This window comes from Molothrus ater, chromosome Z (assembly GCF_012460135.2).
Source record: "Molothrus ater isolate BHLD 08-10-18 breed brown headed cowbird chromosome Z, BPBGC_Mater_1.1, whole genome shotgun sequence".
NCBI lineage: Eukaryota > Metazoa > Chordata > Aves > Passeriformes > Icteridae > Molothrus > Molothrus ater.
In genome coordinates this window covers 9,437,161-9,492,035 of record NC_050511.2, presented here as the reverse complement: position 1 = coordinate 9,492,035, position 54,875 = coordinate 9,437,161, and the positions used below count along the sequence as shown (strand labels likewise).

Below are 54,875 nucleotides of genomic sequence, written 5' to 3'. Positions count from 1 at the left end.
ATGAAGAAAAATAGAAGGCACATGACTGAGAAAGACATTGCCAATTCAACCTTTTCCTCAGGCTGAAATTCTCTTTGCTCTGAGGTATATAGTTTGAGGGAGAAAACACTATTAGCATTATGAACAATCTCAGGGAGCAGAGATGCCTCCCACAGCATGCTCTCTCTTGTGCCAGGGAGGCCCTCTGGGATACCATGCAACTCCACCATGTTCCAGCTCACCCTGCCTGCCTTCCCCAGCAGCAGCACACATCTCTGGAGAAGAAACTAGAATCAGAGAGTGCACGTGGGTGAAAGGAAAGCCCCAAGTCCTTGATTTGGCAGCCCAGAGGGCAGAGTTCTGGGCAACCACTGTCTTGGTGCCTTGCAGGCAGCACAGCCTCCTCTCTTGACAGCCCTTTACTTTGGTTTGCTTTGTTAATCTTTAAGGGGAAAAAAGGGGGGGAAGGGGGGTGTGTCTTTTTTCTTCTCTCCTTTTTTTTTTTTTTTTCTCCTCCGTTACAATCCTTTGTGTTTATATTTGTCACTGTTGGGTGAAAATGTTCCCGTTGTGGCAAAAGGTGATTTTGGCCTCATGTTCCTCCCGGACATGATGAGGGCTCCGAAGCCGTGCTGGTGAGAGAAGGCATAGCCGGAGCGGCGCGTGCTGGTCCGGCGCAGGCGCCGCTTGGGAGAGGGCGGAGGGGGCCTCTTCTTGGCTTCCTTGATCTTCAGCAGGACCTGGGAACCACAAGAGAAGGCGGGAAAAGCAGAATCATTATTAACAAGCATCATTAAGTGCATCACTATTAACAAGCAGAGCGGAAGAGGAGCAGAGAAAGGGAAACGAAAGAAGGAATCTGGAGGAAAAATTAGGAAAAGGCATCTTCTAATCTGTTCTAAAAGGTGTTAATGGGAGCATCATCTGTAGGTCATGGGAGGAAATGATTTCCATGAATTCTCCACATCTCTGATATGCCATGGTGGGGTATGGCTGTAGGACTTTCACTCAAATCACCCACAATGTGAAAGTCATCTCAACAAGTCAAAATTCCAGAAAACTAATAAAGAAACATTCAAGAATTGGCATATTTAATATAGAAAACAGGCTACTAAAGGGAGATTCTGATACATAAAATCTTGATTATGATGAATTATGATTATAATGATGAATGTTATAGAATTATAGAATCATAGAATGACTTGGGTTGGAAGGGACCTTGAGGATCATCTCATTCCAACCCTTGCTGCCACTATATCAGGTGTATCAACACCTTATGTGACCTGGCTTCGAATGCTTTCAGGGATAATAGAGATTTATGTATTCCTTGGCAGATGGGAAATAAATACTGCACTTTATTTGCAGGTAGTGGGCATTCTGTTCCCAGGTGTCCACTGAGTTAATCTGCTGCCAAGAACCTTTTCAGAATGGGGGTGTCTAATGCAGGAGGCTGCTCTTGAGAGCCTGTGGCTCAACAGAACCCCCAGCTGTCAGACTCCTGTGCTTCTTGCTTGGCACAATGGCAGTGGCAGGTGCTTGGCTTCTCTAAACATCAGGCCTAAACATCTGGGGGACTCTGTGGAGCTGGAAACCCACTCCTATCCTGTGACCATTCACTTCCAAGAGGAGGCAGAGAAGTAATTTTATGCTAGAGAGAGAGGGATGCTCAACCTCAGCAGTGAGGCTGGGATTCTGGGTGACAGCTGTGTTTGACTTCTGCTCAGCTGGGGTAAACTCAGCCCATTTTTACACCCCTCAACTGCCTCCAACTGTGTCCCAAGGACCTCCCTACCCAGCAGTCTTCTCTAGCACCTGCCTACCCTCTCTGTGAGGGCTGAGAATTCCCCTGACATGTTCTCCTACAGTCATCCCGAGGATGACCAGGGAGGGCCTCAGCTGCGGTGCCTTCCCCTGGGGCTGTGCTCTGACCCCGATTCGCAGCAGCTTGGCGCAGGGAGAGGAAGGAAGCACGAGGTGGCAGTAGCATTCAGCAAATGCTCCTGCTTGGAAGCGAGCCCGGGGAGCTCTGAGCGTGCTGATGCTCTTGAGGGGTCCCTTGGCTGCAGTGAGCAGTGCGCTCCCTGCCCACTCCATCACTCCCTGCCTCTCCTCGCCCTGGTGCCCTCATCTTCATATTCCCGGGGATGGGAGGGAAGCTGGTTCCAGAGGGGGCATATAGCCATTGGCTACAAAAAGTAAATTCTGAAATAAGTAAAAAAATCCCCAGCAAACATATATTCTCCGGTGGAGGGTGAAAGCCTGTGGTCTGCCAGGCTAAAAGCTGCACAGTGTCAGGGCAGGAGGAACATGCCACTGAACCACAGCGCTTAAACCCTGCACCTAAAAATAGTGCAGCTTTCCTGCCTCAGAGCAGTCTAATCCACATCTAAATAATCTCAGCCTTGGTCCCAGCTGCAGATGGTTTGAAGCATGCCAAACCCAAAATTCAATCCTTGTTCTCTGGGGAGTCAGGGACAGACAGATGGCAGCAGTTGCACCAATACAGACGCACACCCCAGGTGATGCCAAGCCCATGAAATGTGGCTCCACGGTGCGCCTAGGCCATGGCAAGCAGGATTTCTGGTTTAATAAGGTATTTCCTTACTTTGTCACTGGGAGTTGGCTTTAACTGAGCCTTCAGGAATCGAAAGCCAACCACGGGCAGCACGCAGAGGGTGATGCTGAGGAAGATGGCCAGCCACACGTTGGGTTGGCTGAGGGTGTTACGAGCCGTACCTGGAAAACAAACAAACACACGATTAAAACTGCAAAAGCAGCAGCTCCCACCATTATTCTCTGTTGCTCTCTGTGATTTCAGAGTACCAGGCAAAATACAAGGCAGACATCTTCTCCAACAGTGAAATCACCTGGCTGTAGAGAGAACTGCAAAGCCAGTGTCACTGTCTGAGATGAGCAAAGAGAAATGCAATGTCCAGACATGATTGAAGCAACAACCCAAGTGGACAATGGTGTCAGAGTGAGTCTTTTCTCTCTGTGAAGAGTCAAATCACATCAAAGGATTGATAGAAACATTCAGGAGACCTTAAGCAGCAGCCCAGGACTCCAGTGCAAAAGGAAGAATAATGCTTTCTTGCTTCCCTGCACCATTTCCTAAAGGATATGGAGTACTGGCTCTGCCCAGCAGGCAATGGGAATCACAGCCCTTTGTGAGAGGAGCCTGTGTTGCTCTGGGGAGCTGCACAGACAGTGTAGCCTAATGGGGTATTGGCAGCACCACTGCCACGTGGTGGCATGTCACTGAAACCTCCTTTGAAACCAAAGTGCTCATTTCTGGCTTTTACAAAACCGTGGGAATGTAAAATAGAACAAACAGTCTGCAAAACCCTCATTACAGGACTTAATGATGCTGGTGTTGGCAGTATATTTGCTGAATATTTTCTTTCCAGTTGGCCAAATTCTGCTGTAATACAACTTCACTGAAATTTAAGTAAACAAGTTGTCTTAGTCCAGACTAGAAGCACTTTTCTTAAAAATGGTTTCAAACTGGGCCCTTATCAAGTGGCCCTCAGCATTATGGCTTCTTTGACCAATGTAGTAACAACAGAGCAGCAGATGAGATACCCCTGGCAAGTGAGTTATGATCATCATAGAATCCTCAAGGTGGGAAGAGACCTTCAAGATAATCCAGTCCAACTGTCCACCTGCCCTGGGAAACTGAACAGACATTCTAACTTCTCTCACTCAGCATTTTTGATTCTTAAAGCCATCTCAAAGTGGATGTGATCATCTGCTTGAAAAATATGTTGCAACAACTAACCTGCATCTCCGATATTTCTAAGTTGGCTAAGCCCTTTATTGTTGTAGTGAAGATAGACAAAAGAAGTTTTTACTGAAAAAGTCAGTAAAAAATGAAGGCATTGATTAATACAAAAATCTGAGACTTGAAATAAAAAATGTTGGGATTTCATAAGTAGAGACTCATAACAATGCTGTATCTATATTGGCTATGGATGCACAGAGCTATTAAAAACATCTGAATTATTTTTAATTACTTTGCTTACATATAAGTACATGTTCTTCCTGGTCAAAGTCTCAGGAGATAGATTAATCATTTTTTGCATGTGTTCAGAAATCTGTTATGTAAAATAACTACAAAGGCCTGCTCAGCACTGGTATGTTTTGTTGTTGCGGATTTTGCCATTTATCCTGGCAGAAGGCTCACCATAATCACATGGCATTTTTCTCCTGTCTGACTGGATGTTGTACTTCTATGCCTTCCTATGCTAGAATGTTAACTTATTTACAAAGATCACACAGCTACAAATAAGATGCTCCTATATAGCTGTAAAAATTGGCTATCTGGAACCCAAACATAGAAGAGCAGCAGAAAGCATTCCATCCAGCTAATTAGGTTTATTTAAAAGACAATTCTTACGACTGCATGGGAATCTGCAAGGAAGGGAACATGGCACACATTCACCTGGATGGATGGGATTCAAAATAAATCCCAGCAACCCTCAGAAATATCCTGGCATTTCTTGCAAAAGAAACAACCAATATATCCTGAAATATACACAGAAATACTTGGAAACTTAAGGCCCTGCAGTAGGTCCATTCTGAGTGCAATCCAGATTTGTTCCCAGGCTTACCAATGAAGGGAAAGGAGGCTGTGAAGATCAGGTACATGCCGTCACTGTACATGGTGAAGGTGATAGCAAAATAAACAGAAAGGCTGCCCCAGATGAAGAACTGGTTGACAACTGTCCAGTAAGAGGTGTCCAAGCCAATCTGAAAGAACAGAGCAATGCAGCTATTGTCAGTGCCTTCCTGATTTAGCAGATCTGTGCTGAACACAGCTTGTCCTCTGCTTTGTACATCTCCCCCTGAGCATGCTATTCATTCAAGCCTCAAGAAATAACCGGTCACAAATCATAAGATTCTGGGAAACCACTGAAGGCAAGATTACTACATTTATCCTATTGTTCCCTCTTCTCAAGCATTCACTAGTGGCCAGTCCTGGAGACAGGATATTAAGGACTTTAAAGATCATCCTGTTCCAATCCTGCTGCCTTAGGCAGAGACACCTTCCACTAGACCAGAGCCCCGTCCATCCTGACCTTGAACACTTCCAGGGATGGGGCATCCACAGCTTCTCAGGGCAACCTGTGCCTGTGCCTCAACATCCTCACAGGGAAGAATTTGTTCCTAGTATCTAACCTAAACCCACTGTCATCTCAAAGCCAGTAACTCTTTTTCTATTACTAAATGCCCGTGTCAAAAGTCCCTCCTCAGCTTTCTTGTGGCCCTTGGTAAGTACTGCAAGGCTGCAATGAGGTCTCCCTGGAGCCTCCTCTTCTCCAGACTGAACAATCCCAGTGCCCTCAGCCTCCTTAGCAGAGGTGCTCCAGCCGTCTGATCACCTTCATGGCCCTCCTCTAGACTTGCTCAAACAGGCCCTCATCCTTCTTATGCTGAGGGCCCTAGAGCTGAGCACAGTAAGTTCCAACAAGTCAGGCTTTATTCCCCACTCCTAAGCTGTGATGTAGCACTGAAAGTTAGGAGAACAAGCCTGCAAAGACTTCAGACAGCAGGAACTATTATCCAGGGAAGTGTGATTGATTGGTTTTCTTTCAAGAAATCTCTCTCATCCTGATGGTACCATCTGAATTTTCTACCACCAAGTCTTAGCTATTTCTTCCAGCAAGTTCAGGCTGCATCACACATACATCATGCACTGGGCCAGGCTGCAGAGACATCTCCATAATGAAGAACCTATAAATAACTGCCTGATGGGAGACAGACAGTCCTGTGCTTCAAACCCTTCCCATAAAACTAGAACATGTCCTTCTCTATTCCCTGCCTTAACTAATTTGTCTGTTATGACTGCAATCTTCCCAAGGCAAAGAGTCTTCTTTCCTGTCACCGTGATCTTTTATAACACACAGATCTCCTGTTCTGTTGAACTGAGGAGACTAATCTGGTGTCAAGAGACTTTTGCAGTAGCAAATGCAATGTTTCAATGGCCCTCCAGATGCTGCTATCATGAAACAACTAATTCCTAAAAATATTACCTGGGATCCCTTACCTGTACAGACACCACGATCAGTAAGCAGGTCTGGGCCATCAGAGCAAAGGACTGGTAGTCAGCAATGGCCTTCCCATCACTCCTCACTGTATTGTACATGGCCCCATAGGGGATGAAGAAGAGGATGAGGGAGCTGTAGATGCCTTGCAACATGCACTTGACAAACACCACCTTGTTAAAGTAGAGGTTTTGCTGGCCAGGCACATACAGCTGAGGGAACAGCATGCTCCAGCGATCATCCACATCCTGAAAGCAGAGAGGAGACAGTCAGATTTGCTGGCAGCTACCCAGCCAAAGACACAGAGCCAGTCAGGGCTGCCATGTCCCTGTGACATGCATTTCCATGAGAAAAGGCCTAGCACACAGTTCACTCAGTTGTGCTTACTGGCATGGCACATCCCCAGGTCACCTGGGCATATTTTCCATAAAATATTTTACCTTTCTTGTGCTAAAAAAAAATTGACAGCTGATAAAAAAAGAAAGAATATACACTTCATCTAAAACAGACTGCATGGTCTGTTCTCCAGAGAATTGACTGGAAGCTAAGGGTTAGAAAATACCTACCCACACAGGCAAGGCTGTCGGACTTGGATCCCTTAAGTGTCCAGAGTGGAGCACTGAACCACTGGAAAGTAGCCAATACCTCTTCATTTACCTCTTCATTTAACTTGTAAAATGCATATAGGAGCAGCTTTATTGCTCCTTTGTCTAGTCAAACAGTAACAGTGAGGTTGAAATTTGTGTGAAATTACCACAGAAAGAACTCACTAGAAAGGCTGAACTTGCAAAATCTGGTTTCAAAGATCCAGTTAATTAATTGTTTTGTCTGGTCATTAGGAAGTCATTTGCCAGGCTTCAGGAACACAGGTAGTAGGGTATGACTGCTCCAGGGGAGGGTTGCAATGGCACCTGCTGCTGTAGGCAGCAGCCTAACCCAAAATCCTCATCACACACTGAAACCTACAGGCCAAATCAGGGTAATAATATTTATCTCAACTCCCTGTTCCTCACAGGACTACTTAAACCCAAATCATATGACTAGGAGGGAATACACCTTCTCTCTGGTGCATCTTTTGTTTTGTAATTTAAGTTCTCTCTTTCAGGTTATTATTTCAGGGGTTACCACAGTATGTAGCCAAAAGGTCAGCTGCTTTTGCTTTATAGAACCGGCTCAAAATACCTGGACACAAAACCCCTATGAATAAAATCCCCAAAGTGATGACAGAAACAGTACCTGATCAAAGAGACTCATTCCTAGCACTGGGAGAGAGGTGTATACCAAATTGTAAAGTGTAATGAACCACTCATCATAGACAGTCTGGGAAAAAACAAAAACAAAGCAAGTGAAGTTAGCAAAAAGTTGTGCTTTCCATTTCTTTGAAAGTATATGCAATTACTTGCTGCAGCACCTTGGTTTGAGTTGTTACTGAGACAAAAGGGATGAGATGACTCAAGCTCAGCAGCCCTAAAGAGGGGAAGGATCACATTATGCCAGCCCAGCCTGCTGAGCACCCACTGCTGGCTGTAGCCAGAGCAGGATCCCTCTGCACCACCCTGCACCCCCAGCCCCTGATAACTGCACTCCCCACATCTGTGTTTGGTTGGAGGCTGGTTTGCCATGAACCAACTCCAGTTTTTTCACTCCGGATGTGTTCCTCTGGCAAGCTCCTGATGCCCACAGGCATCCCAGGTTGAACTGCTTGCTCCAAATATGCTAACAGCACAAGCATAGATCTTACAAGATCTGCACCAAACTCTAATCTGTGTCATCAGCTGATGGTTGCAATCACTTTGAATACTTTTGAAAATCCTGCAAGTGATGCATGTGCTTCATAATGCACCTAAATGCCGAAGAAGGTTTATATTGGATATTAGGAAAAAAATCTTCATTGAAAGCATGGTCAGTGTTTAAAAAACATGGGGATGTGGCACTGGGGGACATGGTTTAGTGGTGAACATGACAGAGTTGGGTTTTTGGTTGGACTCGATGATCTAGGAAGTATTTTCCAATCTTAATGATTATATGATTACATAATATATATATTCTGTCTCCAGGCATCTGTCCTCCAGCAGCAGCAATGGAGGCAGCAATATCTGCTTTATGCCTATGTGGCTAAAGAATACAGACCTGAGTTTGTTTAGTGAGGTGGGAGGAATGGCTTCGTTTTTTTCACTGTAAAATGTTTCCAGATACTTCACTTGAAAATGCTAAATGTGGACTTACAGAATGGTTTTAGTTGGAAGAGTGCTGTAGAATTCATCTACACCAACCCTCCTCCAATCAGCGCAGACATCTTCAGGTAGGTTGGGTTGCTCAGAGCCCTATCCAACCTGACCTATTTCCAGGAAGGGGGCATCAACCCCCTCTCTGGGCAACTTCTGTGAGTGTTTTACAAAGTTCATTGCAAAAAACTTCTTTGTTGTTAATCAATCTAAGCTTAGTTTAAAATCATGACCCTTTGTCATATTGCAATAGGCCCTGCTAAGAAGTTACTCTACAGCTCTCTTGTAGCACTTTTAGGTACTGAAAGGTGCTCTAAGATCTCCCTGAAACTTTCTCATCTCCCAGATGAATCAGCCCTCCACCCTCAGCCTGTCTTCACAGCAGAGCTGCTGCCCTCTGACTGTCTCCATGTCCCTGACAAAACTGAAGCCATACCTACCTGTGCAGAGAAGCCAGAGAAGAAGCCATACCAGAAATGCACCAAGGTGAAGGCAAAATTCTTGTAGAAGAAGTACTTGAGGAACTTGCACATGCGGATGTAGGACCACCGCCCATGGACCAGGAGCAGGCGCTGCAGGTAGCGGAACTGCGCAAAGGAGAAGTCGCTGGACAGGACCGCCTGCATCCCCTCCTGGCCACTGATGCCAACCCCAATGTGGGCAGCTGCAACAAGAAGGTCGTTGGTCACTTCATTATACTGAGAGTTTTCACTGCCCCATTTTTTAAAATTCATTTTTAAAATGAATTATCCAGCACCAAATACCGTGTTAATTCCCTCATGGCCTCCACAGAAAGTCAGAATGAAAAGTTATTAAAACAAAAACAAAAAAAAATTTGGTGCACTAATTCTTTCAGCAGCACTATGATTTTGGCTCTGTGATCCATTTCCCATAAGTGGGCTTTTATTATTTGAATGAAATTATAGGTTCAGTGACAGTTTACAGGTTTTTTTCTGAATGCTTTCCAGCAGCACAAATACTGTTGTTTATAACGGCTGCTATTATGAAACAATAATTTTAATTTATATTGACATGTGACTTTTATTTAATATGCATGCATGTCCTTCCAGGAGCCTTAAAATATCATCCCAGACAGGCAAAATCTTCAAACCATTTTAAATTTTCTCAGACACTGTGCTAAAAGGCAGACTGTAGCCTTTTTATGTTTCCTGGGCTTTATTAGTTCAATCAAATAATAAGATAGAAGAGTCACATATTTTTTTTTAGTAGTAACTTGCATTTATTAAACATGGACATAAGTTTAATGTGACAGCTAATTAAACAGCTTTGACTAATGAATACAATCTTAATGGCTGAAGGTTGGTTTGATTCAGATGTTTCCACTGAACTGAACTGATAAAACCCCACAGTCTCAAGCCTCTTGTGGGGGGAATGGATTAGTTTCTAATTATTATGTACACTTTAACTTTCTTCTCCTTTCTTTGCTGACTGCCTGACTTATCTCCCTTGAAGCTCTCTACTTAGCCTTTTCTTTCTTAATTAAGAGGCTCCAGTTAATCAATTCTTGCAAATTAACACAAGGAATATTAGCAATAGGTCTGTCTGAATAATCTTAATTTAATTATACCTAGTTAGGATTTTTTTTTCATAAATTCACTGAGGTAATGCAGCATCAAATGATGCTCAGGGATAGAGAGGCCTGGAAGCCTACCATCTGTAACTCAAGGGAGATAATTAACAAACAGTCCTGACACAAATAAATGCTGAAAAAAGCACCCCACATAATATTATACAGAATATTTACAGGCACAAAGATTTTTATTTCTGCTTTGAGTCAGGCCCTCTATGATCCAAATATACATTGCCCTTGTGAGGGTGGCCATGCAGACACACTGATTGACACATCACAGCCCAAGTAGGCCTTTCATAGAATCACAGAGCCATTGAGGTTGGAAAACACCTGTAAGATCATCAAGACCACCCATTTTGTCTGCTCTAAGGGAGAAACAAAAAACCAGGCACTTAGTGCAACCTTAGCTCCTGACGGAGCCCAGTGTGACCCACAAGGCAGGAGACACAACTAACCTGTAGTGAGAGTGCTCTGTAGAGATCTGCCAAAATCTGGGACACAGACATGTTTCTACAAAGAGGTTGGTACAGGAAGCACTCAGATGTGTTCCTGCTGCTAGCTTCCCTCAGAGAGCCAGCACCTCTTAGAGTCAGTCTGCTACAGCACGCTGGCTGTCGGCCACCACTCACTTTTGATCATGCTGACATCGTTGGCACCATCTCCAATCGCCAGGGTCACAGCCTTCTTGTACTTCTTCACCAGCTCCACCACCTGGGCCTTCTGCAGGGGAGTCACCCGGCAGCAGATCACCACTTTGCACATGCAGGCTGTTCTCACCAGCTCCAGCTCCAGGTTCCCTTCCAGCGCATAAGCCTGGAAAGGAGGAAAGGAGGAAAGGGAGCGCTCAGGGCAGGCTGGCAGCAACTCCTGGCCTGACAAAGAGGGTGCAGCAGGGTGCCCACCACAGCTGAGCCAGGCCCTTACACCAGTGTGCGTGAATCCATCCACCCAGTCACAGGGAGCATCCCCACTGCACATCACACTGTGCACCCTACTTCTACAAGGTTGCACTTTGGGGGCACCACATCTGGATATGCACCACAGCTGGGCATGCACCACAGCTGGGTATGCACCATATCTGGGTATGAACAACAGCTGGGCATGCACAGCACTTGCTCTGGCTGAAGTAACCTGACAGAGGGCAGAAGTGTCAAACACTAAAAGCAGGAAGCTGCTGCAGGGCCTGAGACAGCCTTGTGTATCTCCATGTGAGAGAGTCTCTGCTCATCCCTCTTGGATTACTGTTTAAGCTCTGAGAGATAAATAGGAAAGATTTCAATTTGTTAAGTGCCTAATTAAAAAAAAATGTAAAAAGTTAAGCTCAGGTGGGCATGACATAGCAAAACACAAAACTAAGGAGAAGGCTGCTTTATTCTGAGTGCTGACCTTTTAAATCAGTCAGCTGTGTTATTTCTATTCGAGAAGCACTGAGATAATTGGATGTCTAGTCACCCCTCCAGCTCTTCATGAGGAGGAGGAAGCAGTGTGAGCTTTTCAAATTTCTTTCAGATCCTGCTTTATGGCTCTGTTCTTTGTTGTCTCTTTTTAGCAGACATGTACGGAAGGAATCTTCAAGGCTCACTCCTGCTCAGAGCCATTATAGCAGGGCCCACTGCCTTGTCTGTGTAAGGCAGACAGTCCTCAGGACACATATTCTTTCTTTTTGAAACAGAGAGCTGTGAGTCACCAGTGTCCCCTTTTTCCTCTGTCATGGCAGCAGGCTTGATCCACAGGAGACCTTTTCATGGTTCAGCTTGAGTAATGCTGGTCAGTGCAGTAAGAGACGGCTTTTGCCTCAATATCCTCACTGCACAGCACCAGCCAAATGTTACCACTTTGTATATGTATAATATATCACTTTGTATATTAATGGTGCAGCTGCATACAAATAAAGTGGCATGATGATGCCATTAAGGATGCTGACAATTTTCTGTTCACTGCTTTCTTCAGGCAACCCCAGATGTGTGCATAGCCCAGCACTGCCCTACCACCCCTCTACAGGCAGGGTTAGAGCACTGAGCAGGTGTTGTGTGTGGGACAGTATCACACCATTGTTCAAGCTTGTAGAAATAAATAAATGACATCTAGATTTGTCTGCACTGTCCTTGTGGTCCCCACCGAGGAGAAAGCCATAATCTTGGTGAAACTCATTGTGTCTACTGTGTGGACTGGCTGCTCCCACACAGCCCAGATTGTGTGGGACATATCCCCTTGCCAGGGTGTAGGCTAGTGTGTGTTTTTCCAGGAATATAAAGAAAGCTTTGACATCACTGCCAGAGGTCTTCTGCTAGCACAGCACTCAGGGGCTGCTCTGCAGGCTGAATGGATGGAGTAGGAGCAGGCAAGGGGTTTCCAGCTGATGTCCATGCAATGTACATGGACCAAACCTGACAGACCCCTTGTCTGCTTTGCAGTAGGAATCCAGGGGTTATGGCCCTGGAGTTCAAGGGGAAGCGTAAAAGAGGGAGAAAGAGTACTTAACAACCTAGGCACTGTCTGACAGTGTTTGGGGTCTATACACATGGCACATGAGCCAAAAGTAGAGAAAGATGAGATTTTCTTTTTTTTTTTTTTTTCTGGGCTCATGTAGAGCTGGAAGTGAAAATTTCTGAGCTGTCATTAAGAAAGGTAGCAATCATAGGGAAGAGAAGCACCGTGTTTGTGGGAGGTGGAACCTCCCAGAACTTTCTAAATATGTCTGTTTGCTATGTCTATTTGCTTTCACTGAGATCTGGGAAAGTAAAATACAAAATAAACCCGACATAAATTACATGTTCCTCACAGACAGGTTTGAATTGATCTAAGTAATTTTTTCTTTCCTCTAACTGGTTTTAAAAGATTTCCTAATCTAGATAATTTATTTCAGAGTTTCCCTGTTCTCACCAGGAAGACATTTCTTTCGCCCAGAACTCTCTTATCTCTGTTTAATTCCATTACTTTGTTTACCCGTTACAATTTTGAAGAGTATTATTACCAAGACTGATCAGTGTTCTCCAGGCTCAGAAATCCCAACTGACTTAGTTTCCCCCTATGCTTTCCAGATTATGCCTGACTCAGATGTCTTTGTACTCTCTCCCAGACTGGTGTTACCTGCTCTCTTTCTAAGCAGTTAATGCAAACACTGAGCACCAAATAGATGTGGGATAACCCTCTGCAGAGGACAGCTAACTGTTGTTTTAGATCAACAGTGAGGCCTTCACTTCCCAAGCAGTCTTTAATCTGTCACAATTTAATCTAGAGTGTATTGCTTCAGTTTTCTTGGAGGAACATTGTGGGAGAGAGTATCAATATATTAGTAAAGTCATAATATCTATATCCTATAAATTAAGCATATCTGTTTTCAGCTATATTTAGTAGAATATGTCTTTGGCATTGAAACCCACGTCTCATGTTATCTTCTTGCTGCAAACACAAAGCTTGTTATTTTTCTAGTATGTTTCCAGAAATTAAATATGATCCAGTTACTCTATCCCTCTTGTTCACCAAAGATCAAGGCAAACTGTTCTCTGTTCCTGAAACATCTTCTGAAACATTGTCTGTCACCTTTGATGCCTCAGATAACCACTGAACCTAGTCTTCAAAAAGGAGGGGGAAACCCTTTGCCCTCTAGAGTTCAATTTTTAAAGCATTTTTCAGACTTTCAGTATGTCTTGCAGTAAGTTTTTCAGGGAACTCATCCCTAGCAAAGTTCTGAACCTTCCTTACCAGGCTGTGGCCAGTGATAACCAGACCATACACCCCATTTGCTTGCTCATCAGGTATAATTATTTGCTTTTTCGAAGATTTTTCAAACTGAATGTTGATTTCATCACTGTCCAGAAAGGAGTCTGGCTTCATCTTTTTTCTTGCATTCCTTAAAAAAAAAAAGAAACCAGGATAATAATGAAAATCCAAAAACCTTGCAAATATATATCTATGTTTGGTAAGAGCAACTTTATGAAAACAAAAATCAATGCTTCCCTTTGATAGTTCAGGCCAATTTTTACTGTATCCCTACAACAATATGCATTGTTTAGCTGCTGCTGTCTGCACAGATCATCCCCATCTCTGAAACTCTAACAAAGAGTTGCTAAACTTCCGCTGATTTTAAGTCAAAAAAAAACCATCTGAGTGCCATGAAGGATGGTATCCCAAAACACATTCAATTTTCTGTGCACGTTGTCCGGCAGCCATCTACTCCAAGAGAAAAAGACTGTGAACCTTTCCCATTTTCCACCTTTACCTAAGAACCTGTGTCTACAGAGGAGGTGAGGAAGGAAGGTAAGTTCTCAGATACTGCCAAAAAAGTATCCAGACAAAAGGCATACCCACACAAAGGGCAGAAATGTGAATAAATGGCAAGAGCAGTACAGCAACAGCATAGCTCAAATCTGGAGCCAAAGCCTTTGTAGCTCAGGATCACTTGTTGGTCAATTTTAGCTGATACTCCCTATCTGACTGTGCTTTTAAAGGTATAAACCTTTATTTAATTTGAGCTCTTGGATCAAGAAGCTTCAACATTTACACTCAGAGGAGATTTCTACATTGTGTTTAGCTTCTGGATCTTCCAGGAAGGCAGCTCTCCCTTATCTAAAGGAGAGCTGAATGAACTGCAACGAGGAAAGCTGACAGGGAAAAAGAAGGTGGAATGATACAAAACACAAATAGTGCTAGTGCACAGCACTGAAACTGTTTTTCAGCCATTTACCTCAGCTCATTCAGTACGTCATCAGATGTGCTGCCTTCAATAATGAAAACTTCTTCCATGTCATCATTCAGCAAGTTGCAGGAGTAACCAATATTCATTGCTGTCTCTGGGAAAGATAAACCAGGAAGATAATCCATCTCAGCAGCCCCAGATTCACCCACTTCTGTGGCCTTTTTGTTCACATGACAAAAGCTCTCTTTCTGACTCAAAAGAGACTGGAGCCTTTCAGAGTCAACAGTAAAAGAGCCAGGAGAGTCACTTTGATGGATGTAGCAGCAAATTTGACTTCATAAGACCGCAGGAAAAAATAACTCTACCAAAATGAAAAAGCTTAAAATACCCTTTGATCAACATATTTGGTGTAACAAAAAAACATTTTGTGCTGATTCAAAATTTTTTTTTCTAGATTTTTAACTTGCCCTCTCCCTGCTTCCAGAAAAGCCCCAAACCACAGCTCTGGAAAAGAACATGACATTTTGCCCATAAAATTCTGGAAAAGATATTTTGGTATTTTATAGCAAAACTATTGCATTTGGAACATGACAAAATTAAGTTTCATTTTTCTCAAAAATTCTCTGCTCATGTCTTGGATGAAATTATTTGCAAATACTTTTGACCTCCCTGAAACACCACTGTTTCAGTGAAAATGCTATGTCTCCAAAAGAATTCTGGAGTCTATTTGCTGTTCTTTCCATCTCCAAAAGCCCATGTTTTCTCCATTTCTATTTGGGATGATAAGAGCCAGAAACAAGCTGAAATGCAACCCAAAATCCACTTTAACATTAAAGTTTCTGGAAAGCAGGACAAGGTTTTTTTCCAGCTTCTTCATCACCTGAATGATCAACTGGATGAAGGTGACACCTTTTCACAGCTTATGTCAGGGACTATGGGATGCTTACTGTCACCTCTCCGAAGGCAAAGGATGCTGCCTTCACCCTGCTTCCACTCTCATGACAGAAATTAAGGACAGGCACGAGCTAGTCATCTGGTCTAATTCCAGTTAACTGAAATTTTGCCTGGCTGGCAATGAAGCAAAGCCGTGTAAGTTTGTCTTCTGTGCAGTTTTCAAAGAATGAGAACACAGGTCCTAGCAGAACCACCCCACCAGTGGAGAAGAAGAGAAGCAACCAAAGCTGTAGTGCCTTTACCTTGCTTATCTCCAGTGAGAACCCATATCTTGATGTTGGCTTTGGCAAGAGTCTCAATTGTCTGTGGGACCCCATCTTGTAGCTTGTCCTCTATGGCTGTGGCACCTAGCAGCTTAACAGAAATGGCAGGGCGTTAGTGCCTGGTTAAGTCCTCCCACTGCTACCAAAGGAGAAAGCATTAAACCTACTTATTTAAGCAGACACAAATGAAATCCCCAGGAATAAGGTTGTACTGATTGTCATTCTTCCTCCGCAAATTTACTGTACAGAGTACAGCCCTGATCCTGCAGATGTTTTAGGCTATAATCTCCCCAGGCTCTGATGGATTATGCAGATCCATGAAATTATTTGCAAGAATGTTTGCAGAGCTACAGGCCTGTGTTGCTCCATGTGTTCCCTTCACAGCAGATAGATCTTTAATAGAGGGACAAAGACACTCTGGATCCAAGAGTGTCCCCAAACCTCCTCTGGTGTGGAACTTGATCCCAGCTGTGCTGTACTGCAGATGTCACATGGTTGCTAAACATCTTCTCCAGCCCTTAACAGACCTGTGTCCACCCCTGGTCCACACTGTCACAGAGCTACACCACAGACTGCTCAAGACACAAATCTTCATTATTTTTAAGTTACTGCTTTTTCTGCTGTTTGAAGGTATTTGGTGGCTTTTACCTGTCATCAAAGACACATGGAGCTTTCACTGCTACCTCGGGTTTCACTGCTACTACGAACCTCCTGCTGCTTGGAGACTCAGTTCAGAGGTTGGCTTTAAGCCTGGGATCCCTTTTGGCACCCTGAGATGTCCACCATACATCAGCTATGAGTATTATCAATGTAGGTAACAGCTCTGAGGGAACTGCTCTACAGGGTGCTCAAAACTGTACAATCCCTGCTGGACAGTAGTTCCTGATCCAGCTAGAGAGACCATGCAACTTCCAAAGGACAGCCTTTCCCTAGCTCACACTTGCTTCTTCCCTGAGCACTGCTGGCATTCTGGGCATACAGCTAATGGAAGGAGCAAAGGTGTCTGCCAGGATTTCTGGGGTTTCAAGAAAGCACTGCCATGAGTGCAAAAGCTGGATTGCTTCTCTTCAGATCACACACATGCTTTTCATTCATTATTCATGGCTCTAAAACACAGGCAAATCCTCCAGGGCATTTAAAAACTGTAACAACACTTGGGGAGAGAAGAATGACCCAAAGATCACAGTTTAGCTCAATTTCAAGTTGACATAAACATGCTCATGGATATCATCTATGCATCCTGCCCAGGGCTGGAAGAACAAAGGAGACACTCTCATGGGCACTGGAAATTATTCACTGCCTGCCATTTCAAAGGCTGGAAAATAAATAGATCAGCCATTTGGACATACAAAGGATAGCTATGAAATATTTGTGTCCACGTCATCTCCTGCAGGCTCTGGTATGTCACTTCATCACGAGAAAGCTACTCTGACACCCACGTGAGTTAAAATAAAACCATTCCCCTGAACTGGTGGCTGACACCACAGTTGTGGGCTCCTGATGGAGGTGCCAGTGAACACCCAGGGCTGCTGTGTTCTGACCTGCTCCTGTCACACAGCCCACTATTGCAGAGCTGTTTGCAGAGCAGTGTTTACCAAAGTCATTCTGAGCTGTTTATTGACAAACCACCACCCTCACTGCCTCCCCCAGAGCCTGGCCCAGATTCCCTGAATTACCAACCATTAGGTCTTTTTCAATCTCTTCATACAACTCTGACAGTTTGTCTTCCCGTCCCTCCAAGGCAGTGCTTGCTTCATGGTGACGCCTGATCCAGTCCTGGAAGTAGTCTTCCTCCAAGCTCTTATAGGCCACCACGAGTGTCCTCAGGCCTTCCCCAGCAAACTCCTGCAAGACAGTGGTCAGACAGAGGATCCAAGGTCCAAGAAGAACAGTCTGGCCACCTGGGCTTACAAAGGATCTTCAGAAATCGGACTGGTAAAAGCATCTTTGTAAAGTTTGCAGAGGAAAGGTGAAAAAATGACACCTTAGGCCACAAATGTTGGGGTATTTTTAAATAGCAATTCAAGACCACTTTATCATTACCATCTATTGTCCTTATGGAAACCAACAATCTCAAAAGGGCTTTTATACTTCCTGGCTCTAAATCTTTACACTAACAAGGCATTTGTTTCTCAGGTTTGTATTTCTCAACAAGAGGTTCAAAATAGTGAGACCTAAATAAACACTGAACACAGCCTCAAATTGTGGACGTGGGTTCAACATTTTTAGGGAATGAATTCTGGATGAAATGTACAGCATGACCACAGCTAGTCATGGCACCTCAGCAAGCCCTTATAACTGTGATTTTGATGGACAGCATGGAGCTCAGTGTTTGGTGGAACAGCAAAGAAGCATTTGTGAAACGGGAGGTTTCTCCCCAGGCTTGAAGTAAAGGTGAATCAGAAACAGGTCACAGGTCTTCTAAATGTCATGCACTGGATTTGCCATCTTTGTCCATATTACAGAATCATAGAATGATAGAGTATCTTGGGTTGGCAGGGACCTTAAAGATAATCTCATTCCAACCCCACTGCCATAGGCAGTAACACCTTCCATGAGACCAGATTGCTCAGAGCTCCATCCAACTCGACCTTGAATGCTTTTTCCAGGGATGGAGCATCCACAGCGTCTCTGGACAACCTGTTCCAGTGTCTCATCACCCTCACAGTAAAGAAATTCTTCCTAATAATTAATCTAAATCTTTCAGCTTAAAGCCATTAACCCTTGTTTTATCACTACATGCCCTTCTAAAAAGTCCCTCTACAGCACTCTTGTAGCCCCTTCAGGTACTGCAAGTCTCCCTAGAGCCTTCTCTTCTCCAGGCTGAACAAACCCAAATCTCCCAGCTATAGGAGAGGTGCTCCAGCCCTTTGATCATCTTCATAGCCATAGACTCACTCCAACAGGTCCATGTCCTTCCTGTGCTGAGGATCCCAGAGCTGGACAGTGTTCCAGGAGAGGTCTCACAAGAGCAGAGCAGAAGGACAGAATCACCTCCCTCTATCTGCTGACTGTCCTGGAGCAGCTCACATGGCACCAGGTTCTCATGCCTAGGCAACTAATTTGATACCTAAAGCCACAGAAACTAATTTGTTTCTCTATTCCATAACTTAAAATTGGTGCTTAAGTGCTGTTTCTAAAATCTGGGGGTTTTTCTTCCTGAAGACAAAGTATGCTGGGGAAAAGGAAAACATCAAATGCAGAGATGTTGTTGAGAAGGAAGCTCTTACATTCAGGTGTTCTGTGGTCTCCTCTTTGAGAGAGTTGCAGGATGGATGAAGCAGCTCATAGAGAATGGTGTCAGCCCCCTTGCAGTACAAAGTCAGGTCACCTTCTGGACTCCGCACTGTGAGGAAGAGAAGAAGAAGTGCTACAAATCCCAGACTGAGCCTTTTGCAGTACAAAGCCCTTCCAACAAAACCAAGAACAGTTCCTACAGGTGTCTGAATTTCCCCAAGTTTTGGCAAACTCCCAGGAATCAAGACAAGCTCTGCTTAGAAAAGACATTGCAGGTCTGAGCAGACACTATGCAGTCCCTACAGGAATAACTTCACTAAAAAGTGAAGAACAACTTGTTTTTAGGGAAGTGGTCCTATTTTCCTACCAGTAAACTGTAACTACAATTACAAAATTCCTGAACTATTAGAGAAAGTTGGAGTGTTAATAAAGGCTGCAAAAACTTTCTTGAATAATTTCTCCATTTTTTTGTTTGGGAGAAATTGGAATTTTTTTTAATTGGAAAAAACCTGTTTTCTCAGTTTGTTCTTGCTTTCTCCTGTCCTACTTCCTCAAATTTCACTGAGGAAATAGTGAGGAAATGAGGAAATTTCACTGAAAATTTAAAAGCTGATTAGAAGAAAGGCCTTTCTTGCATTGTAATGAGGGGAGCAAAATATATGAAAAGCTAAGTGTCTTTAGGAGGCTGGCTTGCATCACTCTGGTCCAGATGTTGAGATTTATCCCACTTGCCTCCTTTAAGTATTTTTCTGGCACTGTTGCTGTGTAATTATGAAGTCAAGGCAGCCTATCTCAAGCCTGCAGAAATAAATGTTATGCAGAGCACATTTCAAAGGAGGTCTCCTAGAAAAATTCTGCATCATAGCAAAATGAGGGACAGCTCCAGAACCTAAAAAGTCAGGAAGGAAAAGAAGGAGCAAAGGGAACATACCAATCACAGACATTCGCTTGCGAACATTGTTGAAATCAAGAATAGCCAGAAGTTTGTAGACTTTTGTTTCTCCCATTTCCACAACAGTGATGGTCTCTGGTGTGCGAGCCCGGAACACAAATCCAAAGTTTCTGGCAGCAGTGACTAGGGCTCCCTCATCAGGAGATTGTGCTTGATATACCAAGTTACCTGACATGCAAGAAAAAAAATGTAATGTGGCTTTTGACATATTTCTGAGCTAAAAAAAAAAAAATACAGCATCTAAGATATAATACAGCAGCTATCCCTTTCCTTTTCACTCTATCCATAGAGGTGCAGCACTAAAAAGCACCTTATGTCTACACATCTCCATCATGTCCCACCAACCCATCCTCCAGGACAGTGCAAGAGGCCCCCTGGATTCTTTTGGGGATTTTAATCACTTCTTTGGCATCTAACATCTCACTGACAAGACAAGTTCCTTGGGTTTAGCCCCTTTTAGTCAGATCTGCATGTATTTTTCTGAGCAGTATTTTCACTTCATACCTGTCAATTAATTCTAGACTTTAAAGCATGGCTTTCATCCTGTCATCCTGACCTAGTAGCTGTGGGAATACTGGGTGAGAGGAGCTAATGAATCTCCAGTGGATAGGTACTCAATGTTCTTTGCTTTTTGGGGCTAGGAGCAGAGTAGAGAGAGAGCAGGGCAAGCCTCTGCCACCTCAGGGAAGCTGTGGCACCTGCAATTTCCGCACTCCAGAGATGTGGTGTTTGCAGTAGTGTCAGCTCCACCACAGGAACACACAGGGAGTGGAGGCCCTGGTCCTTTCTCTTCCCGTGTGGCATCTCCAAACACACTGATTTATGTGTAGCCATACACTACAGAAAATCACCAGGGAGCCAAAAGGACCAATAACAGCTTCTGTGGAGAGAAGACATGCTGTGGTGTGAGTGAAGATAACCACTCATTCCTGTGCCCGCAGCAGTCCTCACCTTCCTTCTTCTCCTCTGGCATCACCGTGTGGCAAAGGGAGAGCAGCCGGAAGAACCTGTGAGTCGGGACATCATTCAGCTTCACAGCTTCAACCAGGCTGTGGTCATAGAAGGCAAACTTTGGGTCGGCTAATGGATTGTAGGAGAAGTCAACCTTCTCTGTATTCTGAAAAAAACATGGCTTGGTATTATTTGTTGAGCTCTCACAGGGCTGTACACCAATTCCTGCCCAGCACTGCCCCTGTCTCCTCGTCACGTTTACAAAGGACTCCATCCTGCAGGCCTGGCTGCTTGTGGCAGAGATTTGTGGATTTAAGGAAGTGGGAAGTCAGGAAAGGTATTTAATCATAGGACAGGACAGGCACTAGATGTGCCTTTCAGAGCAGCACTTAGGCCAAGAACCAATTAGCTAAACTGCCTCTCTGAGCGGCAGCTAATGCTCCAACAGGAGCCCTGCCAGTGGATACCTACAGCAAAGAAGTGCCTGCCTTCAACACATGCCTGCTTAAAAGCATCGTGCTCATGATGTCAAAAGCTGCCTGTGATAGTGGAATGCAGGAGCCCAGTTTAAAACAGTTCAGAAGTCTGTCTTATTCACCATGTTCTCCCAAAGCCAGAAAAAAATTCTGATATGGAAAAAATAGGACAGACAGGTGAAGTAAAGGTTAAACCCCACAGGCACTACCCATTTTGCCAAAAAACAAGGAGCCCCAAGCAGAGTGGAACACACTGGAGAAATGTCCAGAAGCTTACCACATGATGTGTCATGGAGTAATGGACTGCCAAGCCTGCCTCGGACAATTCTGATTCCCACCCTATCCCTGATGAGCTCAGAGTTTCCAGGATGGGAATCATCCTTTTGACCTCTGCACGCTGACATTTAGCACTCAGTCCAAGAGCACAGACTGACCCCTCCCACACTCGTCTGTGCAGCAAGGTCCAGGCACAGCAACATCGTGGGTTTGTGGGCAGCAGGACTCTGCTCCAGGGAGTGTCACCAGCAGCAGGGTGGGGTGGACAGCTGGCAGGAGTCCAGTGTGTGTCACCAAGCAAGGCTGATGGAGAGAGGGCAGGCTGGAGGCGCAGTGCTCAGCACAAACAGCCTGTTTCAGTGGGCAATTTAAGTTCTAAATGGATTGGAAATGAATCATTGGAATAAGGAGTGGGATTTTCATCATCATCTTGCTGTTTGTTATTTGGATTACTGCATGCAGCTTTCAGACATTTCAGAAATGAAGATGTGTGCATTTGTGCCTGCAGGCAGAGGCTAAAGATAAATGCAAAAATGACACATTTTCACACTTTCTGAAGTCCGGACATCAGAGGAATTTGACAGTGACCTTGCCATTGGTGTGAACTGCACTCACTAATTCCTCACTAAAGCTTTAATTAACTGATAAGGTTAATAAAATTCACAATGTGCAAATCTCCAACAAACACCAACAGTCAAGTGTTCAAGAGAAGTTGTGCATGCGCCAGGATGTCAGGTGAAGCAGAGGGGACAGCAGGCTGTTCCCAATCTGCAGGTTAAACCCAGGATCACTGCAAAGGAACTTAACTCTGGGAATTCTCTGACATCCAGAGGAACACACATCTCTGTTTGAGCATCAAGAGCATCAACTCTTGAAGGGTCAAAAGCATAATCTGTGCAGGGCTCTGTCCACTGATACTTATCCAGGTCCACTGAAAGCACAGATCCTAATAGCACTTGAGCACTTACCTCATTTATTTCTATCCTTTGCCCAGACATATCATACACATCACCTGCAAACAAGAAAGATTAAATTATAGCCACAAACTGTGGGTAAGTGCAGTCTCTGAGGCACAAAATTGAGTAAAGTGTTTCTAAGTTAGAACCTATTTTAAAAGTTTCAGTACATTGACATGGGCACTGATGACTGATGACACGTAACAATTAGTTTCTATGTCAACATGATAAAATCTGGAGACTGATAGATGCTTGAAACACTAGGCAGTTGCCATAAAAGTGACTGGCTTTTGAGTAAAGAAGACTTGTCTTGAGCTGAACACAGAGAGAATAGGGTTTCTAGTGCTAGACAGGAAATTAAAGTGCTTCCAGGGAATGATTTCTCTTGTGTCTTCTCCTTCAAAATCCAGCTCCTGGATCCTACTATTTGCAGCAGTCCCTGGACACCCATACAAAAGGAGTTTTCAAAGCTCATTTTTCCCACATCTAGGTAGCAAGGCTGCTCTGTTGATTCTCCCTGAATGGATGATCTGGTCATAGGAATTGAAGACAAGTCATCTCCAAGAAACATTATTAGAACTTCTGCCTGGAGAAAAGTTTCACTGAGAAGGTCTGGACTGCCCCAAGGCCAGCCAGTCCCAACACTTCATTGAAACAAGATCAAAATTCAATGAATTACAGGGATGATTGACTCATGTTTGTACCAGCAACCTCAACTGTGACCAAAGTCAATTGTAGTGCTGGTGTGCCTTCATAAAGGCCCCAGGAGTGTAAAAGACACACAATAAACACCTCTCCTGAGAATCCATGCATCAGCTGATTCCCTGGGAACCATAGCCAAGAGGCTTTTGTGCACCTCCTTCCCTTAAGCCTCCAGAGGAGAGCAGAACTAAATCATCCTTTCTGGCATTGCTTTCCAGAATGCCCCTGAGCAGCAGAGAAGTACTGTGCTAGGAGGAAGCTAAACATTTAGAAAACTACAGGCAATAGATTGTTTGCCTTCTTTGCATGTATTTCCCATTCATTTCTTGAACCCTTACCCTGAATGTATGTTGGTGGTGACATGCACTTCAGAAAAGTCACCTAAGGGCACTGGATAGAAGAGATTTCAAACTCCTCATTAGCAGTTTTAATGTTAGATATCATAGTAACACTGTTTGAGATAAGGTGGTCTCCACATATGCACAGATTCATAGGAAGAAATATCTTCTCTTATTAGGTCAGCTGATAGCACCGAGAAAAGATGCAAACTTTCTGGTACATTAGTGCATCAGCAGGTCTGACACAGGCAAAGCAAGCATCCATATACAAATAAGCAGTGGCTAATTTCTCTGGAGCATCTAGTGATGTTAATCAATTAGGCAGTTAACGAACTGCTAGCACCTCTTGAGCAGTATGAAGAAAACTGCCTGGGGCCATAGCATGAACAAGCCTTTTAAATCAATAACTTCTAGGATCTAACAGAGCTAACAACTCATGTTTCCCATTTTTTCCAACTCGCTACAAACTTTTCTTTCTTCTGGTAGCTGAAGAATGTCAGGTGTAAAGACAAAGACTAGGTCATTGACTACTCCAACTACCTGAAAAGGATGAGGAAAATCACTGCTCATGACATGAGAAATTGCTGAGAGACACAGGGTGAGAAACTGACAAAATCTGCGGATGAGCCTCATGAGGGACGGCTGATTTCATAAGTGATAAGGAGGGAGTGAGTTATGTGAATTATATATTTTATATATATATATATATATATATATACATATACACACACATATATATGTATATGTATATATATACACATATGTACACACACACATATATACATATATAACGTGTATATATATATATATATATATATATATATATATATACACATGTTATATTTTGCAAGGTTAGCAATACCTGGCTAGCCATGCCAATAATACCATAAAAAGCTGTGATTACCTAACTAGAGATATCAGAAAAAAAAACCAAACAAACAAAAAAAAAAACAAAAAAAAAAAAAAAACCAAAAAAAACCAAAACCAAAACAAATTTGAGTACAGATGATGTAAATCTGGGACAAATGAGGTGAAGCGAATAGTGTTGGGGCAGTAGTGGGGCAGAAAAAGGGAGATAAAAGAGTGAGAAAAAAGAGGAAACAATTATTAATACATGGCAAATGATGCAATCAGGCTGTCCAGATATCCCTGATGGGTAGCCTTACACTTGATCACTGCAGCTCCTTACATGGAATCTGCTCTGGATATCAGATGTATTCTCTGTGGATGAAGAGGCACACAGCGAGGAAAACCCAGAGAGTAAGACAAACATACCATAGGATTTGCCATTGATGGAGCACTTGTTGAAACACATGATGTTCTGGGTGAGAGTTCCTGTTTTGTCTGAGAAGATGTACTTGATCTGCCCCAGCTCTTCGTTGAGTGTGGTGGTTCGGGCCTGAGCTGGCGTGTCATTCAGAGGGTAATACATCTTACGGTCCCAGTCGATGTAGAAACTGTTACCCAAGCGTATAATCTCCACACTGATGAAACAGAAACAGAAGGTGATGGAATATTCCTTAGCTTAAGGGACAAGCTCTTCATCTTCAGCACCACCATTATCAATTGCAGTTAGAAGACAACTTTGAAGGTAATGACAGGTTGAACTCATCAGTCCATAGGTGGCCTGTGGTAAGGGATGCTGCAGCAAGTCCCACTGAAATGATCTGCTAAGTTTACAGCAAACTCATTATAAAGCAGTACTTTATAGAAGTACTTGGAACATTTCAGCAGTTTTCAGACTGAGAAGCGAGGCAGGATCAGTGGGTTTCAGTTAGTGCCATTTCAGGAGGTGGTTTCCAGCAGAGCTGTGGGCTGAGTTGAGCCCAGTGGCACGGGATGAGCACAGCCATGTCTCCAACCACAGAGAGCTCCACACCAAGAGAGCCACTGTGCCACTCAGTACAACAAAAGAGTGGCATCAGCTTGCAGATGACATGAGTTTTCACCTTGCTGGGTGACATACTGGATAGGAATGGAATTCATTCCTCATGTTTACCAGCACAAAAGAGAGTCTCAGTAGCAAAGCTGACTGAAGGTAGCTACAATGATAAACTGAACAGGGCTTTGCAGTCTCTACCCCAGCCCCAAGTTCTGAGAGCATCACAGACTCACTGCCTACCTGTCACTCTTATTTGTCAATCACCAATAACCAACACAGCTCTGCATTGTCTGGGAGGAAAGACCACTCTCAGCTGCTCACATAGCACCAAGCACTTGAACCTGGTTGTACCTACTCACCTGGCAATCCTCACACAGTCCTGAGGCCACCTCGAAGAACAGGCCATTCATTCACTGTTAGCAAGATGCTAATGGTGGCAGGCTTCCAGCCCTGCTCCTGTAGCATCCTACACATCTACACCTCCCCTTTAGCTGCAAAATCATCCTCTCCTCTTCCAGGGCTCACTGCTGTCCCCACTTCAACCCTGACAAAACCTTCTGAAGGCAGCAGAAACAGGAAAAGCATCACTGTGGTTGTGTAGGAGCATCCATGATGGGGCTGTGTTAGGTTTTAGGGAAAATGCTGCTCCCAGTTAAGGCAAAAGCTAAATCTCTCCTAAGATCAAAAGTGACAGGAGCTTCTGGCACGTACCTGACGTAGAGTGAAATAGGTACCACTGTGTTTAGAATGATCACGTATGACCAGAACATGAGGAAGCCAGAGTAGGAGGCAGAGTTGACACCCTCTGCCCAGGGCAGATAGACCTGGAAGTAGTAGCCCTTATCATGCTCCCAGATACCATTGCCAATGGCTAGGATGAGACACATCAGTGCTAAAAATGCAAAGATCTGGAAAAAAAAAAATCGAAAAACAAACCAAACAAATCAAAACCAAACAAAATGCATTGCGTTTTAGAAACAAGGAATTTATTATGCACCAGTTAATCAGAAGACCCTAATGGGATAGGGTTGGATAGCCTAAATAATGGGAAAATGTGCCTAGGGATGAAGAGGCAAAACCAGCAAAATTATGATACTTTTACCTCAAGGACAAAGCTACACAGTGCAGAGTCTGGCAACTTGGAATTAGAAGTCCTCAAACAGCTGGGGATTTAAATCCCAAGCAGACATCTCAACTAGGGTGGTTACAGCAGCCTGCTCTACAGCAAATCTCATTAGAGGAGAGCTGAGCTGAGGGTCCTCAAACATCTGGCTGCACACTTGGGAATACAAATTGCCTGAAGGACTTTACCTGGCCATTTGCCAGATGTCTCACAGTCTTCCTCACAATATCTGAAACACTACTAAGTATAATCCAGCAGCATACAGTCTGGAATTTAGCACTGGATATTATTCTGATGGTTAGAGGAGAGTTAATTGCTTTCTCAAAGCTAATGGTTGCCTCAGCATTTGCCCTCACAATTTGATTACATTTCCTTTGAGCAAATAAAAAGCAACACCAACCAGTGATGCATATCCCTGGGCTTTAGAGAAGCCTGTTTCCCGAAGCCTAAAGTAACCAGGGCAACAGCAATTGGGAAGTGAATTTCAAATTAGGAAACCTTACTGAAAATTGGGGCTTGCTCAGGAACGCTATTTAACAGACATGAAAACATTACAAAGATCATAAAGCATTTTTTGATCAAAAAGGACAAGACTGTAGCAATACATTTATTTGGAAAAGAAGACAGAACGGGAAGAAATAAATTTAACAGAAATTAATACAAAGTGCAAAGAATTACAGAACTGTGAATATTCAACAGTAATAAAGAATCAAGAAAAGAAAAAATTTAAGTCATAAACAGGTGTGTGAAAAGCAAATGTGTTAACAGACAGCCTTCCAAGACAAAGGAGAAAGGAAGGATTTCTGCCCTGTGGTAGATGAAAAAGGAAGATTATGTCCACTGACACAAAGCACTGTGTGGCTCTACCTGCTAATAAGCATTTTCAATGCAGCAAGTCCATTTAATTCAAAGATGGAAGCTTAGAGGATAGTTTTTAACCTTTAAAAAAGTTAGGTTTTAACAATGCCTTAAAAGCTGGGAAGACCCACCATCTTGGAATCCTGCTAATATAATTACAATATTTGTAAGGTAGAAATGGTGATGGTAGGGGATATAAACTGCAGTTAACTTGTCATCCTTCCTGAACAAATGATGAGAAAATAATTCTTTTGGCACGGTCTTTTCCAAACATTTGACATAAAACAACCAATATAATAATAAAAAAGTGAAGATATGGAGTCAACAGGCTGCACAAAAGAGCAATTAAAAATCATCTTTTGCAAGGATAATCATTAGGGAGGAAATATCAGTAAGTTGGACCATTATGTAAAGGCCACACAGCAACAATCATATTAAAACAGTAATCAACCTTTTTAAAAAACAGTAATTGAGGGACAAACATAGAAACGTTGATGGTAAAGCTAATATTTGTACTGCTGAGGTAATCTGTGGGAGGAAGAAAGATACTTCTGTGGAGCAATATGAATCACTTGGTGAAAAGTTCATGCCTGATCAACTCAAGTTTTAATATCAAAAAGCCACAAAAGGGAACTGCAGTGAGAAAAGGTGGCAGACTGAGTTTCAGGGGACACATTTATTTCACACATGAGCAGTAGCTTTTCTATTTAATTGTCCGAAGCCAAATAAATTGCTCAGCTTGTGAAATGGAGACAATATTGCTTGCTGGTAAGGAATGTGGTGCAGTGTTTTTAAACCTCTGTGAACCAGAAATTAAAACATACTTCAATCTGTGCTATTGTAATTATAAGGACTTAAGAGTATTTGAGAGGCATGACCCACCTCACTGCCCCAGAGGTTAAAAATTATCCATTTGCAGAATATCACAGTCCCTGTAGGAATTTCAATGTGTGATTCAGCAATAGAAATATATGTGGGGCAAGACAGGAGCTGAACTTTCCCAAGGTGTCCCTGCCCATGGCTGGGATGCTGGAACAAGATGTTTTTTAAGGTCCCTTCCAACTCAAACCACTCTGATTCTATACCACAGCAGCTCTTGTCTACAGCTGCATTTGATTTATGCACATTTTGTTTTCTATGCACTGGGCATGTCAATGCTCTCACTACCCCACTCCTGTGCAACACTTGTGCTTGCACAAGGCTCACTAACATTCTGTTTGATCTGAAACAAAGGGTAAGGACCAAGCCATTAAAAGCAGCCCTTGAGATTAATTTCTCTGCACAGAAACAACTCTGTGCAGGGTGCTGCAATTGTAACCACAGCCCTGAATTACATGAAAAATCATTGCTTGTGCAAGCTCATGGAGCTTTCCAGCATGAGCATCATCCCTCCCTGGTTCCTGCCCATGCACTGACTGCTGAAGATTCTCTTGGTAAGGGTTTTGTAAAGAGGAAGTGACTTTTGACTTCAAGACAAACATTGACTGTTGGACTGTGAATTAAAACTGTTTCAGTTTCTTGATTGGTACTTTGAGTTCTGCTCTGGGGTTTGAAGCAGTCAGCTTTATAAGAGATGAATGTGAGAGTTCTCTTTCTCTGAAAATTTGCTCCCCTTAGCCTGCTCAAAAGCAGCTTTTGGAGAAAAAAGCATTTCTGGAGCTGGCAAGTGCATCCCCAGTGGAGGAACATTAACTTCTCTCTCAGATCAATGAGAAACACCTCCAAATGTGACAAAACAGCTATGACTGCCATCTGGGAAGGTTTGCTTCTGATTAACCCTTGTTGGGGCAGACCAGGGCAACATTTAACAGGCACTCCCTTGGCGAACCTGCTTAAACATTGCTTTGTGCCTGGAAGTTTTATGGGCAAACAAACACAAAATAACTTTGCCAGTATTAACATGGAATAAGCTTCACTACATTTAAATTACCTATTTATAGTCAGTCATGGCTGCTTTGTATTCTCCAACTCAAGAGCACAATATACTGCCTGTTTTTATGACCACACTCTGTAACCTTCGACCACCCAGTGAGCTGGAAAAACCCAGTGCCACATCCCCTTAGATGTGCAAAGAGTCTGGTGTTTAACGTATGACAGAGCTTTACTTAGACACCAAAATTTTAGGTTCCTTAAAAATGTGTAAAGGAGACAAACACACCCTTGGCTCCTCCAGCGCCCAAGAACTCAGGCAGAGGCTGATGCAATCGGCTGCAACTTGCTCAGTTTTTTTTTAAAACAGAGCCAGGAGGTAAATTCATCTCATTTGTTTTTATAAAGAGAGGCCAAACAGATTGAAAGTCCTGGGTGGGACCCTTGGCTTGTGAAAGGAGATTTTAGCAAATCTTAATTGAACATTAAATTCTAGATTCCCAGTTCAGTTTTCCTCTGCTCTGTTTCTGTGCCCTGTGGATCCCTCCACAGTCCATTCTCCTCTCCAGCCAGAACATAGCAGAACACCTATTAAAATGTGAAATTCTTCAAATGCTTGAAAAATTTTGAATGTAAGAGGCCCAAACTTTGTTTGGTTTTCCTCTCCACTTAAGGGGAGAAAGGGAAGAAAAATACTGAGGGAGACAAGCTGATGATAAGTAAGCTTGATAAACCAAGATTTTTCTTGGTGTGGAGAGATTGGTGCAAGAGTATTAAAATTAAGGGCATGTCCTTACTGCAAACAGAGCAAGGCCTCAAGAAGAACTGAAGTTAACCCTGGAGTGGCTCTCTGTGCTGTGGCATTTCTGGGCATCCCTGGGCTAACTTAAAGGACTTTTGGGATCCAAAGGAAAAAAAAAACAGGAATACAGAGGCTGAGATGAAATGTGGACGTTGGTGGGTGGTGCCACCCTGGAGATGTTTGTGCTCTAAGTGCCTGTCCTGAGGAGGCATGAAGCCAGAGAGGGCAGGGAGAGCTCAGGACAGCCTTGCTGTAATGCACAGACTTCTGTTGGATGCCTCCCCCAGGGCTTGTTCCAGTGCCTGGGAATGGATCCTGTCCCAGCTGGCTGCTAGGGTGATCTGGAGAGCAAGAGTAATAGGGAAGAAGCAGAAACAGTGAGCACTGACCACCAGACCCTCCCAGTGTCATAAACTGAAGGTGGTGCAGCATGCATGGGAAAGCATGACAAATTTGCACTCAAGGGGAAATAAAATCTGAAGTGAATGCCCTTTTCTTCAAGCAACATTGATTAAAGTAGTGTCAGAGTGTGTGTCTTCCTTCCCTGAGTGGCTTTGAACTCAAGCAGTAAAGTCTTGAGAAAGTCTGTGAAAGAATCACTGTTTCTGCCTGGAAGTATTTGCCATTTGTTAAAACCACTGATGAGCTTAACCCTCAAATTCAATCTGTTTTTCAATCTGAGAACAGTGCCTGCTATGGAAGATTAGTATTCTCAAATTTCCCAGCTGCTTAAAACACCAGCTTCTGAGCATTAAGAGACCATGTCTAATAATTTACCCTAACGTGTTAAGTCAGGGGCTGGCATCATGTAAATTAGCAAACTCAATTACCAAGTCCTGTGCAGATATCACCAGGGATGCCAAGAAATCGGGAGGAAGAGAGAGAACTGCTAATATTTATTTAAATAGAAAATGATAAAATTAGCAGAAGGAAAAAAGGGCTTTGTAGGCTTCAAAATATTTCTCACGCTAAAATGCAGAGGAGAAAAGGGAGAGCAGAGTAAATGACAAGTTCAGAAGGAAAGTCCTTAATTCTGTCAATGTAATGGCCTTGCTTTGCAAGATGGGCTGGCAGAGGCACTGCAGAGCTCAGGCTGCTAATAAATTATGATGTACTTTTTCTTTTTTTCTTTAGTCACTTCTGATATTCCCCCATTTGTGTGGACAGAGAGGTGGAGCATCTGGAAATGATGAACACATCTGAAGAAAGGAAGACACATTAATCAGACTTACCACCAGCACAAGGACATTCATGAGCCGATCGATGCTTGTTCGCTTAAAAGTTGTTTTTCCGCTGTTCTGCATCAGTTTCGTGTCTGGCCCTGGAGATGAAGCACACTTGTTAATTTTAGTAATAAAGCTTAGCTGTTCTAAAGCTGATTCCCTCTGAGGCCCCACTGTGCTTTTCAGCATAAATAACCATCACAGCTCTCATGAAGTCAGGTACACGCAGTTTAGGAGTGCTAGTGGGAAACTTGGGCAGAAACAGTTTAAGTCATTTGGTCTGAGATTATATGGAGAGAGTCACACAAAACCACTAAATCTGGACTTTGACTCAACTCTTTTAACATTCAACCCTTTCTTTCAGATTTAATCACTTTTCCCAGCATATTTGGTATTGCTATGTTATTGGTGACATATTACGCATAATTTCACATGTCTAGAGTATAGAAACAATAGAAGGACTAGGCTCATCAAAAGCACCTATCTAATCAATAATATTATTGATGACCCTGATATTCCAATGTGGATGAAAATCATATAGAAATGATACAGAGTGTTTATTTCAATACACTTGTGAGAATTCTTAACCAAATTTAATTGTTACAGTCTTTCTTAGTCATATTGATCAAAACTCCCCTCATGTACTTTGTTGAGTGGATTTCTGAAACAAGAAAGTTTTTTCTTCTTGTACCTGGTAGAAACATAAATACTTGCTTCCTTTGTGCATGCTGGGTGTGCTGTATCCCCACCCTAGTGCTGCTGGACTTTGCAATCAGCATGTCAGTTTTTTACCTACCAGCATAAATAACAAGCCCAAAGCACCACTCTGTGTTCCTGATAGTACAGCCCCTCAGCAACATCTTCTCATTGTCCAGGGCATATTTCTCTCCCCAAAGAGTAAGAGTTCCTGTGAATTTATCCAGTTTGTTGTTTGGTGCCTCACATCTGATTTCTCCTGTGAAAAGAATGTAAAAGCAAAAATGGAAATCTTGGTTCAGCCGGTGTCATCAATACTGCATTCCCAGCTGCTCCTCAGAGAAACAATATTTCACACTCTAGTTACAGCTGACTCCTAACTCTGTCATTCCCATTCTATATCTTACATTTACTGATGTTCTGGGATGTTGCTTCTTCCCCATATTCATCTCAAATTGAAGGGACCACAGTGAACCTGCATTTATCCAATTCTTTGAACACAGCAATTTTTTATTGGTAGAGCACAAAACAAAGTTTCCACAGCTTCTATATGGGTGAGAAGAAATGTTGAACCAGCAACATACTTTTAATCCATTCACAGCAAGTTCATAGCGGTAGGATGTCACTGGATAACTTTAGCTAAAAGTGCTGACATCACCTTTTTTCCTATTTCATTTTCCCTCCAACTGCAGGAGCCCAAGTGAATAGAATCATAGCCTAAAGGCTGCAGAAGAGTAATTAACTGAGGTGTCTTTGTTCACTGATTTTTAATTTTATATGTCTTATAACACAAGTCCCAGGAGTACATTAAAAGATACCACTACCTTCTTTGGCCACTGAGCAGACACTGTAAGTGACTGGAGTGTCTATTTCCACGCTTCATATTTATTTCTTGTAATAAAATGTGTTTAGATACGTCAGTATAAAAATGACTATTTAAATCAATTGCTGTACCCGACATTTAAAGATTCAAAGCAGAGCCCTGTGGATGTATTGAGAACTGGAAAATACAAATATGCCTTACTGAAAGGCAATCTAAGAGTTCAGTCTGTTCACTTAATCAGCAGTTATTTTCATCACAGGCTATAAATACCTACTAAAATACTAGCATTTGCAGAGAGTACAGTTCTTCTAGCTTCTTCTAGCTTTCAGATTTACACACCAGGCTCAAGAGACTGGAAACAAAATCCAGAGGAGTCCAGAAGAAAAGTACAGCTTTAAGTGTCATGACCGTCTTCACCACTATAGATTTAAAATCAAACATTGTGCAAATGATCAAAAAAGCAGCTCTAATCTAGGGCAGACGAACCATCAGACATGAAAGACTGAATAATTAGGAAATTCAGTGACACATGTGGCATGAGAATTCATACCAACAACTGTGCTGCTCTTCTATTTTATCATCTGGTTAGTCCAACAAGGACCAGACCTGTGCCCCATTGTTTCTGAAAGTCTCTAGTAACCAGGCCCATCTCACTGCCACCCTCACAAACACCTTGAAAAGCACAAACGAAACAGGGTCTTTGCACTGGAACCTCAAACAGCACAATGCAAAGCAAACCCAGGGCATGCTCTCCCACCAGGAACACCGTGCCTGCTGTGGGACAATGCTCCTGTGAGCACCCTGAGTGTCCACATCTGCTTTCCCATAAGCAGGTGGGTCTGGGCTTCTGGCATGCTGATCTTGAGATCAGAAGGGATTCATCCAAATGAGACTGACCACCAAAGAGTGAGAAGCTCTAAAGGTGCCCCCAGGGCAGCTGCACTGAGCCCAGTAGCTCTGCAAGAAGGCACCAGAGCCAGGCACGACACCTCCTGTCCCCCTCACCCAGTAACAGCAATAAGAAACCTGCAACACATTTCAGCATAAAGAGTTAAATACTACCAAGTCAACTGTGATAAGTAGAGGGTAACTGGAAAGTATTGTTGCCTTTCTGGTCTCCCAGTTCCCCAAATCAAACAAAGAAATTCAGTGTTTTGCAAGGATCCTCCTTATCTGAACCATCAAACATCATAACTCACATTAAGCATTCCACTGAGTGCCTGTATTAGCTGCACAACCCTGTCCTCTCTTCCTGTCTTAAAAAGTAATTAGATAAAGAGTTACATAAATATTTAAATATTTCTACTGAGGTTTGCTAAGGGAAATGCAAGGCTGGGTCTGATTCCAGGCACTCTTCCCAGTACACTGTCAAATATAAATCATCCTGGGAAACATTTTATTCATTTCAAGTATTGTGAAGAGGCCACTTTTATTTACAACATAAGTAAAATAGAGATTTAGAGAATAAATAAATATCCAATAAGAAAATTCTGAATTTCCCAAAATATTTTTAAATGTTTTTTTTAATTAAGCACTTCCAAGAACACTGTGCCCTTAGATAACCATCACCCTAAGCATGCTTGAAAGATTATCTAAGATTAAGATTTTGCTTACAAATTAATAGACACTTCAGCCTGCTCAGGAAAATAATTAAGGCATGCCACTCCAATTATTAACATTAAGCATCTAACTGTACACATAAAAACATATTTCTCAAGACCTAGAACACCCAGAACCTCAGCGATAATTTCAAACAAATCCTGATTTACTGAGCTGATACTTGGCAAAACTCACACATATTATTGCATAAAACCTCAACAAAGAAGGCAAAAGGAACTCTACCAGAGACAGCCTCAGCTATGCTCTCTGCCACATCCCCACCACTTGTCCTGGAATCATCTACTTATTTCAAAAACTTTTTTTTCTAAAATTATTTTTCCTCTATATCTAAAAGTATTTCCTGAGAGCCTGCAATCTTTAAGGCATTCCAAGGACAGCAGCACTCATTCCACCCCTTTCCATAGTAACTCCTCCTGTAATCTTGACCTCATATCTAAGCCAGCAGAGCACTGCAGAACGTGACTAACACCACTTGGTCTGTTCCCTCATCTTCTCTCCACAGACAGATGATGTGTGAGGATGGAGTATTCTGAGTTTGACAGCTCCTTTCTCTGTATGTGCTGCTAAGTATTCTCTGGTATCCAGTGACAGGACACATGGGAGTGGTTGAAGTTCTACCAGAAGAGGTTCAGACTGGGCCTCTTAGGAAACATTTCTTCACTGAGAGGGTGACCACTCACTGGAACAGGCTTCCTAGAGAGGTGATTGATGCTCCCAGCCTGTCAGGTTTAAGAGGCATTTTGACAGTGACCTTAAAAATACTTTAATTTTTGGTCAGCCCTGAAGTGGTCAGGCAGTTGGACAAGATGATCATTGTAGATCCATTCCAATTAAAACATTCTATTCTATTCTATTCTATTCTATTCTATTCTATTCTATTCTATTCTATTCTATTCTATTCTATTCTATTCTATTCTACTCTATTCTATTCTACTCTGTTCTATCCTATCCTATCCTATCCTATCCTATCCTATCCTATCCTATCCTATCCTATCCTATCCTATCCTTTCTTGTATTTGGTACAGGAAACAGTGCTGAGAAAGGACACACTTCTTGTTAAGCCCATCTATTCTGCTTGGCTTTAGATATTTTAAAACTCAGTCTTTATTGTTTCATTGAGAGAGAAAAGGAGCAGCTTCAGGGTGAGGCTTTAGGCTGGGAAGGAGTCACCTGTCCTGTGTGCACAGTTAATCCTCAGGTCTGTGTGGTGTCTGGGAAGTTCCACTGATCAGAAGATAAATGTAATCAGTGCATCAGCATTGCTACATCAGTGTGAAAATGTTTTGAGATCAGAAGTAAGCATAAGGTTTTGGGAAAACAGTTTATATTGTGCAGTTATGTGAACTCTTGTGCTGGCTTTTAAGGTGGGTAGTCTCAACTTGTGCAGACTAACACAAAAGAAAAGTGTCCATCCAGAAGAATTGCCACCAAGGCAGAGTCAGCTTGTAGCCATGCATGGCACCAAGACCTGCAAGCAAAGAGGGACCTTTTCTTTTACTGGTGGTGTTGATACCTGTTGTACAGACTGCAGAGTGCCTGTTCTGTTTTGCTGGCATTGTTTGCAGAGAAGACCTAGCAGGGGGCATTGGACAGCTTGGAAGGAAGTGTCCCAACCACTCTCTGTAATTTGGCCAAATAATCTGTAAAGTGGATTTTCCATTTATACTCACCATTGAACTCTGTCAACTTCTGAAGATCTTCTCCAAGCTCTGCAGTGACTGTCAGTGCCTGCTTCACCTTCAGGTTTGTTTCACTGTGGTGAACAACATAAGAAGAAAACATGAACTGAAAGTCATATGTGAACTGAAAACTCTCCTTGAAAATCACTTCTGCTCTTGAGGACAGTTTTCTTCCTTAGCCACCTGATGGACTGTGATACTGTACATCTGTTTCACCTGGCCAAAGGGTTTAGATTGTCTTTTTCAGTTGCACTGACAGGCATTCAGAGAAATTCTGAGGAATAGTATCAAAGATGAAGTGGCTCTGTCTTCTTAATTTCACCACAGAGCAGCGCGCTCTCCACCCTGTCACTCATGACACATTGAAACCCAAGGCATCTAAGCATATATGAGAGCTCTGAATCTTTTCTCCCATGGTATTCTGATCTGGAAGATTACTTCAGTCCTGGGACTAGCTAGCTGAGGAGCTGGAAATGCAATGTCGAAAGAATACTGCATTAGTTCAGGGCCTCTTAGAAGTGGCACTAGTGTGTATGAAAACTACAAACCCATTTTAAGCAGAAATCAGATGGGGACAGTCCAGAGGGCTGTCTGTAGGGTCTTGGGAGAGACACAATTTCTTAGAATCTCTGGTCTTGCTTAGTCACTTAGACTGTTGCTAGTTCTGGGCAAAGCAGAAAAGGGAATGCAAACTGGGTCATAAAGATGAGTCAGCTCCAGTTTATTCAAATTAATACAAGTTGCAGCCCTCTGATTTTGTAGCCAGTTGTGTCCTGGAGTGGGCAGCATTTGGAAGCCTTTGCTGTGTGCTTGCGTTGATATTATTCTACAGCAGACCAAAGGAGATTACCAGAGTTATCCATTATGATTATTTCACCCAGATAATCTGTCTCAAGGAAAATACTAGAGGAGAAAAAACCAACAGCTTCTGATGGGGACATTGCAGGGACATGTGTCTAACTAACTCTCAGTGTTAGAAGAGCTTTCACTGAAAAGTAAAGTCCCCTCCTCACATGTCATTCACACTCAAGAAGCAAAAGTATCCACCAGAAGACTTTATTTCAAGATACCTACCCAAGGTTTATTCTACATGCTATGAAACTCTTGCTGCCAAAGCTGGGGAGGTGTGCCTGCAGCACCCAGGGTCCCCAGGATGGTGGCTTTGCAGCGGTGGCAGGGGCTGCACACCAGGGCCAGGCTCACTTACCCGTCCAGCTCAGCTGTCTCGATGTACGTCAGGCTGTGTGGCTCACTGCTCGACAGCAACAGGAGATCGGCCTGAGCACAGATAGACAGACAGACTTGGCATGAATTCACACAGTCAGCAGGCATTGCGAAGCACTGCTGCTTGCAGTTACTACCACTGATTTTCTTGTGAGTGATAAGAATGGCAGAGATTAGCTGTGGTCAGGATAGAGACAAATGGTACTCACTGTCACAAAGTTGTTGTTTTCTAGTTTTATTATATCCCCCACTTGGACATTCATCCATTTTTGCTCCTTTAACCTGCAAGAAAACCCCGAGTAAGTAAGCACATACAGCAAATGCCGCTTGGGAAAGTGGGGAACTTAGCTCTTCTCCTGGGGCCAGACTGTAGGTGCCATCAGGACTTGGGAGCAGGGCCTGTCATGATGTGTCCTGATCCAAACTAACCTGGAGGACCACCATAGTACAAAACAAAAGCAGTACAAATCAATAAAAGCACTGTTTGGGCTGACCCATGCTGGGTTGAGACCAACCCCCAAAACAGCAGTGCAGTCCATGCACACTGTCCTTGTCCTTGTCTCTGCAGTGGCTACTCCCTTCCTTCCTTTTCTTAAAGGGCCACATTGCCTCAAAATACCCTCTCTGCTTTGTGTGAAAGACTTCATCTGGAAAAACTGCAGATTGTCTAAGGTTTTCTGGGTGGTACTAAGGGCAGGAGTAGCCAGTTTTCAGGAAGGTCAATGCAGGTGCTTTGGCTGTGCACTTGACTGTCTGAGCCATGTCTGCAGTGTTCTTCACAGCACCAAGCCAGATGTGCACACAGGAAGCCAGCTAAACTGCAGGCACCAACACAGCCAAGATAGCTCTATATGAAAATTCTAGAGGTGAGAAAGATCAGTCTCAAAACAGGACTGGGAGCTCAAGCTTGATCTGGCTTATTCAGTGTTGGTTAGAACTGGACAGGATCTGTGGTTTCCAGGTTTTGAAAAAGGCAAAACATTATAAAATTTCTGTGTCAAAATTTGTTTCCTAGACACAGTAACTAATACACAGTAAACTAAGAAACTGGTTTACTTAGCAGAGAGCCCAAAAAACTATGTCCCTATTCTTCAGTTTCCACTTATAATCTTAACTGTTTGGTAATCTGTTGGAGTTTACACAACATACTGCTATCTATAGTGTGGAAAAAACTCACAAAATACCTCCCAGCTGTCTACAGCTGTGTCCTATGCATAGTTGGACTCCACGGAGCTGCAAGCACATCTGTCTGCCACGAAAGCCAAAGCCTCTGCTATTTTTTCTGCAGGAAAGAACTAGCAGTACAATGTCCAAAGCACGCAGCTGAAATGTTTTGGGTACATCTAAGCCAGAAGTGCTACACATACTCAAAGTATAATGAAATGTATGAAGGAGATATTCCAGCTTCTTAATTTGAAATATCTTGTTGATAATGCCTAGGTTTGCTTAATGCAAAATAAGTGCTTTGGGTTTAAATGGACCCAGAAGATAGCTTTGCATGTTACTTGTGGGGTAAGGAGTAAAGTAATGCATGACTCTGAAATTCTTACTTAAACATAAACACCAGGAACAGAGAAAGCTTTTGTCAGCACAAGGTCACAGCCATAATGTCTGCACAGATTCTGGTACCGTGTCTAGGGTTCATTAATCAGACACATAGTCCAAAACTGCATGATGAACTAGTGGTGTGAAACACAATTCAATTTTAAATTGTTTAGTGATCCTTGAGAATCGTGCATGCACACACACAAAATATCAAAAATATTTACTAATAGAATGCTTTTCCCTGTGAGAACTACAGCAAAAAGGACTTACATGCCATTGATCAGGACCTGGACTGGGCGGTTGTTGACGTGTTTGTCACTTTTGTGTCGATTCTGAAAATTGGATCAGAAGGTTAAAAGGCATTTCCAGGAAACCAAACACACAGGAGCCGTAGGCAGATCATTAACATTTTGGGTTTCCACCCAGCTGCCTGAATGGGTCAGGCAGATTAGGGTCACAACTGAGTCAGTGTCCAGCACATGTTTATGGCAGTGACACAGAGCATAACCAGACTGCAAAGAGGAACCAGGCTTGCTCTTGGAGAGAAGAAGGAGGGTAGAGCATTACATGTCACATTAGCACAGCTCTTACTCAGCTGGCATTGCTCCCACCCACCTTAGTCTGTAAACACCAGAGAAATTCATTCCTCTTCTCTCATACGGAAAGTGGCCACTGATGTTCTGGCATTGCTCCATTGAACATCAAAATCATTTTAATAATGAGAGAAAATCAGATGTTAAACTCAGCTCTAACATCACTCTGTGAAGTCAGTTGGGCTTTTGACTATTAGCTCTGATGGCAGCAGACTTTGGCCAAAGCTGACCAAGTTTGAAAAATCACAAGTGGGTTGAGCACTTGCTTCCTACCAAATTTTTTTTCCACCTAAATTGTACTAGATGACAGAGGATGAGTTCTCCGAAGTGGAAGCCTAAGAGAAGATTTCTGTGCCTGCATCCAGACACATCTATGAGTGATCACATTTTCAGACATGCTGAGTAGTTTCAGAGAAAGTCAGTGGAGTTGCTGGGCTGTTCAGCAATTTGGAAATTCTAGCTCCTGTTTCAGTAACAAACTATAGATTTTGGGGACTTATTTTCAGACCCCATGTGAGTGTCTGCCACCAGCTGAGTTTAAGCAGTTTATTTCAGTTACTGTGCTGAAGGATCACAGGCCAACTCCAAAGTACAGATCAGAAATACAGATCTTACAAAATCATCAATGGCATCCTTGACTCCTGATACAGCCAGCACCAGCACCAGAGGCACCACTGTTGTAAACCAGGCCAGTGAGGAAATCTGAGGAATCAACTGTAGGAAGAAAAGATCTGAGTTAAGACATTTCCTGCCAGTTCAGAAAATCACTGTTTCCTAATCAAGCCGCAGACAACATCTTTCTATGATACCTGAATACAGAATAAATACACAAATGTAGCTCCATCCCTGAAATGTGATCTGCCCCCGTCCAAAGGTGGGAGAGCCAGGGAACCCATGTTTTCCTACCAAAACAAGCTATAATTTAAGTTAGAAAAACGGAGCTGTCAGAAAGTGTAGTGGGTTGCTCTTTATTATTGTTTGCAGAATCAGGATTGCCAAATCCCCAGGGTATTTCTTTGGAAGTGCTGACATGGGCAAGCCTGCTGTGAGGAACTCAAGGGATATCTGAGCAAAACCAGCTGTGCAGAGCCCTCAAAAGCTTCTGTTCTTTGTTTCAGTAACTTCTCACATTTTGCTGAAGTAAATTTTGCATCAATGGACAATGCAAGCTGTTGCCAGGGCTGACCTTGCTCTCCCAAGAGTGGCACAGCCACTTTTGTTTCCTACATCTTTAACAGTGAGAGGACCAAAGAATTGAAGGTGATTCAGTTAGGCTGTCAGTCAAGCAGAGGGAGATGTCTTACCCCCACACAGTTCTCCCCTTCTTCTAGAAGTGCAGCACTAGGGGTGGAAGCAATGTGAAACCAGCATTAGTACTCAGAGTACTCAGTTTGGATCTGGGAATTGTCAACTCCATGTGCGTTGTGAAATTAACACTGATGCACTGTCATAGTCCAGATCCTACAGGCACCATAGCCCTGCTCAGCTGTACAGGCTGCAACTGCTGCCTTCTCACCTCTCTTGGAAAATGCATGTCCCACTGGTCTGGTACAAAGGAGGGGGAGACAGAGGCCCCACAGCCTGCCCATCACATCCACTCCTGATGCAGGAACAGTCCCACAGGGATGGAGTGAGGAATATGCAGACTAATGCCTGCCCTCTTTAGGCTATCTTGATGTAAAGAAAAAGCTGTGTGCTTTTATATATAGTCAACCTAGATGGCCTAGCAAAACACACAGTGGAATAATTTAAGGCAAATACTTTGAAATAGTATGAATTTGACAGACAAACAGCTAGAGTGCAGTACAACAACGCAGGAAATGTGCTCTCAGCTCAGCTGAAAAGGAACCTTGTCTTGAAAAATACAGATGCACTGTAATTTAAAAAATTCATTCCCTGCAAATAAGCAAAAAGGATCATATGTGGTTTGCTGAAGGCTTAACCACATTTCACCTATGCTTTTTTTTTGCTGAAATTGGGAAAAAAAAAAGCATTTGAGACATTATTTTGCAAATTTGTGTGCAGTGAAATGATCAACTTTAAAACATTAAGCTTGAAACATAATCAAAATTATACCCTTCTTTTGATAACGTGCATTCTGATATGAGTCAGCAATGGCAGAGTACACATCAAGGTGCAAAGGGGCAGAAATCCTGATATCAATTTATCCGGTGCGTTCAGCTTTCAGGGTATCATTAGCAGCAGGGATGAGCAAAGTGCAACACAATGCCATTGCAATCCACAGGGCTCAACAGTGCTGCCAGGGTCTGACACACTCCATACTGGGCACCTCCCTCACCCTGGAGAAGGGAGCAGCAATATCCAGCTTTATGCAAACTAGCCAAAACCTTGAGACTTGCTGATGTTAACTCCTTCCTTCCCAGGGAAACACCACAGGTTGCAAATGTGGTGTCCTTCTTGCTGTTTTCCTTTGTGGCTGCCTGTGGAATTCACCTTAAAATCTGTGGGTAGGACACAACTTGGCTTTACACTACAGGATGAATAAGTAATGCAAATCTGAGGACAGCCAGGAGTACTCAGAGGGAGACACAAAGGGATAGTAGGGCAGGGCATGAAAAAGTTGCACAATTTGTTGAAAACTAATTAACTTTTTTCCTTCATTTAGTTCAAACCCTCATATCCAAAGGTAAAAGAGAAAATTGCTTTTTTCTGCCCTACTTTCTATGTACTGTAAGATTTTACTAAGATGCTAATTCACACCAGGACTATAGCTTGCACTTCATTACACCTGCCAAACATAGACTGGCTTTGATAACAGAGAACAATCTGCTGGAAACAGCACAGTGATTTCGTACCTGCAAAATCAGCAAGAAAAGGAAGTAAGCATTGGCTATTCGCTGAAACTGCTCAAACAGGTTGAGAGGCAGGAAAGTGAAGAAATTGTATTTCGATGTTTTAATTGAATTGTTCTGTAGGGAAAAAAATGAAAATAAGGATTGGTAAAGCAGGAAACAAAATTACAGCACAACACATTTCAACTGTGTCTTACTTGCTTATATTTAGCAATAGCATTGTTCCCAACAGCTCAAAAAGTGTTTCCTTTTCCCCCACACAATCATGCCAATCTGGATAAACAGAGAATTCCTCTTGGAATGAGTGAAAACATGATGCTTGGCTTATGCCAGTGCTGCTGCAGGTAGATAAACTTGTACGTTTTTGCTTACAACATCTTCCCTTTATTAACAGTCTTCTTACTTATACAGTGCACAAAGAAAATTGAGAACTGTAACCAGAAGACAGCAATTTTTCTGATGCTTTTTGTCAGATGCTTTGAAATACCCATTGGCTGGACAACCCTACTGGAGGTATACATCCTCTCAGGAGCAGAATATGACATTATTATTATCATTTTCATCTCATTCAGCAAACTTTCAGCTCAGCAGCTTCAACGGGTGGCTTGTTTCTACTCCACAAAAATCACTTGGATGTGGTGCTGTGCAAACAGTCACTAACCCAAGAACTCACTGTTTCAGTAAGTGAGCTGCAGCTTTGTTCCCTATTTCCAGTTTCCTTTTCTAATTTCAGATGGCCCCTCCAGCACAAGAAGTAGTTACTCCCCAGTCTGTCTTTTGCAAACCATAGAAAGACCTAAGCCTGATATTGCAGAGCCGGGTATTTTCTTCCCCAAAGGTGATTGACCAGTCTGGTCCAATATGTGCCACCAGCCAGACAGGTTCAATGCATCCTACTCACCTACCAGCTGCTGCTGTCCCTTTAGTTTTCAGTTGTACTAGACCATCTTTTCATATGATGTTTAACAGGTCCAGGTTTAGTTCTGGAAGGATGAATCCCCCCCTATTGTGAGAACACCTTAAATTTTTCCCCCTAGAAGCTCTCCAGACAATGCCCTTCCAGGGAACTTAAAGTGTGACAGCACAAGGAGGCAGACATGAAGCACACCTGAATTCCATAATAAATATGCTGGTTCAACAGGAGAGAAAATGGTGATTGTGGTATTTGTAATGGCCTTTAGATATTGGTAAGCTGGTGGGAGGACAGAAGCTACTAAGTATGAATCACAGCCCACTTCTTATCCTTGCAATTATCGGAAATCTCGACATCTACACTGACATGCATCAGCATGTTTCCAGCACTAAAACAATTATTTCAGGTTACCACTGAAAGGTATGTGTGGGGGAAGCTATTCCATTTTTGGCAGTTACTGGATTTCTCTACCTTCAGACACACAGTACAGCATATGTTCTTCAGCATTAAAATCATGTTTTATCCCTTGGACAAGCCAAATGAGTAAATCTCTAAAACGGCAGAAATTAAAACAGCTTTCGTAGAAGAGCTAGCCAAATCCTCCTCTTGACTGGACTCCAGCAAGAAAATATATTTATCAGTGATCATCATATATACAATATTGCCTGTCTTGTGGTATAATGCAGCTACCTGCAAGTGTGGTTAACTCTGTCTATGCCATGACATGTAGTTCAATTTGGTTTATTTCAAAATCCTTAACCGTGGGGTATGTGTTGTGGACAGGTGCCATGAACACTGCTGAAACAGAAGCAATGGAAAAACAGCAACCTCTGCAAACTCAGCATACCAGGAACTAAATTGCTTGACAAGACTGTGTCCATCAGGCACACAGCTTAGCAGATTTTTTAATAAAAGCTGGATCTAAATAAAGAAATCTGCCCACTATTCTGAGGACAAGTATTGTGACCAATTACTCAAAGGAAAAACAGAAGATTGTTGCTGCAGGAAAAAGTAAATGCAGGGGACTTGACCTTTGTGCGTCAACAGATTTCAGAGGGTTGCATATAACATGGGAAAAACTACTCAGTAAACACTGAGATAAAGTTTATAGATCTTTGCCTGCAAAAATCTCAGAAGGGAATAAGAAAAGAATGGGAGTGGTTTATTTCAATTCCTGCCTTCTATTTCTGTCCATTAATTACGTCAGGAAAATCATTGAATGAACCACAGCCATTCATTTTATTTCCTATTGCCATTAGGCATGGTAAAAACCCCAGACATAACAACTTCCAAATGCTTAACTGCAGGAATCTGGATAGTCAGTATTTTCTCCATAGTTGTCAGGATCATTATATTGTTGGGTACATAATGTCTTTTGGGACACTAGGGCACTTTAGACCTGAGGATAAAGACAGGGAGTATTGTCATGAATCTTCTCATTTTTCTAGAATCTATAATTAAAATTAATCACCAGAAAAAAAGAACTTGTAATTACTATAAATATATCTAATTAAACACATAACTTGTTCATGGACCTCAGGGGCTAAAGGCATAGCAATAGCAAATTATAATGACAAACTAGAGAAAACTTCAGCCTTTCCAAATCAAAACTCTGCATTTTCACATCACAGATAGAGCTGAAGCACTATGCAAGGTTATCACATAATCATGGAAATATAGAATGGTTTGGGTTGGAAGGGGTATTAAAGATCATCTCATTCCAAATATCCCTGCCATGGGCAGGAACACCTCCCACCAGACCAGGTTGCTCCAGCCTGGCCTTGAACACTTCCAGGAATGGGGCACCCACAGCTTCTCTGGGCCTCAACACCCTTACAGTAAATACTTTCTTCCCAGTATCTAATCTAAACCCACCCTCAGTTTGAAGCCATTCCTTTGCCCTGTCTGCTACATGCCCTTGTAAAAAGTCCCTCTCCATCATTCTTATGGGCTCCCTTCAGTTACTGGAAGGTCACAGCTAGGTCACACTGAAGGTGTCTCTTCTCCAGGCTGAGCAAACCCAATTCTCCCAGGAATCGGTTATGTTTTCAGGCAATACTACAGGGCTGTGTACTTTGACAGCTCAGGCTCTTGGCCAGCTACAGGGAAATCTCAGTTGGCCTCTGCTCTTGATCTTATCCTCTTCTGTGATGCTTAACATCATGAAACCCTCTCACTCTTTAGAGCTGGACCAGAGCCTGACTCTGGGGTGGGAGGGGTGCTACAGGAGCCTGAATCACTGCAGTGCATTAAATGGTCCACATGCAGCCATCATTTCACAAGCAATGCCTCTAATACATCATCTGCCTCACTGTGCCCACACTCTGCCTTCAATGGGGCAGACTCTCATAGTCATGGAGAGGAATAATCTTTGCAACAGCAATTAGGTATTGAGAGGCCTTACTGAAACTTCTGGTTTTCCTATAGATTCATTAAAACCAACAGCTAAGAAGAGCAGTTCTATGGGCTGAGCACAAAGATGGCGATGGGGAGCTTTACATTTACTCCCTGATCTGCCCTAGAGCTCTGGTTGTGCGAGGGCAGTCCCTGCATGCACCTGTGTCCTAAATGAGCCGGTCTGAGCGTGGTTACCCACAGGCAGCCTGGAGCTCTCCAGATGCGAAGCTTGACACCAGAGCAATGTTGTCTGTGGGTGAGGGATTATTCTCATCTGCTCTTTTCAGGGGCTAGATTCACACCTCCTGGAGGTGTGACTCCACCAAAATGCTGTCCCTAAGAATAGTGCTCATCTCTCCACAGTTACACAAGTCCAGATCTGGCAGATGAGCTGTTACTTTGGGGGTGTTTTCAGAAGCCCGCCTGTGACGTCCAACAGCAAGCAAAACTCAGCAGATGGCTCCTACCTTAGATCGCTGAGCAAACAAATCATCTCCTTGCCATAAAAGTCACTGGAAATAAGAGACACTGATGCTTTTGTGGCTAGATTACAGGGGCTAAAGTGTATGGCAAGGTATTGACCCTCTGAATTTATGCCCCTGGCTCAGTGACATAATAGCTCCCAGCAGCTGGACAACCTAGCCCCAAGTAAATTTTAGCAAGATTTTGGTGACCCCACAGGGAGGTGTTATGCCACAACACTTGGCAATTCTGTTGGTACTTGTGTAGCACAGACAAATGGAACAGCTGAGCAGGAGAAATATCTTTCCCAGGTGTTTTGGTAAAGCCTCACCAAGGAGGTGGCAGAAGTGCAATTCCATGGCACTCTGTTTAACTGCAGCAGTGCCATTGGAAAGAACACAGAAGCCATAAGCAGAAATGTGATCACAGTGCTGTGAATGTGCTCATGAAAAATTTTAATAGACTCATGTAACAGTGCATAATGTGCCACCAGGGCTTTGTTTTCACAGGGAGTACAGAACAGTCAGACCAGATCAGTTTTAAGACTCCCAAGTTCACTGACTTATTCCTGATGTTAGGCAGCAGTCCCAGCCCAACAGAAGACTGATAAAGACCAGAAGGATGTGGTGGTGTTAATCTGGTCCCTGTAAAAGTCCCTGTAAAAAAAGCAAACTCCCAGGAGTAATAGACTGGCCAAACACTAGAGATAAAAATGCCAATTTCCAAAGCACAGTTCTCTTTTCTTCCCTTTCCCCCCCCCCCCCCCCCCCCCCATTTTTCTTTTCTTTAAACAAAAAGGATAGGAATGTCTTACATATGCAACCCCTTGACCCTCTCTTGACAGCATTAATGAAGTGAGTTCCAGGATCTCATCATATGTTGGGTATGCCATGAAAATCTGTAGGAAAGCATGATCACTGGTTGTGTTTTCCTGTGTTGTTTCTTCAGTCTGGTGTCACCCCATTACTGAGCAGTTAATCATCAGTGTGGTGAGTGTCCTTGTCATGGTGGTGCACAGGGCTGGCATGGCTGCTAACCTCATGTCATTGCTCACAGACAAGCCAAGCACAATAACCTAAAGGTCTTGTCTCTTAGGCATCCCCTTTGACAACACTGTGCTCTCCTCTGGCTCAGCTCAGTACCTGAAGCTGCTGCCTGTCAGGAAAGAGGAAAGAAGGGGAGGGCAGAGCACTGCTGAGTGGTGCAAAGGAGACAAACTCCAAACCACTGTTTTGTTTTCATTATGGTCTCACACAACAAGACTCCCAACCAGTGCAGTAGGAGTATGAGTCCATGAGACTTAATCTGATGAAGAGTGGAAGACTTGATCCAAAGAAGTCTATGGACTTCACTGAAGATAACATCTGGCACAGCTCAATCTTTATGCGCTTCTCAGGGGCCTGATATGCCTTGAGGACCTTGACCTCACCTGGTGTCTCTAGCCACAAACCCTGTCCAGAGCTCAGGAGTTCACTTTAGATCAGCCAGGAGCCTTCTATCCTCACCTGAGCTATGTTGTAGAAGTTCCCATCTCCAGACTGTCGTCTGTCCTTGTTTCCCTGATATATCTATCCAGTTCTACTTCCTTGATGGACCTTAGGCCTCTCGTATAGATTTGTCTTCAGCCCTGTCTCTCACCACTTCTGCCTGGGTCCTGGACCTGGACCTGGTTCATCACCTCACCTTGCCTGGAATGATCAGGATGGACCCCATCACCAGCATCCTGCCCTGTCCCTGCCAGCCAGAGGCTGCAGGACTGCACCCTGGTTAGTGGGAGCTCTGCCTGAGCTGGATCACCTCCACTTTCCAGCCTGCCCTTCTCGAAGTCAGCCCTGCTCTGGCTGCTCCCTGACAGTGCCTCAAGTGCTCTTTAGATGGACCCAACTTACACCTCACTAAAGAGCAGTGCAGGTTGCTGCTGTAGCTATTCCTTCAGGGACTACTGAGACCACTTTTCACTTCATCACACCACACTCCCTTCTGCCTTGAGCCTGAGAGACACTGGGTGACATTTGCAGGTTGAGACAGAAAGAAAGGGCAGCTGGTGCCACAACCCTGACCACACTGATAAGGACCTTGAGGATCACCCACCAGGCAGCCTTCAAAGAGATCAAAGCATGCAAGCAGAGGAGGTGGAGCAGAGTCTGAGCCATTACCAGAGCTCCCTGCTCTCCAATTAAATTTCAAACAGATAAGAACCCAGCTGCTGATCCAGCCCAGGCAATGTGTATTGGCTATAGGAAGTTATATACATCCCTCCTGTTTCACTAGAGACTTCATCAGATGACCCGAGTCCAAGCAGCCCCCTTGCTGCTGGTCCTGATGAAAGAATGCTGGCTTGACCCTGGGTCCTGATCCAAGATGAAATCTGTCATTGACTCACAGGCCTTGCATTTCCTTTTCTATTGTCTGAAAGCCAATTTCAAAGTTGTTTTCACAGCCCTTCATGACGTCCCAGTGCAGCTGTGCTAAATTCCAATGTGAAAGCAAAGAATTAAAAAGGAACTAGGATCAGATCAACATTAAAAGTCTTCAGAAGAGATTTTCCTCTCCACAGTGTTGATGGAGAGCCTATCGTGGTGGACACACAGAGGCTGTCCCCTCTGTAGCTGTGTTGGGGTGAGTGCAGACAGATTAAGTTGAATGAAGTCCTTAAATCTTGCTATGCCACATCTGCCACCCTGCTTTCCACTTTATTTCAGTCTTTACACAGAACAAACCTCTTTCTGAATCCAGGAAGGATCTTTCTGTCTGCATTGTGAATAAACACAGGATTAGGACTTGACTTTTCATTTTTACTGACCTATATTGAGCCCTTTCCTGTGCTGCTCTAAGTGCCTTTTCATGCCACTCATTCACACTTTGTTTTTGAGTCATTCCTTACTAATTTTGTGAGCTGGTGGGTAGTGTTTATACCTTCACACTCAGCCCTTCCAGTTAACTGCACAGCACTTTGTTTTGAAGTTTGTTTAATTTTTCTAAGGCTTCTGCTCAACTACTGACGCCTCATGGCTGGAGAAGTGTGGCAGGCAGGGACACACTGCAGTTTAGCATCTCCTGTGTTTTCTGACAGCTCAGGGAGGGAATTTGTCCTCTGAAGTCTCCTGAAGTTGTAGAGTGATGGAGGTGGACATGCCCTTGCATGCCGTGGCAGACATGGCTCTCCACGGTGCAGTACCAGGTTCCTGCAAAGCTGGTTTGAGCCATTCGGGAGTCTTGCTTCATTCCAGGAGGGCCACCTTTCAGCAGCTGCCAGAGCTGATGTCAGACTCCACACACAATAGAGTTTTCAAGTCTTTATCAGTTCGTCTCTTCTCCCTTCACAGATATCCTGGAGAGTTTGCACCGGCAAGGGACAAAGTCCCACCAGGAATAGGGATATTCAGGGACAACACACCCACCTCTGGCTGTACTTTCCCACCTCCCCGCTCTTGCTGTGATAAAGAGGGACAATACACCTCTGTACCTTTGATCTATGCCTACATAATAGAAACTGCCCGTTTAGTGAAAGGCTCAAATCTTCACAGCAGGTGGGACAGAAAGCCTGGCTGCACCAGAAAGTCAATATGCGACATCTAGGCTTGCATTTCCCTTTCTTTTTCCTTATTGGCCTTTCTCAGCAACTGCCTCACCCTAAAGAAACATTTACCGCCTCACCTAGCTTTGTTGCAAGAACCTGTTCTATAGGTTTTATGGCTAATGTGGCCTTAAGTTACCAAGAAATCTGAAACTCAGTCCTGTGACTTTCACTGTCTCTAAAATACTTTTAAAGCTTTGTTATATTCGTGGGTTTCTTTTGGATCTTAGTGGTCCTTTCCCCCTGAACCACAGCCTAGTGCTTAGCAGAGCAACCCCGGCATGATGAGACAAATCTGAAAGTGAGGAAGGTACCCAAATTTAACCCTTCCCTGGAAAAGCTAACTTTCAGGAGCACCATAGATATGTTATGGGAGGATGACAGGAGACTATTTCCCTTTTTGTCATTTCCACGTTCATCATGAATCTACAGCATGGGCTATGATGTAAGTTATGAGCAAGTTTATTCTTTCCATACACCCTAGTAACATGGAGTTAATAAACTGAACTTTTGCGAGGACTTATTGGAAATAAGCAGCCCAGGACATGTTGTGCAGCCCTGTACAGTTAGGGCAGTTCTTGCATCACCACCTAAAGTTGTTAGTACCTCACCATCCATTCGCCACTTCAAGGTTTGGCTCTTTTTTGGGCAGTTTCGTGGATTTCCCAAGCCTCAGTTTACACAGGACTCCAGAAATCAGGAGCCATAGCTCACTAAAATGAGGGTCATGATTACCAAAACTCACTGCCAAGTTTTAACGAATTATACTGAGCTGGCTTTTTGGCTGCCTTCACTTTATCACCTAATCTCAGACTTACCGAAATTCTGAAGCATTCTCAAAGTTGTCTACTCAATTGTAGCTATTTGCAAACCCTTGGGCACAATCAAGCAATCAGCTGGGAAGCACTGTCATGCAAAGTCAGTTTTCTGAATGGTTTTTCACAGAATTAGGCATGGAACCAGAAGAGTTGCTTGTTGCCTCTATCCTGACGTACCTGCCCATCTCCCTCCTACTTTCTTGTCCCACTACTGCACATTGCAACCATTCAGTGGAAGATGACAAAACCATGTGTAGTGGCAATAACCATTGCAGCACATTACTGGCAGATTGTGTGCAAATCAAGTTCACTTCCCCAGTCTCAAATCACCAGTCTTGATAAGACATTCATGCTGCATAGTACTTCACATATATTAGCTGCCATGCATTTCATATTCAGGATACCTGCAGCAGCTCTGGACCCTGGGATTCTCTAACCCATGTTTGTGGCTGAAAACTACTGAAAACCACATGTTGTCATCAGTCAAACCTGCTGGCAAGTCATACTGTCACCATCACAAGAAATTTGTGTGTTCTAAAATGCTTAGGGTTTTCACCTCTTGCCAAGAAAATACTTGTGATGTTCCTAAACCAAAACATGATTCAAAGAGCTCCCAGGTAACTGAATGATTAATTTCACCACTGGAATTCAGATATTCAAAGGACAAAAATTCACAGGATTCACTTTGGTATTAATTGGCAGCTGCAAACACTTTGAAAGAATGCAGTTTCAGGGCAGCCTCACAGAGGGGATGTCCCTGCAGGCAGGACAGATCTAGAGGCTGAGCTAGCTCTCCTCTGCATCAAAAAATGGTCCAGAAGCTTTGGAAATGAAGTTGCCGAAGGAGCTTCCCTGGCAAATTAGCCTGGCAGCCCTGGGACACAGCCAGCCTGTGTCAAGGTGCACTTTGGAATCACAGATTTCACGGCACCTAAGTGAACCTAAGTAGAGTGTTAGGAATCTGGCAGAAAAGCTGGCAGAAAGCAACAAGGGCCAGATTCAAAACCTTCCTGACAGAGATGATTTCACTGCAAAAGCTGAGGAACTGACACATTTCCTTTCATGTTTTACTTTAAATGGAGACAAATTTCCACAGAAAGCTCCCCCCAGGTTCCGTTATTGAAAGGCCTTGGAGCCTGATCCTGCAAACGCTTTGACTCACAAATAATTTTCTGTAAGTGTGCAAAGTCACTGTGCCATGCTTTTCCAGAACTGGATCTCCTTCAGCTGCCCATTTTTCAGGCTGACTTAGCAGCAATCCACCTCTGATGGTTCATCTGGCTTTTGTTTGCCTGGTTTGCAGAGCCATAGCTGGCATGCAGTTCTGTTCACCCCTTTGAAACAACACTTGAGACATGAAACAGATGCAGCTACATCTGTGACTACATCTGCATGAAACAACACACACTGGTTACTTACAGCATATTCAAACTGCAGATTAAAATCACGGTTGTTTGCTTGAAGTTGTCTCTCTTCCTCTGCAAAGAAAAGGAAACATATCAATCACGTGTGAGGGTAAGCAGAGTCAATACAGATGTGAATGGAGCATCAGAAAGTGCAAGCAGACTTGCTAGAAGGGAGTGACACAGTGAATGGGAGCCCCATGTCAGGGACCTGGGGTGGCTGGTGACACTGATGGAGCTGCACTGTGGATGTCACCATGGCACTTAACACCATGGAACAAGTCTCCTCCACGCACCACGCGCTGCAATGCCAGTGTCAGCTGGCATGCTGTTCACCTTCCCACTTAACTAGTGGTGCTCACTCTTCCTGCCCTGCTCCTTCTCTTCCCCCTGAAGTCTCTGGAGCTTTTGCCATCAGCCTACAGCTGGTGCCCTTCTTCCAGTACAGGTGCATTTCTGAGCATTATTCCACTGATGGGACACCATCCCCACAGCTCTCATGAAATCAAAAATTACTGGAAGGATATCAAAAGGTCATCAAATCTGTCCTTTACCTCGAAGCAGGGGCTTGCCTGTCCTCCCCAAAAATGACATAGAAAACTCCAGCACCAGCTGTTTTTCAATCGCCTATTCCAGGACTGAAGTTTCCTCCCCCTAGGGCAGTTTTTCCTTGTATTATCTAACATAAAACTCATTACTTCAATTTCAAGAGGTTTTGTCTTCTCCCAGGAGCGTCAAAGGCGGTCTTCTGCTTCCCCTAAGTTCCTTGTGCTACTTGCCAAGGATGCAGAGTACAGATAGTTGACGGAGGGGATTGTCCCACTCTGCTCTGCACTGGTACAGCCTCACCTTGAGTCCTGTGTGCAGTTTTGGGCACCACAGTGTACAAAAGGTATAAAAGCTATTAGAAAGAGACCAAAGGAGGGTCATGTGGATGCTGAAGGGACTTGAGGGAAAGCCATATGAGGAACACTTGAGGTCACTTTGTCTGTCCAGCCTGGAGAGGAGGAGGCTGAGGGGAGACCCCATCGCTGTCCAAAACTTCCTCAGGAGGGGAAGAGGAGGGGCAGGCACTGATCTCCCCTCTGGGTGCCCAGTGACAGGACCAGAGGGAATGGCCTGAAGCTGTGTCAGGGGAAGTTTAGGTTGGTATCAGGACAAGGTTCTTCACTCAGAGGGTGGCTGGGCACAGCAGCACCCCTGACAGAGTTCAAGACACATTGGACAATGTTCTCAGGCATGAGCTGTGGTTCCTGGGGCTGTTCTGTGCAGGGATTCTGTGATTCGGTGATTCCAAGTTCACTACACACTGAAAGCTGTTATGCCTTACACTAGCCTTCCCAAAGGTAAGCAGCTCCTATTTCTTTAGTCCCTTATGCATTAATCCATCAGAAGGAATCTCACCCTTGGTGCTCTCCAGTGGGCTTCCCAGCTAGTTCAGCCCATTCTGGATGGATGCCCAAAGTGGGCCATGGTTTGCAACCAAGGCCTTACCAAAGCTGACCAGGGCACAAGGGACATATAAATTTCCTTGCAGACAATGCACATCATGTGTAGGAATTCACCCAGGACTGATTAAAAGTAACATCCTTATGCACCACCAGCACACAGAGGATGGCTTCCCAGAATATGACCCATTTTGGCAGATCCTTTCTGGCAGAGCCAAATGCCTCATCAGGCAATGCAAATCTTTCATTTGTCCTTGCTGAACTGCATCCAAATTCTTTCAGACTATTTTTCAAACCAGTCAATTCCAATCCTATCTTTCAGTGTGCTCCTAGCTCTTGCCAGCATGGTGCCATTCACAGATGTACTAAGTGTGTTCTTTATTCTGTCAGCCAAGATGTAGAAGTAAATATTGAATACCAGGCTCAGGATGGGATATACCCCTGATGAATCTTTCAAGTTTCCTTATCAGTCGTAAATATCTATTGTTAAATGTCTTCTTTTTTTTCTGAAAAATCTGGCACTCACTGTTTTGTGATTTTATCTCAAGCATGTATCTCCAGTTTACGTGTAAAAATGCCACAAGTGACAGTCAAGATACATGGCAGCTATCTGAGGCTTTTTCAATAGCCCTCCAGCTACCACTAAAACAGAATTAATTTTGGTTTGATGCAGTTTTTCAGGACTGCTGACTGTTAATCATCTCTTCCCGATACACACTCTCCTTGTTACTTTGAAGTGGTTTGCTGTATTGTTTTAACCTTTACTCAAGTGAAGCCAATACATCTATAATTGCTCAGCTTTTCTCTTTTTCCCTCTGCTTGCTCTCTTCTCAGTCTTCTGAACTTTGCCTGCCTGTGAGCCAGACTCTCAAAGACAGAACTGCTCCAGGGCATGCTTTACCTTACCCAGTCAACCCATTCTCTCTCTATTCCAGCCCATAATCCATCCCTTTCTCCCCTGCTTTTGGCAAGTATTATGTTAGATATCTAGAGGGAAAAAGAGAAAAACAAAAAAAAAGAACCCAAAAAACCAACAAACACACCGCAACAAAACCCCTCTGATTTCTTAGCTTTATTTGCTAGGCTTTTTCCACTGAGCCTCCTCAGAGACCCCAACTCTTACAGAACAACTTTTATTGCCCTTTATGTCCTTGAGAGCCTTTTCTCACTTTGAGCCTTTGCCGTGCTGTTTGTGCTGGATAAAACAAACTGGTTTGCACCTTCTAGAGGCATCCTTCCTTTGTCTGAAGCAAATGGAGAGCTTCTGATTTCACCATTTCACTCATCCTTCTAAGCCTTTCTCTGAAAGGTGATAACTTATACATGTGCCCTTAATATCAATTAATAATATATGTGCCCTTAATATAAATTATTTAAGGAAATTACAGCTCTGTCTAATTCTCCCCCCACCCTAGGATTTCTTCCCATGAGGTCTCAGCTATTAGTTCTTCATATTTATTGAAGGTTTCCTTCTTGAAGTCAATGTTAAACAATTTGATACTGTCACTTTTTCCTAAGTATCAT

General features: G+C 43.4%; 1 protein-coding gene across 1 annotated transcript; it reads right to left on the bottom strand.

Annotated features, from left to right (window-relative positions):
* Nucleotides 1-497: 497 nt before the first annotated feature.
* LOC118699618 (phospholipid-transporting ATPase ID-like) lies at nt 498-54,584 on the bottom strand. The gene is made up of 27 exons (XM_054517866.1): nt 54,521-54,584; nt 51,920-51,978; nt 42,337-42,450; nt 40,136-40,234; nt 39,198-39,259; nt 37,592-37,664; nt 37,366-37,436; nt 36,150-36,232; nt 32,137-32,295; nt 31,350-31,438; nt 26,177-26,373; nt 24,859-25,067; nt 22,556-22,599; nt 20,836-21,001; nt 19,864-20,052; nt 18,926-19,041; nt 17,376-17,540; nt 15,675-15,786; nt 14,527-14,632; nt 13,545-13,692; nt 10,469-10,652; nt 8,689-8,912; nt 7,260-7,343; nt 6,026-6,271; nt 4,590-4,728; nt 2,585-2,715; nt 498-719 (listed from the first exon to the last, which is right to left on the bottom strand). The coding sequence occupies exons 1-27, from the start codon at nt 54,582-54,584 to the stop codon at nt 498-500; spliced, it is 3,555 nt and encodes a 1,184-aa protein (XP_054373841.1).
* Between the last annotated feature and the right edge of the window lie 291 nt (nt 54,585-54,875).

Bases quoted from the DNA above. Each gene is read 5' to 3' on its own strand.
- LOC118699618 (XM_054517866.1), bottom strand. From the start codon at position 54,584: ATGCCTCTAGAAGGTGCAAACCAGTTTGTTTTATCCAGCACAAACAGC. The intron at 37,437-37,591 runs GTGAGTACCATT...ATCTGTGCTCAG, and splicing joins AAAACAACAACTTTGTGACA to GCCGATCTCCTGTTGCTGTC. The intron at 19,042-19,863 runs GTATGTTCCCTT...TCTTCCTCACAG, and splicing joins CAAGCGAATGTCTGTGATTG to TGCGGAGTCCAGAAGGTGAC.